The sequence below is a fragment of the Ochotona princeps genome, chromosome 4, assembly GCF_030435755.1.
Source record: "Ochotona princeps isolate mOchPri1 chromosome 4, mOchPri1.hap1, whole genome shotgun sequence".
In the NCBI taxonomy this organism is placed as follows: domain Eukaryota; kingdom Metazoa; phylum Chordata; class Mammalia; order Lagomorpha; family Ochotonidae; genus Ochotona; species Ochotona princeps.
The window spans coordinates 95820333-95885255 of record NC_080835.1 but is presented as its reverse complement, the minus strand read 5'-3'; the positions used below and the strand labels follow the sequence as shown (position 1 = coordinate 95885255).

The 64923-nt window shown below is 39.1% G+C and overlaps 4 protein-coding genes across 4 annotated transcripts; all 4 read left to right on the top strand.

The window, feature by feature from the left end:
• The first annotated feature begins 9595 nt into the window (after nt 1-9595).
• LOC101525633 (olfactory receptor 8B3-like) lies at nt 9596-10525 on the top strand. Its single transcript, XM_012930498.2, has one exon. The coding sequence runs from the start codon at nt 9596-9598 to the stop codon at nt 10523-10525; it is 930 nt and encodes a 309-aa protein (XP_012785952.2).
• A 16079-nt stretch (nt 10526-26604) lies between these two features.
• LOC101516869 (olfactory receptor 8B3-like) lies at nt 26605-27537 on the top strand. Its single transcript, XM_004597683.3, has one exon. It carries the CDS (start codon nt 26605-26607, stop codon nt 27535-27537), a length of 933 nt encoding a protein of 310 aa, XP_004597740.2.
• Nucleotides 27538-35964: 8427 nt separating this feature from the next.
• On the top strand, nt 35965-36897 carry LOC101525870 (olfactory receptor 8B3-like). Its single transcript, XM_004597717.4, has one exon. The coding sequence runs from the start codon at nt 35965-35967 to the stop codon at nt 36895-36897; it is 933 nt and encodes a 310-aa protein (XP_004597774.4).
• Nucleotides 36898-49343: 12446 nt separating this feature from the next.
• Nucleotides 49344-52333, top strand: LOC131480108 (olfactory receptor 8B3-like). Its single transcript, XM_058662557.1, has 2 exons — nt 49344-49351; nt 51397-52333. Exons 1-2 carry the CDS (start codon nt 49344-49346, stop codon nt 52331-52333), a joined length of 945 nt encoding a protein of 314 aa, XP_058518540.1.
• Nucleotides 52334-64923: the final 12590 nt, after the last annotated feature.

The following is a 64923-nucleotide window of genomic DNA, read 5'->3' as shown; positions in this document are numbered from 1 at the left end:
TATCTAAGATTCACTAAGTGGTATTTGTCTTTGCATGTCTAATATATTGTACTCAACAGAATGCACTCCAATTTTTTCATTTTGATGAGTTGGAATTGGGGTTGGGCCTTGCCTGGCCAGGTTACAACACCCTCTGGCAAATGCCAAGATGAGGGGGCTGTGCCAGACTGGGTTGCAACAGCAAACTAGCACATGTGAAACATGGGGAGTGGTGGGGATAGCCCCAGTGAGGGGGCTGCGAAGGCCCCCTGCTGGGCCACTACTCCCACTGGTGAACATGAGAGCTGGAATTGGGGCAGACCAGGCCAAGCAGGGTTTCGTTCGAAGACCTACATGTGAGCTGGATCAGGGAAAATCCAGGCTGGGCTGACCGTACCTTCTGGTACATGCATAAGCCAGTGTCGGTGTGGATTGCTTGTGCTTTGCCGTAGCATCAGTTGGCAGATGCTGGCATGGGGCCAAATCTTGTCAGGTGCAGGCATGGCTTAGATAGATGGTGGCATCTGCTGGCACCAGTGTGGACTGGATAGTGGGGCTGATTGGGACAAACTGGTCTTCAATATCCATTAACATGTATGAGAGCTGAATGGGATGTGGGACAGATTGGACCATTTGCTGTATGTACTGGCAAGCACAGGAACCAGGGTAGGGGTGGGCTTGGTGGGGGTTTTTGTGGGTCGCTTCGACTAGACTGCAGCTCCCACTGGTTTATGTGAAGGCTGAGAATGTGGTTGGCAGGACTGGACTGGGCTCCAACTCGGGGTTGGAGACAGAACTGATTCAGCAATTGCAACTATCAGTGTGTACATAAGCTGATTTGGATGACAGACTGTGCCGGACCCTGTATTGGTAAACACACACATGAATCAGGTCTGGGATGGCCTCAGTGAGGTTTCTTGGGTGATTCCCTAACAACTGAACTGTTGGACTCAGAACCCTAACCATGGAGAGAATTGCAGGTTCCATGGTCTGACTTTGGATTGCAATGTGTCAGAGCTGAGCCTTCTTGGTGGCTCAGATGGAGCAGAGGACAGCATATCCAAATGTACATGGAGGATATGGCAGTACATCGGAGCCTCCAGAGGACACCTGCTACCATGGTAGAGGACAGAACAAGTTGATCAACTACCCCAGCAAAACATTGGCAGTGAAGGTCTGGGCAGAGACACTAAGGTGGACTATAGCAGCCAGTGGATTCGGGAGAGATTTCATCATGATTGGAGTGGTGGGTTCTTCAGCAATTCAGGACTGTTAAACTATCAAAACCTCTTGAGAAATTCATGGTGTTGTAAATTTCTGTTTTTCCTCCTCTTGTTGATTTTTTACTGTGGCTTTTTCATTAAAGCGGGATGTGTGGTGACTGTAATGGAGACCATCGTGTCCAGATGTGAGGATGCAGTGCAGTGTGCCTCCCTACTTGCAGATCAAAGATGTACTACTAATGAAACTATTAGCTGTATCCTGGCAATAGGATGCTGGACTCTGCCATTGTCCATGCCTGCAATGGTGAACATGTGACTGTTTATGAAGAACTATGCTATAATATATATAGGGGAATTCGGTGAGGGGGAGGGGATTTGAGGATGGGACAGGGGAAGTAAAAAATTTAAAAATAAGTAAATAAAAGAAACGAAATAGAAAAAAGGACAGAAGAAACGCACACACACACACACACACAGACACACACACACTTACACATAAATTCAGTATCACTTACACATAAATTCAGTATCTTTGCGGTGTCGCGTAAAGCATGTGACATACCTGGTTTCTAAAATGTGTGTCACAGAGTTATGTGACTCATGGAACTGTTTCTATTGGCATAACTTCCTTGTTTCATTCTGATACAATATTTTCCCTCTAGTCTGGAACAGACATTTTTGCTCTAGACTGCTGGAACATTTCAATGTTAATTCAACTGATCACTAGTTGAATAAACTATTCATACGTAGCATTATCTCGCGTAAAAAACACATCTTTAAAGGTCAATATCCCAGTGTGATAACATTTTACTTTCTCACTGCAGAGTCTTCTAGCTTCCTTGGTGGTGGAAGCAGGATTTCTCTTTTACTGTTTCTGTTTCTTATTGACACTTTTTGAATGCAACTGAAATTGCAAGATCAGTAGTGACATGTACAGGTGTTCTAGCTGTTTCTGGGTGGAGTTTCCACTGCATTGTCCTATCTGTCCATCTCTGTGCTTCTTTAGGAAGGACTAGAGTTCAGACGGGGAGGAATCCTAGTTTCCACTTTGGAGGTGATGGGCCTGATGCTGAGACATGCTCATGATGTTGGCAACAGAACCAGAATGGAGACAGGAACATCACCAAGAACAATAACCAAATAGAATTGTAATTAGGGAGGAGAATGCAGTTGGTTTTGAGTCACCAGTTGTATTCAACTTGGGGGTTTGATGGTTAATAATTGGTTGTTGTTTCTGTTCTTTTTTACTTGTTAACACAAAGAGAAAGATGCAGTATAGTTCCTAACTACAATCCCAGGAGTATTATATAGGGAGCTGCAACTGGAGCTCAAGGTGCCTTTGCTTGCATGTGCCTGGCATCTCATACGGGTGCTGGTTCATGTCCTGGCTGCTCCTCTTCTGATCCAGCTTCCTTTCTTTAATTTTCTTAAGATTTATTTATTATTTTTTATTGCAAAGTCAGATATACAGAGAGGAGGAGCGACAGAGAGGAAGATCTTCCGTGTGTCTATTCACTCCCCAAGTGACCACAATGGCTGGTGTTGCGCCGATCCAAAGCCGGGAACCAGGAACCTCTTCCAGGTCTCCCACACGGGTGCAGGGTCCCAGGCTTTGGGCTGTCCTCGACTGCTTTCCCAGGCCACAAGCAGGGAGCTGGATGGGAAGTGGAGCTGCCGGGACTAGAATCGGCGCCCATATGGGATCTCAGCGTGTTCAAGGTGAGGACTTCAGACACTTGGCCAGGCCGCCGGGCCCTCAGCTTCCTTTTTAAGGCATGGGAAAGCAGTGGAGGATGACTCAGCCTTTGGACTCTGTAAATGTGACAGACTTAAAAGAATCTCTGGCACCTGCCTTCAAATCAGCTCAGCTGTGGCCTTTTTACTCATTGGGAGAGTGAACAAGTGGAAGGAAGATCTCACTCTAGCTCTCCTTCTTTTTTTTTGATCTGCCTTTCAAATAAAAATATAAATCTTTACAAAACATGATGATATTTCCCTTGCTTTCCCTCTGTCCCTACCTCCATTCCTCTCTCTTTGCCCTTTGATTTTTCTTGTCTTTTTCTTTCTAAATCTGAGGTATGTCATATCTTATTTAAATTTCAGTCCAAGACTTAATGTTCCTCTAAATAACAGTCCAACAAGTAAAGAGTAAAACCCATGGTTCTACTGAAATATAGCCAATGTTTAAAAATAATAATCAGATGAAAATATACATTTCATTCCCATACTATGCATTTTTTTTAAAAGATTTATTTTGTTTTATTGGAAAGCCAGATATACAGGGAAGAGGAGAGACAGAGAGAAAGATCTTCCGTTGATGATTCACTCCCCAAGTGAGCACAATGGCCAGTGCTATACCGATCCAAAGCCAGGATCCAGGAACTTCTTCCAGTTCTCCCACATGGGTGCAGGGTCCCAAGGCTTTGGGCCATCCTCGACTGCTCTCCCAGGCCACAAGCAGGGAGCTGGATGGGAAGTGGAGTTGCCCGGATTAGAACCGGCACCCATATGGGATCCCAGCGTGTTCAAGGCGAGGACTTTAGCCGCTAGGCCACACCGCCGGGCCCCATAGTATACATTTTAAAACAATGTCAGATATGATCAAAACTAGCAGCCTTTTCTGCATGTATTGAGATCATCAAATATTCTTTATTTTTTAATCTATTGATGTGGTGTACTAGATTTATTGATCTGTGTATATTAAGCCATCCCTGCATGCCAGGGATAGATCCCACCTGGTCCGGGTGAATGATCGGCCTGATGTGCTTGGATCCTGTTGGTCAGGGTTCTTTTTTCTTTTTTGAGGAATTTTGTGTATATGTTCATCAGGGATATGAGTCTGTAGCTGTCTTTTTCTGTTGTATCTCTATCTACTTTTGGTGCTAAGGTGATATTGGCTTCATAGAACAAGTTTGGAAAGATTTCCTCCCTTTCTTCTGTTTGGAATAGCTTGTGGAAGACTGGCTTAAGTTCTTGAAACACATCATTGAATTCTACAGTGAAACCATCTGGTCCAGGGCGTTCTTGGTTTGGAGGGATTTAATTACTGATTTAATCTATGTCTTTGCTTGGTCTATTTATATTACTAATTGTGTCATGATTCAATTTTGTTAGATTGTTTGTGTCCCCAGATCTATTTATTTCTTTTAGGTCTTCTGATCTCTTGGCATATAGTTGCTTGTAATGGTTTTTCAATATTTTATGTATGTTCAAGATATCTGCTGTTATCTTTCCTTTTTCATCTCTGATCCTATTGATTCTTATCTCCTGCCTCCTTTTTCGTTTTCATTAGTTGGGCTAGGGGGAAATTGATTTTGTTGATTTATTCAAAGGATTAGCTCTTTGAATCTCTGCACTTATGTTAGGCTCCATAGCTATCCAGAAAACACAAACAAAAAAACCACTTGGAGGTTCCACCGAACTCCACTGAGTTTGGCCTATATTCAGAACTCTACTAACAACACCTGCTGTCATGGATTTGGGGGTAAAGGTACCCTGCTTCAGCGTTGGTGGGAGTGTAGGCTAGTAAAACCACATTGGAAATGAGTGTGGACAGTGCTGGCTCTGAGGTTTGGTTTTGCTCAGCCTGGGTGTTGGGGCCGTTTGGGGAGTGAACCAGAAAAGGGAGGATCGTTCACTCAATCTTTCCTTCTCTCTGTAAGTTTGCCTTTGTAATAAATAATACATAAATATCTTTAAAAATCAAGGAAAAAACCTAACAGGTCCACAAAAAGCCACAAGATTTAAAAAGTAACTAAAACAGAAGCTTTCCCATCAAGCCTGGCATTGCTTTGTAGTGGGTAAAGTAACTGTCTGTGAGAAGAGCATCTTATTTTAGCAGTGGTTCTTGTCCTATATGTTTCACCTCTGATTCAGCTTCCTGCTATTGGCCTGTGAGAAGCAATGGAAAACGGGCCAACTGTTTAGGCCTTGCTGCCGGTGAGGCAGACCCAGATGAAGCTCCTGGCACCTGGTCTCAGTCTGATTTGGCTCTGGATGTTGTTTTCCTCTGGTGGAGTGAAATAGTGAATGGAAGACTCTCTTTTCTCTTACTTTCTCTCTCTCTCTCTGTAACTGACACCCCTAAACAAATAAATAAATCTTCAAAAATAAACAAACACTTTCTCATTTTCCAGAGCCTAGGACCTGTGTGCTTTGCTACTGAATTCTATAATATATTTAAACATGAGACAGCTCTAACAAGTTTCAAATTATTACATAATATTGAACAGGGAGGAACTCTGTGAAACTTTTATGAGGCTAGCATCACTTTGATTGCAAAACCAAAGGGGTAACATGAAAACAAAACTTCTGCTCTATATCCTTGGTGAGCATAAATGCAAAAATGCTCAAGATAACAATAGCAAACAAAATCTAAATCCTTATTGTAAAGGTGATACATCACATAAAGTGGGGTTTATCCCAGAAAGGCAATGGTGGCTCAGCATTCACAAATCATAACGATCACAAATTACACAGAAGAGTGGAGAATAAAATTGTCTGATCATCTCAATAACTCCATCAGGATAAAGACCCTCCACAGATTGAAAGGTACATACCTCAAAATCATAAGGGCTATATATGAAAAACCCACAGCTAGTATACTGCAGAGTGAAACACTAAAGCATTTCCCTTCAGATCTGGCACATGACAAGGTTGTTCATTTTCACCACCGTTATTCAATTCTGTTAGAAATATTAGCAAAAGAAGCTTGTGAGAAGAAAGAAATCGAGGGTAGCAAAATTGGAAATTAGTAAGTCAAAATATCTATGCTTACAGGTGACAAGATGTTGTATATAGAAAGGTCTAAAGAATTCGTTAATTCATAAGGCAATTCTGTATGCATAAAGTTGCAAAATAAGCCTACAAATAGAGCACCTTTATATATGCTGGTGATAAAGTTAGCATGAGAAACACAGTTCACCATAGCCACAAAATTCAGATGTTTAGGAATAAATTTAATGAAAGAAATGGACAATATCTATAAAGAAAACTTTATGGAAGTAATCATCCAATAAAACAATGGAAAGCTATTTTTGTAGTTATGGGTTGAAAGAATTAATAAAATTAAAACATCTATAATACTAAGTCAATTTACAGATTTAGTGCAATCCCTATCAAAATAGCAGAGACATTGTTATGGAATGTGAAAAATGATCCTCAGAGTCACATAGCCAAATCTATGCAAGGGAAAAATAAAATTAAATCTAAAGCTGGAGGCATCACACAATCTAACTTGAAGTATAATACTCATCTGTAGCAATTAAAGCAGTATTATCCTGCCACAAAATTTATTAGATAGATGAAAAGAACAGAATAGAGAGCCCAGAAAGTAATAACCGAGCCGACTTAGTTTTGACAAAAGTGGCTAGACTACATTGGACAAAAGATAATCCCTTCAATAATTTCACATTCTATAACTCCATATCACACTATTCCATATTATACATTTTCTTATTGCACAATTTGATTTCCATGATCCTTTCTAATGTCTTGATAAGTGTTCCCTTTAATAAACTCTAGGCATTATTTTTCATTGCTTAGTGATAAAAGAACCAAACAATATATAACCATAAATTCTGGTACATTTTGATGCATGATATAAAAAATTAAATCCGTTCCACTCACCATATTCAAAAATCAAATCAAGATGGCCCAAAGACCTGAAACTAAGACTTGAAACTGTGAGGTTACTCGAATAAAGTGTGAAGAAAAGATTCAAGACATTGATGTAGGTGATGACATCTCAAGTATGACCCAGAAAACAAGAATATGAATTCAAGCAACTGCTTTAATTCAAATTCAGAAGTTTTGGCACAGCAAAGGAAATCATCAATAGAATGAAAAGCTACCAGGCAGAATGGGAGAAATTACAAACAAACAAGCAAACACACACACACACACACACACACACACTCACAAATGGCCTTGTAATTTTCTTATCCAACAATGGATTACTATTCAGACTGTATCAGCAACTGAAACAAATTCACAAAAGGATCTAACGGCAATCATCAAAAAAAAAAAATACAAATGGACAAGAAATACATGAAAAGGTGCTGAGAAACATCAGCCACCAGGGAACGTGAAGCCACAATGGGACTTTACCTCACCCCGTCCCGAGACAGAGAGGAACAAGTGCTGGAGAGGATGGGGACAAAGAAGAACTTTATGCACTGTTGGCAAGAGTGTGAATTAGTGCAGACACGGTGCAAAGTAGTGTGGAGATTTCTCAAACATGTAGTGATAATGTGCTAATTTTGTAAAAGTTTTTAAGCGTGTGTTTTCAACCTGTTGGTATGTATTTATGTGAGGCTTTGCAAATAAATAAGGATTTTTAAAAATCCCTAAGATTGGAGCTCTATCTTAATGAATTTATCTTAACAAAATGCTGACAAGGAAGGGCAAAAGTAGTATGTGGGAAATTTCTTCCTGCTTTAGAAGGGGTCTCATTGAATGAAACTCACACGTTTTTGTCAAAGTACAGTGTTTCTAGAGCAGTCCTGGGCAGAGACAATTCTCTTTAGGACTTCCAGTCAGCAATTATTATCAACCTCTCTCAATAGATAAAGTAAATGTTGCATAGATTTGTAATAAGTGATGTGTAGCAATGTTTACGTTAAGTGTATTAAAGAGGACGTGATTCTGATTTTAAATTCTACAATTCTATATTCTTTCATGTTATACAATTTCATTTTATGCAATTCCATCTCCACAATGCTTTCTAGCATTTTGATAAGCTTTCATCTAATAAATATGAGGAGACATCGTTATTTTGATTATTTACTGATGAAGAGAATCTAGCAGTTTGTAAATAGAAAAATAATTTACTCCTGTCAATAGGCTATAAGAAACCTTAAGCTGTTAAGTTCATTATCCCTAATGATGAATAATATTGAACATCTTTTCATGAACCTGATGTGCTTATTATGCCATAAAGATTGTCTTGAAAAGCTTAAGCAAAGAAAAATTATTTTACATTTAGATCATGAAACAGAATAAAATTATAATGCTGGGCCAAATATTGAGGTAGATGCTTCCAGAAGATCTTAGAAGTCAACACTTTAGGAAGGATGTAAACCATGGTCTGATTTCAGCATAGGCAATATGGACAAGAACCCTGGGCTGAATCCCCAGAATACTTGAAAAATTACCAATAACTAAACATGTAACCAGCAAGGTAGATGCTCTGGGAATTTAAGATGCAGGAAGAAAGAGAAAGAGAACTGGAACACGAGATTTCCCTGTAGAGATCTCGACAGGAGGGGGTGGGATTTTAACTTTGGCCCCGCTGAGGGAGATGTGCCCTTGAGAGAAGGGAAAACTTATGTCAAATATTGTCTGACCTGGGACCTAAACACTGGTTACACCCTGGGGTACTACACTGCCTCCCTACTTCCTCTGAGAACCATTATCTGTTCTCTGAGGACAAGATGGCATAAGATTCTACTCTGATTGTGATGAAATACATTATATTGAAACACATAAATCATCTGTTTTTAAGAAGTGATAAGTTTGGTAATAAGAAGAGAGATTTTTCTCTGGCAGTCATGACTATTTGAAGACAGTTCCTAGGTTCTCATTTGCAGCTAGCTCAGAAATGATTCCAGGATATACCAGTATCAAGTGTGGACTGCACCCTCTGAGAGTCAAATTGTGAGCAGGGTCAAAAAGACAGAACTTGAAATTACTCATCCAGCAACAAAGAAAACTGCAAGGCAAGCAGCACTGAGGTATGGACTAAGGATGGTGAGTCTTATGTTGGAACATACAGCCTAGAAACAAAAGACTGTATTTCTCAGCTGTCCATAATTTTGCAGAATATGATGATGCAAGTGAAACCAGCAGAAGTCAGCTGTCTGAGACATTAGTGGGCTCAGGGGCGGCAGCATGGGTGTGTGTTAGCTCCCTCCCCACAGACAGAACCCTCTGTCCTCTTAGGTACAGTGTGTTCTGTGAGAGGACAGTGAGTGAACTCTCCTGGACGACGCTTTCTTAGTTTAGCTCTAGAAACCAAATTTGGATTTCCTTCTCACTAGTCTAATGTGCATTGTGGCCAGCAACAGACAGGTCTCAGCCTCGAGTTTTACTGCAGAGGGAAGTCTCTAATGAAGGAGAAAGGATGTGGAAACAAGGACAGTGCTGTCACAGACATCCTGCATCTCCTTCAGCCCTGTTCTTGCTGGAAGTCGTGTTGACACACGGCATCACTGTCCTCCACTCTGTCAGTGTGTTGCTGGTGCTCATAAATGATCTTTCTGAAGGTCTGGGTATGGCTATTCTCAGAGACTCCAGCAAGTCCCTCACACCTGCAGACAAGGTGCTGTTGGAAGAGCCTGGCTGTCCCCTCATGGAACCCTTTTTGCTTTACCCACAGATTCACAGACACAGGAATGGCTCCTGGAAATGGCTCAGTTGTGACAGAGTTCATCCTGAAAGGATTAACAGACCGGCCAGAGCTCCAGCTCCCCCTGTTCTTCCTGTTTCTGCTCATGTACATGGTCACTGTGTTGGGAAATTTGAGCTTGGTGACTCTAATTGGGCTGAACTCACACCTTCACACCCCCATGTACTTCTTCCTCTTCAATTTGTCCTTAGTGGATCTCTGCTATTCTTCTGTCTTCACACCTAAAATGCTGATGAACTTCACATCAGAGAAGAATATTATATCATATGTGGGGTGCATGGTGCAGCTCTACTTTTTTTGTTTCTTTGTTGTTTCTGAGTGTTATGTGCTGACATCAATGGCCTATGATCGCTATGTGGCCATCTGCAAACCACTATTGTACAATGTAATCATGTCCCCTAAAGTGTGTTGGAGTCTTATGCTTGGTTCATACGTGATGGCCTTTTCTGGAGCCATGGCTCATACTGGCTGCATGCTGAGACTGACCTTCTGTGATGCAAACACCATCAACCACTATTTCTGTGACCTCCTCCCGGTGCTGCAGCTCTCCTGTACCAGTACGTATGGGATTGAATTGGTGGTTTTTATTTTCGGTGCAGTCAACATCACTGTACCCAGCCTCACCATCTTCATCTCCTATGGCTTTATTCTCTCGAATATCCTCCAGGTCAGCTCTGCCAAGGGCAGGTCCAAAGCCTTCAGCACCTGCAGTTCCCACATAATTGCTGTGTGTTTGTTTTTTGGATCAGGTGCAATTATGTATCTCCAGCCCTCCTCTGCTGAAACTATGGATGAAAGTAAAATTTCTTCTGTGTTTTATACAAATGTGGTTCCCATGATGAATCCCTTGGTTTACAGTTTGAGGAACCAAGATGTTAAACTTGCTTTGAGAAAAACGTTGAGTAGAATGCTTTAATCAGGGCCTGTATTATAGCACAGCGGGACCACCTGTGCCAGTGGCATCCAATATTGTGTGTTGTTTCAAGCCCTTGCTCTTTTGTTTTTTATACAGCTCCCTCATATGGAACTGGTAGGTAACCAATGTTGGCCCACGTTTGTAGATCTCACCCATTCATGTGGGGAAGCTTGATGTATTTTCAGAATCCTACTTTGACCCTGAAATGGCTCTGACTTTTCTTTTTTTTTGTTTGTTTTTTAAAATACATTTTATTATTGTTGTTATTATTTTATAATACAGCTTCATATTCCTTTATCCCTTCCCCCAGTTCCCTCGCCCCCAGTTCCTCTATATCATTACTAACATATGGTTCTTCATACTCAGGCATATGTCCATCATTGCACACATAGACAATGGCAGAGAGTCCAGAATCCTATTGTCAAGGTATAGTGAACAGTTTCATTGTAAGTCCATCTTTGTCTGGAAGCAGAAATGCATACTACATTGTATCCTCACATCTGGATGTTAGTCTCCATTTCACAGCTACTGTACATTCCCTTAAATGAAAAGTCATGATACAAAATCAGCAATTGAAAGAAAAGAAGAAATTTACAATGCCATGAAGCTAAATGACATGTTACTAGATATGACAGTCTCCATTACACGGCTACTATACATTCTCTTAAATGACATGTTACTAGATATGACAGTCTCCATTACACGGCTACTATACATTCTCTTAAATGAAAGTCATGATACAAAATCAACATCAGGGAGAAAAAAGAAATTAACAACATCAAGAAGTTTAATAACATGCAATTAAATGACTAACGTGTAGCTGAAGAAATGAAAATCAAGAACCTTCTTGAAGAAAATGATACCACTGCATGATCTACGAGTCATTGAATGATTTAATCAGAAGAAAGTGTTTTGAAGAGATGAAAACAACAGAAAACAATATAACCCATGTGACATAGTTTCCGCTGATCTTTGTTGAAGTGTGTCTCCTCCAGCCAATAAGCAGATGGGTTTTGTGTTTTAATCCAGTCTACTAATCTATGATGTTTGATTGAGCTTAAGCCATTTACATTCAGAGTTTAATATACATGGGTGGTACTTTGGTCCTGTCATTTTAGGAATGGGTCGCTCATTGGTTTAGCCTTCTGTTGTCATTTTACTGGAATATTCTTCCCATTTGCCTTTGGTTTTGGTAGGTGCTATTCCTCTTTGTCAAGAGAACATCTTTAAGTATCATTCGTAGGGAAGATTTGGAAGAGGCAAATTCTTTTAGCTTTTCTTTACTGTGGAAGAGTTTTATTTCATTTTCAAAGACAAAAGAAAGCTTTGTTGGGTATGTTATCCTAGGCCGACAATTTTTTTCTTTTAGAATCTGGAATATATCACTCCATTCTCGTCTTGCCTGTAGAGTTTCCTGTGACAGGTCTCCTGTGAGTTTAATTGGCATTCCTTTATATGTCAATTGATTTTTTTCATGTGCACATTTAAGGATCTTTTCCTTCTGTTCTATTGAAGAGAGCTTGATGATCATGTGTCTTGGTGAATATCTCTTTTGTTCAAGCCTGTTGGGAGTTCTGTGCCCCTCCTGGATCTTGTTTCCCAATTCTTTCTCCAGATTAGGGAAATTTTCCTTTATTATTTTATTAAATACATTTGCAAATTCAGCTTCTCTGCCGGAGTCCAGCTCCAGCCGAGGTTCGGAGCTCGGGAAGGGTGCGTGGATGAGGCGTGAAGAGAGAAAGAAAGGAGACGGACCACCAGATTCCTTGATCGTAGTGGACAAAACGAGAAAGCTGTCCGCTTTATTTATACAGAAGCAGTACAAAGTTTTTTCTTAGGGGCATATTGACACAGCTTCAGGGGGACACAATTTACAACTTCCTGAGAAATGATTGAGGAAGGATTCCACATTCCTTGCTTATCTTGGCTTGCCAGTCTTCATCTGCTCTCCTCAGGTCTGGGCTATAACCTAGGCGCCATCTGTGTCAACCAGACCCCTACCTTGTATGAGTTAAAAGGACTGGGGCCTTGTTCTATGGGGATCAGGATTATTGACATTAGTTGGCCATAGGTCTGTAAGCTCACAGTTTGTTAACCAAACAAGTAAAGCAAGGGTAAAAATGGCGGAAAGAATTGCAGTTAGCAATGAGCTAAGTTACTCTATTTAAGTTTCAACTCTACAATGGATGAGCGAGTGTTTCCAAAGACAATTCTACAAATTGTTTCAGTATTAGGCAAGGCATTATCCATTCCAACGTTGCAACCAAGAGTTTCTCAGTAGACAACACCTCTTATGCAGTAATACACTCCTAATACAATTCTTATTCAACTTATCTATCACTAAATGGGAGAAATACATCAAGAGAGAAAAAACATGAAGATCTAAGACAAAAAGTTATAAACATTACATTCCTCCACAACTGCAGGCTCTACAACTTCATAAGTGATCCAACAATAATCAAAAATATCTCTTTATGATGTTAGTGAAATCACCCTATATTTCCTCTAGCTAAAAATTTATGAAAACAACTAAAACAGCTACATTTTCTATATTCTAAAGAATTGCAAGGACAGGCTAACCTTTAAGACCACAGTAACTATATTTTTTGCCTTAGCAGGATAGGCTTCAGGGTTACAGTAGCTATATTCTTCGTCATAGCAGTATGGCCTTTAGGGTCATAGTAACTATATTCTTTGTCATAGCAGAATGACCTTTAGGGTCACAGTAACAGGATAACTTTTAGAGTTCCTCTTATCAAGCCATTCCCCGGAAAGCATGATAAGTATCTGGGCCAGATTTTATGGCAATGGGTAAACAGCACAGACTTAATTATACTCCTTTGTGTAGTTAAAGGCCCACTCACCAGGACATCCTCAGTAACATTAACTCCTAAGCTCACGTTGGTTGTAAAAGCCATCTCACAGGGGCAGACAATGCCTCAATAGATTACATAGTGGGGTGGTTGAGTGCCCATGCGAAGGGGAGTGAAAACTGCGTCAAGGTGGTCAGAGATGAATCCACTTAGCCCTGCTAAGCAGCTGGTAGCTCCCCGGGCCCTGCCAGTCAGGGAGCTGTTCTCTTCACACCTTCGTGCTATACACACCTACTGCATGGCCTCCATCATTTCCCCCTTTCTTATTAAAATTAAGCTGAAGGATGCGCAGTTCTCTGCGCGTGGCTTGAATCATGGAGCTCAAACGTCGGAAGATGACTGGGCCAAGAAACAACACAAAAAGGAGAACAATTAGCGTGATACCCAAATTAGTAAAGAATGAAGAAAATGTCTTATCAGAAATAAAAGATGAAAGAGATTGTAAAAATTGATTGGCAATGCCTCTCGTGGAAATGGCCTGAAGTTGAGAGTGAGAGATGGCAGAAATCTGGGCATGTAATTCCTGGATGCTAAGAGTAGTAGAGGTACTATTCCATACACCTTGGAGATGAGTTTTAACATCATTCCAAGAGATGTGTGAGTCATTATAAGGGAGAGGAGTGACACAGATCCACTTGTAAATACTGTGGCAAGTTGCACCAAATCTAGTTTTTAAGTGTTGAATTTCATTGCCAATATAGATCACTGCCTCTTCTAATGCATTTATCTTAGCCTCTAGATCTGTCAATACTTCCCTATGAACTTATTGCACCAGCTGTAAGAGGCCCAATAAGAGTAACAAATGTAGTGAGATCCAAAGATAATGCACAAGGCATGGGCAAAGTTGTTGACAACAATTCCAAAGCATAAAGAGCAGCAGCATCACACCATGGTTCAAATTTTTAGGAAATATTACATATGAGGGTCTTCTCAAGAAACTAAAAGTACCAGGCATCAAAGAACAATTAAGACAGTAGGTGACAACACACTTTGTACAAATTACAGTGTATACAGAGCCATCTCAGGAAAGCTGGAAGGAGGTTAAGGCTCCATCTGTAAGGGAGAAATGTCACTTATCAACAGTCCTTTTAGAACTAGCTTGAGTCCTGCGTGGGGATGTCTTCAGTGGTTGAGGGTAATCAGCAGATGTACACATGACGTGTCTTCATGGCAGGTGTTGATCTTCAGACTCGGCCTTTGTCTGTTGATCTCAGCAAGTGCAGTACTAAGGCTAGAGAAACTCTTTCTGTTGTTTTGGCCACAGGGAGGCAAGAAGGAGAGATAGCACCCTGGTACCTAGCTTGCTATTCTTCCTCTGGGCCTCTGGGAAAGTGGGCTGTAGAGGCAATCCTTGGGATTTCAGGTCCATAAGTTAGCCACACCTATATAAACTCTGGAGATCTAACTGTATATTCTGAGAGGCCCTTTGGAGTTTTTGGAGAGGAAGTATAAGAGAAGTGAAGGAAAAGTTAAAATAATTAAAAATAATTATATAGATCACTCTCAGTAACAATATCAGGTGAAAACCATCAAAAAACAGCCTTAGAAAATATTTGCCCAAAGGTCCAATGTTTGCTATAAATTTAAAATAAAGGCACATACCAAAGTAACACATTGAAAAAGGCAATGAGAGTATAACATGAGAAACCTGGCCATAAGTGAACTTAAGCAAAAGCATATGGCTGACTAAAAAGCATTTTCAATGATAGTCTGAGATTTAAATTAAGTGAGCCAAAAAACAATATTAGCTTAGAACAATAAAGTAGCTTCAATAATGATCTAAGAGCTTTAGACATTTAAAATTATAAATTGGTTAGAATTACCCCGTTGTTTGTAGTAAAATAAGTTTGCATGGTCATTAGATGGTTTACAAATATAGAATAGGAAATGGATTATAGTAAACATTTTACCAAGATGTCTTAGGGAACATATATCAGACAAGTATATCTGTTCTTTAAATAATTTTTGTTACAAAACCTTTAAGAATTAGTTAAAATATAGTATTTCCCAACTAGCAAATGCAGCAATGTATAATAACAATCAAGAACTGTTTTGTAATAACTGTAGCTGGGAAAAATGGAATAAAACTTAGATCTATCATGTACCCATTTCTCATCTGATCTCAAGGAACATTGAAGACAAACAATAAAACAAACACACACACACACATATACATTCTCCCTCTTTTTTTTTTTTTCCTATTCTCCCTCTTTTTTTTTTTTTTTTTAACTATAGAGGAGTATAAGAGTAAAATTTCAAACAATTTTAACAAAAAGACGTACAGCAAGACAGACATATGTGGCCACCACACTCATTCAATTTTAAATAGCTAATGAGCCATGACTTCTCATATGGATCGTGACTCAAGAAGTTGTGTTGCATCCAGTCCTCTCAAGTCCCAGATGAGTATTCAAGACAAGCAAATTTGGATGATGAGGTACCTGTATATAGGCAGAGGTCAGTGCAAATCCTGCGAGCCAGGAAGCCAGGACTGGCAGTGGGGCCGTGTTAATCATCACGGTGGCCTCCCCAGACTACCGAGTCAGGCTCTAGAACTCAGGATGGCTACTACCTTCTGACTGAGGCCTTCAAAATGTTACAACGTGTACAAGAGATCATGTTAGATAAATTTAGGATTTATTAAGGCGCCTTTATAAACCAAGCTTGGTGATAGCAGTTCCCATTAGAAAATTACTAAGTGATAAGTCAATAATGATAACTCAGTCTAAACTGAAACCCTGAGAGGAAAAAATTGGTCATTACTGAAGACCCTGATTTTAGTTATCTGAGCAATATAAATTAGCCTAAGAGATAAGCAGTCAACAGCCTAGACATATTTATAAAACCGTAAACATTTATCCTTTTCTGGCTTTTTTGTTGTTAAGCATTACCTGTCCTGGAACTCTTGGAAATACAGAAATTTGAATTAACTTCTATAAAAAAATTATTTTATAGTAGTATATTGATATGACAAAATTTTGCCCCACTTGGCATCTGGCAGCATCTTTAATACAATCCAAATGCTTACTCAGTTGCATCTATTAAATAAAACTTTTGAATTTTTAAAATGCATATTAAGGATGTCAAGATCTATAACATCTAGTTGAAACAGAATCTTTATATAACACAATATAGATTAGATGTAATTATTGACATTAAGTGATCTCTTTAAATACCTATAAAATAAGTACATAACTTTTGTCAATCTTAAGCAATGTGAGCATACTGAAAGGCAGAAAACACAAAGATTGCTTCAATATAGAATCTTATCATATTCTGAGACGTTTCAGCAAAGTCAGATCTGGAGTTCACTGGAGCTGACTAGAAAAATTTAATCATTAATTATATAAAAACAATTAAGAAGATGTTATAATATTTGGTTAACTTTGTTGTTATAACAGAATCAGATTGTAATTCCATGAATCAATGATGAACGTATTAAAAAACGCTGCAAACAGTCTGTTAAAGACTATATCTATAAAGACTAGCAGATAAAAGCATGGGTACATCCCATACATGGAAAAAATTTAACAGTGAATTAAATGTTACTTTTATATTCAGTTACAGTTTATATTTGGTGTAAATGTTACACTTTCAAAGCAATGCCTTAATACCTTAAGAGTTACATTCATAAAATTCAAAAATTCAATATAAAAATTTAATAGAGTTAAAAAAGACGTTAATTATGAAAAAACATTGTTTATGAAGTACAAGAGGCTAGGTGTTCTTCTGGGGACCCAGTTTAGTTTATCTCCTATCACTCTTCTCTTGGTTAAAAAGGGTTGGAGGTAGGAGGCTTCACAAAGGAAAAAAAAGGTAAAGCGTCCTGGAGAAACTGCACTAGTGAGACAAAGAGAAGCAGGAGGGGGTCAGGAGTGAGCGTACCTGCTGGGGAGAAGAGAATTTAACCCTGAAGTTGCTGGGCAGGAGGAGGAACTTCTGTAGAGGATGCTTGCTGTGAAATGGCAGGAGGGTGGAAATGTAAATTGGATAAGATCTAGAGCCCTAGTCAGCAAGTCCACGCTCTGTGGGAAAATGAAAGCATTCTCCTCCTCCAAATGTTAAGAGGAAACCGTGTCCTTTCCATTGCCCTGTAAGGATGTTTTCAAAATATATGATTAAAGAAGCTGTTTTGTTAAATGACCATCTGTAAAGACTAAAGAAGCAGTCTGAGGAAACAAAAAGGGGTTAAAAACAAAGGAGTTAAGGAACAAATCTTTTGAAATATAACCAAATGACTTTTAACAAAATGTAAAATGGGATTTTTTGCTAACTGGTTTGAAATTGTATCTACGAGGGTTTAGAGTGCTATTTGTCTTATGTCAACCTCAGATATTAAAAAAAATAAGCTGTTTAGAGCTATAAGGAATAATTATTTACATCTTTGCCAAAAAAGCTCCTTATTCTTATGACATCTCTTTGTAATTAAGGTGGAGCTTAAAGCACAATAAGGAGTAATAACTTCCTTTCATACATGGAAAGGAGATATAGCCACTCTGAAGACCCTTGTTGCCACAAGCATCCAGTTGGGGTATGAACAGTAGGTAGTATAATTAATTGCAAAGGAAAATGCAAACTTTTAATTATCATTTTCACAATTAATATCAGGTTTTAAGTCTATTACTCTTCTATAGGCACAGCTTGGGTAAGATAATGCTGTCTTTTAAACCTCTGATTGTTCAAGGCCCAAGACTGGCCCCGCCACGAGTTTCCTGACCACAGGCGCTGGCCATTATGATCAATTTTAGATTTACATTTACATACTTTTGCCCAATGTATACCTCTATGACATTTAGGACTTATCTTAGGGCATTGATCCTTAGCAGTATCGGTGCCACATTTTTGAGCTAAAAGAGATGCTGTTCGGCATTCTTTTGGAAGGTGGCTGGGTTTCCCACAATTAAAACTTTTGGCATTCATTTGCTTCTGAATAACAGTGGCTTGAAACCCTGCAAGGTGAGCAGGATGCCTGAAACGCCCCCTGCTACCACAGGCCTTTAGATAACCCACAACTTGTTCACCAGACTTCTGGGCGTTTGATTTCCTACAATCCTTCCACGTATGTCCCAATTTGCCACAATTATGACATTTAAATCTATTTTGCTTTAACCCATTGCTTAATGCAGCACTCAACATTTTAGTTTTGTACCTTTCAGAGACAATATCCATACATGACCCTATTACTTGGGGGGCCCAGGACTGGGCCCTCCCGCTTCCCTGCTTCTGACCCTGTACAGACTGATTACTCAATTTAGATTGACTGAGAGGCAATAGAACTGTTCCATTCTTGTGGAATTTAGACTGACAAGCCTTCTGCCAATGAAATCCCTTCTCACACCGTGGACAGACAGTGTGAGGAATATTTAAATTGGGGCTAGCAATGTCCCTATAAGTTTCTTCCTGTTTGAAATTTTGAGATGAGTTTCTGGCAGGACAACTGTGGCTAAAATGCCCTACTCCACCACAAGAATAGCAATTGTTTCTTTTTTTACGTCTTTGATTGCCTCTTATGTTCTTTAAAATCTGAATCGCAGTTTGACCTTGAAGAGCTGCAGCAATAGTTAACCCTTGAATGTAAGACGGAGTTACCTCGGCACAAGCTCGAACATAGTCTGACAACTTTCCTTTCCTTCTCACTGGCTGAATTAACGTTTGGCAAGTTGGAGTAGCATTTTCAAAAGCTAACTGTTTAACTATAAGATCTGTAGCTGTACTGTTAATTACTGTCCGGCTCACTGCCTCGGTGAGTCTAGCTACAAACTCTTCAAAAGGCTCCTCAGGCTTCTGTTTAACATTTACAAAACCTGAAGACTTCTGATCCGGAGACAGCAGGCGTTTCCATGCTCCCAATGCCAGGGAGGAGATAAGCTGTAGAGTCTCCTTCGGCAGAGTAAGTTGTTCTGAAACGCCAAGATGAGTGCCCTGTCCTAGAAGCATGTCTAAGGTAAAAGAAGGTTTGCCACACCTCACAGATCCCTGAGACTTTACTTCTGCCTTAGCTAATTCCTCATACTCCATTTTCCACACAAGGAAGTCTCCTCCTGTGAGGCAAGCCTTGGCAGTCTGAAACCAATCATATGGAGTCATCCACTTTGCTCCCAAGCTCTCCACCATTGCCCTAGTGTACGGGGAGTTTGGCCCGTAGTCTGAGACAGCATGCTTTAGTTCTTTAATAAGCTTATAAGGCAACGGTTCCCATTCAGGTTCATCCCATTCATAGACAACAGGAAAACAGAAAAAATCACCTTCCTTATGTGCCTGCTGCATTGCCCCTCTAAAGCCAATCTTTGCTGGATCTGGTCTAGCTAGAAAGGACTCACAAGGCTTAGCAGAATACCTTGAAGGCTTATCATTAACAGCAGGAGACCTTTTATCATGTAATTCAGCCATTTGTCTCTTTTCACAGTCTCTAACTACTAATCTAAATATTTCTGGGTTTAAAAAATCTTCTTCATCTGTTAAACTTTCGTGATCATTGTTACAAAATTTTACATTATTTTCAGGATGGACACTTTCCACTGAGCCACAACTAAAGCTTAAGCCTCCCTTCTCAGGATCAATAAGGGGAGTATGTTCTCTCCGCTGAGCTGAAGGAGCAGGATAATGCTCAGGTCCCACATCTAATGCCTGCCTTAAAACATTCCAGATGGCATATGCAGAGGATGGCATGCCCACTCTTCCATTATTCCGATACCACCTTTTCATATCATTCCCTACCTGATCCCATGTGTGTAAGTCTAAAGTGCCCTGCTCAATAAACCACGGGCTAACTTTTTGTACAAATTGTAAAAATTCTAATAGTTGCTTTCTGCTAACTTTAATGCTCTTCCTATGTAAGGTATGTTTAATAATATCAGCATATATACTTCTTTCACTAGAATCACTCTGGCCCATTTTTACAGCACAGAGGGTACACGACTTCTCAATATAAGTTCTGACTATTCACCCCTCCTAACCTGACCTTCTGTCAGGGGGCCTGCAGCACCCTGGGTGAAGTCCTATCCACGCCGCAAAGAGAAAGAAAAGAACTACCTTCATCGAGTCACTCACGTTGGGCGCCACTTGCCGGAGTCCAGCTCCAGCCGAGGTTCGGAGCTCGGGAAGGGTGCGTGGATGAGGCGTGAAGAGAGAAAGAAAGGAGACGGACCACCAGATTCCTTGATCGTAGTGGACAAAACGAGAAAGCTGTCCGCTTTATTTATACAGAAGCAGTACAAAGTTTTTTCTTAGGGGCATATTGACACAGCTTCAGGGGGACACAATTTACAACTTCCTGAGAAATGATTGAGGAAGGATTCCACATTCCTTGCTTATCTTGGCTTGCCAGTCTTCATCTGCTCTCCTCAGGTCTGGGCTATAACCTAGGCGCCATCTGTGTCAACCAGACCCCTACCTTGTATGAGTTAAAAGGACTGGGGCCTTGTTCTATGGGGATCAGGATTATTGACATTAGTTGGCCATAGGTCTGTAAGCTCACAGTTTGTTAACCAAACAAGTAAAGCAAGGGTAAAAATGGCGGAAAGAATTGCAGTTAGCAATGAGCTAAGTTACTCTATTTAAGTTTCAACTCTACAATGGATGAGCGAGTGTTTCCAAAGACAATTCTACAAATTGTTTCAGTATTAGGCAAGGCATTATCCATTCCAACGTTGCAACCAAGAGTTTCTCAGTAGACAACACCTCTTATGCAGTAATACACTCCTAATACAATTCTTATTCAACTTATCTATCACTAAATGGGAGAAATACATCAAGAGAGAAAAAACATGAAGATCTAAGACAAAAAGTTATAAACATTACATTCCTCCACAACTGCAGGCTCTACAACTTCATAAGTGATCCAACAATAATCAAAAATATCTCTTTATGATGTTAGTGAAATCACCCTATATTTCCTCTAGCTAAAAATTTATGAAAACAACTAAAACAGCTACATTTTCTATATTCTAAAGAATTGCAAGGACAGGCTAACCTTTAAGACCACAGTAACTATATTTTTTGCCTTAGCAGGATAGGCTTCAGGGTTACAGTAGCTATATTCTTCGTCATAGCAGTATGGCCTTTAGGGTCATAGTAACTATATTCTTTGTCATAGCAGAATGACCTTTAGGGTCACAGTAACAGGATAACTTTTAGAGTTCCTCTTATCAAGCCATTCCCCGGAAAGCATGATAAATATCTGGGCCAGATTTTATGGCAATGGGTAAACAGCACAGACTTAATTATACTCCTTTGTGTAGTTAAAGGCCCACTCACCAGGACATCCTCAGTAACATTAACTCCTAAGCTCACGTTGGTTGTAAAAGCCATCTCACAGGGGCAGACAATGCCTCAATAGATTACATAGTGGGGTGGTTGAGTGCCCATGCGAAGGGGAGTGAAAACTGCGTCAAGGTGGTCAGAGATGAATCCACTTAGCCCTGCTAAGCAGCTGGTAGCTCCCCGGGCCCTGCCAGTCAGGGAGCTGTTCTCTTCACACCTTCGTGCTATACACACCTACTGCATGGCCTCCATCACTTCTCTTTCTGCACCTTCTGGGACTCCCATAACTCTTAGATTTGGCCTCTTAATAGTGTCTTTCAATTCTTGAATAGCTTTTTGGCCTGATCCAGCTTTGCTTCCAGCTTTTTGTTTGCTTCCCCCTGATGACAGAAAATACCTTCCAATTCTGAGATTCTTTTTTCTGCTTGCTTCATTCTATTTTGGAGACTCTTTACTGTACTCTGAATTTGCTCTACTGTGTTCTTAATTTCTGATATGCCAGCCTTGATTTGCTTTATTGCTTCCTTAAATTCTTTGTACTCTTGCATGAGCATCTCATTGTTGATCAGAATCTTTAAAATGAGTCTTATGGATTCTGTGTGCCCCATTTTCTCGATGTCTTCCTCAGTGAACTCTGAGGTTGGCATAGGGTTTTGCTCCTTTGCAGGGAAGTCTTCAGTAATATTCCTTGTGCTTTTGTGTCTTCTTTTGCTCTTGGTCATTGCACTTCTGGTTAGCAGAATCTTCTCCTTGGGGCAGGTTTCTAAGTTGTGTCACCCACAGGGCTACAATGTAATTTTACTTATTGCGGTTGGTACACAACTTTTTCCTTGCAGCCACTTGTGCTACAACCTCCAGTGAGTTCCAGCTCTGGGTTCTTATGTCAGATTTCCACCATAGTCTCCACAGCCCCAGCTCTTGGCTCACCACTTTCCACCTCCTGTGATACCGTGCTGAGGCTGCACCATTGTCTCTGCAACCTTTCTCCCACTTCTGGTTGGAGCAGGTCCCAGGATTAGAGAGACACCAGGTGTCCTATATAATTAGAATGTTGGTGGCGCTGATCTTGTCAGAACCTGTTGGACTTTAGGTCTGGGTGCCACACGGACCTATTTTGACTGGTACGCTGAAACAGTCAGTATAATTTTCCTGCGGGACCAGTGCAATCACGGACCTCAGGAAGTTCTTGCGAGCTCAGCACATGTGCAGTTCACTATTGTCCCCTGCAGTCCCTAAGCTATTGCCACAGTGCCCAAAATGGTGCCTGATGTACAATCACTACAGTCCTTGATCTGCTGGCCATCAGATCTGAGGGCTATCCAGACCTGCCCTGGGTGGAACCCGTAGAATGCCACATTGTTGCAGTTCACTGGGACAGAAATGAGCTCACTCCCAGCTCAGAGCATGCTCCATCCCTTCCCTTGCCCTTTCCTCCTTACGCAAAATGGTGCCCAATTCAGCTCTAAGGGGCTGACTGGGCTGTGAAATCCACTCTGTTTTCGCATTGCCAATCTGAGATCTGCTGCTCTGTCTCTGCTCCTGGTCAAATCATACTGGCCTGCAGAACGGACAGTTCTTTGTTTAGGTTTACCTCCCAAGCTCGCAGTAAAGTCCCTTCCCACCCGGTTGCTGGTGGAGTTCCGGCTGTTGGTGGAGTTCAGATCGCCATGCTGGAATATCAGTCTCTGCAACACCACACCATTGTGTCCGCTGCTTTCCTGTGTCGGTCAGTCTCCAGGTACCCCTCTGCTGTTGTTCTGTCCCTTCCTATTTCCTGAAATATGTCCTCTTTGCTTCATCCGGATTAAATGTTTTTCCATCTATTTAAACGTGTCCTTACCCTATTCCGCCATCTTGATTCTCTGACTTTTCTTTCTGTGTGTTAAGTGGGTTGCTGGGCTAGAATATCACTTCTCTCTCTCACTGCATCTTTCATTTTTAGTTTATCAATGCATAAGTAAATATAAATCCTAAAGACTTTTGATCAAATGTGATATGTCTACATTGGAGAGATCTTGTGCATTTAACTAAATATTAGTTTTACTCATCCTTCTTGTTTTTTAGAGATACGGACTATCTTTTTTTATATTATTTGTTCTTTAATTTTATTTTTTCAATAATGATTACATTGTTGATCAGCGTGGGAAGGTTTAATGAAAAATGGGTGAATTCATTGCTTCCAAATTGGCTATTTGGGTTTTTTTTTCCCCTGAGGGAAGGTGAGAAACAAAGGGGAAACTACTCTATCCAAGTGGTTTGGAAAGTTCTGTAAAGCTGTGGATTTCTGATGCAAGGATGATGTCACCTTCTCAATGTCCATTGTCTCCATTCACCTAGAATGTTGGCTTTCATCATTTGTTTGGTGTAGTTGTCCAGTTAGTTCTGTTCTTCTGCTACAGCACCAAATGTGCTGTCATATTCTGCTTTTACAACAGGGCCTGTGTCCACTGTTCAACGTTTTTCTGTAAGTAGCTCATGTTTTTGCAGGCAAGTCCAGTACCTGGGCCAGGTGTCCCAAGCATTGCCGGATCCTCTGCCCCTAGGTCTCACAAAGTGATATTCAACTAGCAGGCAGTCCCAAGGGACTGGGACAGGCAACCCAACCCCATGGAATCGCCCACCCCTGGGGCTCATGAACCCAGCACCCACCTAGTAGGTGTGCCATGGGACTGTTTTTTAAATTAAAACGTTGTATTCAACATTTTATCAAGTATTAGTGTCATTTAAAGTGTAGATCCTAATTTTTTGAGATGTATTTACTTTGTGGAATGATTAAATACATGTCTAGTTTCTTTATATTCCCTTGTCTGTTACTATTCCCAACCAGGACCAGATTCTGGAGTGTTCTGTTTTGGCCATTACCTGGATGCTGCATTGGGAATGAGGCACCTGGGAGCAGAAATGGCACTCCTATGCAATGCTGGCATGGCAGACTTCCCGCTCTGGCAGGATGGGGTCTCAATATGCATCCACAGCTTACCTATTGTGTCAGGAGTTGAGGCAGCCTACAGTGTGGGTCGCGTTTCTTTCACTTGATGAGTCTCAGAATGTAGATGAAATATGTTTCATCCAAAATATACTTTCTATTAAGGAGACAACATTGTTTCATATTATTGTGGAATCACAACCAGGTTGCAAATGTAAAATGTGACTAAGTTTTCACAGAGGTGATTAAGCTGATGTCAGCTCTATTACAGTCAAAGTCCTAACGCTCCATTAAATAACATTTCAGCAACGTGAGAGTAATAACTGTGGCTCTGCAGAAACATAAGCAATGTAATGTTATAGATAATAATCAGATGAAAATATACCTTTCACTTGTATACTATGATTGTTACAATAATAAAGGTTCATTGAGACTAGCAGCTTTATTGGTTATGTTATTTTTATTTATTTGCTTGACAAAGCTATAAAAATGGGAACAATTATATTTACAACAATCCTGATACACATGAGATTTTTCTCTGCATTTGGCATTTTTTAGTGTTTTTTCTTTTCACATTTTAGCCCTCACAGCTAGAAAGACCTTCACAAGTTTAGAAAATAATTATTTTACATCTCAGATCAGTAAACACAATAAAATTATTCCACTGAGCCAAACATCCAAGTAGACAATTGAGAAGGTCTTAGAGGTCAACACTTTAGAAAGTATCTAAACCATTGACCTGCTTGTGGAGATGGCTGCAGAGGGAAGTTCCAAGGGCTGAACTCAGGCAAAAATTGAAAAATTCCCAATAAATAAATCAGTGATTCTGGGCTAGATCCTCTGGGTGTTTAGGATGCAGGAAGAAAGAGAACAAGAACTGGAACACGAGATTTCCCTGTAGAGATCTCGACAGGAGGAGGTGGGATTTTAACTTTGGCCCCGCTGAGGGAGATGCTCTCTTGAGAGAAGGGAAAACTTATGTCAAATATTGTCTGACCTGGGACCCAAACACTGATCACACCCTGGGATACTACACTGCCTCCCTACTTCCTCTGAGAACCATTATCTGTTCTCTGAGGACAAGATGGCATAAGATTCTACTCTGATTGTGATGAAATACATTATATTGAAACACATAAATCATCTGTTTTTAAGAAGTGATAAGTTTGGTAATAAGAAGAGAGATTTTTCTCTGGCAGTCATGACTATTTGAAGACAGTTCCTAGGTTCTCATTTGCAGCTAGCTCAGAAATGATTCCAGGATATACCAGTATCAAGTGTGGACTGCACCCTCTGAGAGTCAAATTGTGAGCAGGGTCAAAAAGACAGAACTTGAAATTACTCATCCAGCAACAAAGAAAACTGCAAGGCAAGCAGCACTGAGGTATGGAACATACAGCCTAGAAACAAAAGACTGTATTTCTCAGCCGTCCATAATTTTGCAGAATATGATGATGCAAGTGAAACCAGCAGAAGTCAGCTGTCTGAGACATTAGTGGGCTCAGGGGCGGCAGCATGGGTGTGTGTTAGCTCCCTCCCCACAGACAGAACCCTCTGTCCTCTTAGGTACAGTGTGTTCTGTGAGAGGACAGTGAGTGAACTCTCCTGGACGACGCTTTCTTAGTTTAGCTCTAGAAACCAAATTTGGATTTCCTTCTCACTAGTCTAATGTGCATTGTGGCCAGCAACAGACAGGTCTCAGCCTCGAGTTTTACTGCAGAGGGAAGTCTCTAATGAAGGAGAAAGGATGTGGAAACAAGGACAGTGCTGTCACAGACATCCTGCATCTCCTTCAGCCCTGTTCTTGCTGGAAGTCGTGTTGACACATGGCATCACTGTCCTCCACTCTGTAGGGTAAGTGGTTGTGTTCATAAATGATCTTTCTGAAGGTCTGGGTATGGCTATTCTCAGAGACTCCAGCAAGTCCCTCACACCTGCAGACAAGGTGCTGTTGGAAGAGCCTGGTTGTCCCCTCATGGAACCCTTTTTGCTTTACCCGCAGATTCACAAACACAGGAATGGCTCCTGGAAATGGCTCAGTTGTGACAGAGTTCATCCTGAAAGGATTAACAGACCGGCCAGAGCTCCAGCTCCCCCTGTTCTTCCTGTTTCTGCTCATGTACATGGTCACTGTGTTGGGAAATTTGAGCTTGGTGACTCTAATTGGGCTGAACTCACACCTTCACACCCCCATGTACTTCTTCCTCTTCAATTTGTCCTTAGTGGATCTCTGCTATTCTTCTGTCTTCACACCTAAAATGCTGATGAACTTCCTATCAGAGAAAAATATCATATCATACATGGCATGTATTGTACAGTTCTTTTTTTTCATGCTCCTTGTCATTTCTGAGTGTTATGTGTTGACATCAATGGCCTATGATCGCTATGTGGCCATCTGCAAACCACTATTGTACAATGTAATCATGTCCCCTAAAGTGTGTTGGAGTCTTATGCTTGGTTCATACTTGATGGCCTTTTCTGGAGCCATGGCTCATACTGGCTGCATGCTGAGACTGACCTTCTGTGATGCAAACACCATCAACCACTATTTCTGTGACCTCCTCCCGGTGCTGCAGCTCTCCTGCACCAGCACCTATGTCAATGAACTCTTGGTTTTTATATTGGGTGCAGTCAACTTCACTGTACCTAGCCTCACCATCTTCATCTCCTATAGCTCTGTTCTCTCGAATATCCTCCAGGTCAGCTCTGCCAAGGGCAGATCCAAAGCCTTCAGCACCTGCAGTTCCCACATAATTGCTGTGTGTTTGTTTTTTGGATCAGGTGCAATTATGTATTTCCAGCCCTCCTCTGCTGAAACTATGGCTGAAAAAAAAATTTCTTCTGTGTTTTATACAAATGTGGTTCCTATGATGAATCCCTTGGTTTACAGTTTGAGGAACCAAGATGTTAAACTTGCTTTGAGAAAAACTCTGCTTAGAATAAAATTTTGATAAACTATCATGTGTGTTTTTTAATGGAGTTACCGAGCAGGCAATGTCTATGCATTTTTTTAAAAGTTTATTCATTTTTATTGGAAAGCTGGATATACAGAGAGGAGGAGAGATAGAGAGGAAGTTCTTCCGTCTGATGAATCACTCCCCAAGTGAGCCGCAACGGGCAAGTGCGCGCCGATCCGATGCCGGGAACCAGGAACCTCTTCCAGGTCTCCCAGGCGGGTGCAGGGTTACAAAGCTTTGGGCCGTCCTAGACTGGTTTCCCAGGCCACAAGCAGGGAGCTGGATGGGAAGTGGAGCTGCTGGGATTAGAACCGGCGCCCACATAGGGTCCCGGCGTGTTCAAGGCGAGGACTTTAGCCGCTTGGCCACACCGCCGGGCCCTCAAAGTCTATGCATTTTACTGATCACATTTTAGTGTTGGAATTTCTGTTCTGTTCCTTTCCAATGTTAGCTTTATTTTTTGTATTAAAAGATTCACAAGTTTAAAAATGGACTTGATAAGTAATTGTATTAGTTTTAAAGTATACTAAAATACAAGGAAGTACATAAGCTTGATTGTAGGTTTGTCATGAAAACTGCTATGTTCTAGTCCCATTTTTGTTTAGAATGGCAAAGGAAATTTGTGTCTTCTATGAACCTATTTGAATTTCTTTATGTTAAGTTTTCGTCTTTCCACATTCAGCACTTTGTGTTTAGCATGTTGTGCACAAATATTTCAGTTTTATTCCATTGTTATAGAAGAGTTTCTTTGGTTTCTCTTCGTGAAAGACGCATGGGTTGGTAAAATAGCTTTGGCACTGTGGTGATGGTTTCTCACCTTCCACTTATTAGCTGTTCTCAAAGCTGGGCCGAATCTGATGTTGTGCTCTGTGCCTGCTCCCCCGGGCACTAGTGTACATTCTCACAGGCCAGAGCAGATGCTCCACAAAGATGATCAAACTGAACCCACGGTATCTCTGTCCAGTGTGCTTAAGCCTATGTGCGCAAAGGTTTCATATTTTCCTTACACACCTCAACAAGCACATTTCCAATTATGACCATCTTTTCACTATAAGGGAGGGCAGCAGCAAGGGAGGGCAGCAGTGCTCATAAAGGTGAATGATCTACTTAATGTCTTAATGAAAAAAAACCTTGAATATATTACGGATTCTTGATCGCAAGTATGATGTTCTTAGTACTGTTTTTGTCTACTTCATTTTATTATTTTGATTCAATAAAAATGAACATGAAAAAATGTTTCCTCTTTTAAAGTTGGTGGTGCTCTATTCCTAAATTTCGCTTCAATAGATGTTGCTTTATTTTTGTTTAGGAAAGCAACGTGGTAGTCTTTCTGTTGGAACAGACAAGTCCTTTCGCACTAATGAGCTCAGAGCCTTGTATGGGTTTAGTGTCTTTTAATTTGGTGAACAGGATGTGGGAGTGAAAAGACTCCAGTAACATGTCCTCAAAGCAGGACTCATTAGATGCTCCCAGGTGAAGAATCTGAGGTCTGCCAGGGGGCCCTAGAAGGTTGGAATCACATTACCACCTAAATTCAGACTCTTTTTTGTAGAAAACAGTGATTATTTGTCATGGTTTATAAATCCTTTCGTTTAAGCTCCAGATCCCCCACTTCTAATTCAGCTCTTTGCTAATGTACTTTGGAAAAAGAACAAAAGTTGTTCCAAATACCTGAGTGCAGACACCCACGTGCAGTTCAGGATGAAATTCTATGATTCTGTCTTTGAAAGCGTCTAGGTTTGGTCTTTGTGATCACTGGAAAATGAACTAGCAGTTAAAAGATATGTCTGAGTTTCTCCCTCTCTCTTTGCAACTCTGCCCTTTAAATAAGTAAGTAATCAGTTAAATAAATAAATTAATAAACACTTAAAAGAAATAATGAGTGGTACTTTAAAATAAAATTGGAAAGAATTTTGGATTTATAATGACAGGAAGAAGAAAGCCAATTTATCTTCCTAAAACTTTCTAAAATTACTGTAGACATAAAAATATTTCTCTGAAGAGAATGAAAGCTTAAAGTATTTAATGTTACAAAAATCTAAACCCAAAGAATTCTAGGACTCAAGCACACATACGTCATACCTGCTTTGACTACTCTCATGCGGATTACAAGTTATAGAAAACCTTCAAATTATAACTGGAATATCAATGACAACTATTGGAGAATGAATTAAATGGTTATGATGTTCTTTTTCATATGTTGAGTAGTCTTTCTTTGGAGAAAATAAGAAAAAGCTACTCTAAATGTCTTTGATTTGTCAGGGGACAAGCAGAGCATTGTTTAAAAATAATTGTAGTGACATTTGCTGCTTCACTATTTACAAAAATTCTGTGTTTAGATTGTGTAAAATGCAGAAATGCTTTGTTGATTTTGTTCAAGTATGTATGCATATCCTAACTCATGATTTCAAAATCATTATACTTGATTGTTAGTAAGTCCTACTGATATAAAAATATTGATTGGATATTTGTTGTTCATTCTTTTACTTAGTGATTCTGAAAAAAATTTTTTTAAAGAAGATTGTGCAACAGTATGTAAATTTATCTGAATTATGTGGTAGCCTTTGTAGATGTCCATTTCTTTGTAAAGTATTATTACTTGAGGTAGCCCAATGAGTGATTACTTCACTATTTTTTTCATTTGATGAATCCTAGAATATAATGGAAATTTGTCTTACTTTTAAAAAAAAGATTTAAAATTGATCACATTCTTTTTTTTTTTAATTTATTCATTAATTACATTGTATTATGTGACGCAGTTTCATAGGTACTGGGATTCTCCCTACCCCTCCCCAAACTCTCCCATGGTGGATTCCTCCACCTTGTTGCATAACCACAGTTCAAGATCAGTTGAGATTCCCTCATTGCAAGCATATACCAAACATAGAGTCCAGCATCTTATTGTCCAGATAAGTTCAGTGGCTTCTTAGGAAGACCCTCTCTGGTTTGAAGGCAGAGCCCGCAGAGTATCATCCCGAAAATTGATCACATTCTTCCATGGCATTTTGGAAAAAAATATTCCAAAGAAAAGACACAGACTCAGGTAGTAAAAGTCAAAGATACACGACTAGTCTTATCAGAGGTGACTTTGCAGAAGTTAGAGTCATACAGTTACTCTGTATCCATTCGGACTTCCTTGGAACCAAGTCATGGGCTATACACTCACAGCACAGAATAATTGTAGCCTTTTAAAGTCAGTTTATTTAGTTGTGTCTGTGTGACAGAAAGGAGTGTTTTAAATCAGCGTGAACACTTGGACTTTCCGGGTGATTACACACAGTGTTCCTCCTGCTTTGGGACAGAAAGAAACATTTTTGAGTGTATGCTTCATTTGCTTAGTGTAATTTTTCTCTTAGCAAATTGCTGTTGTTCTTAGCATTAGTTTGGAATGAATACAATTAGTGGACTCTGGATAAAGCGGAAAACATTGGGAAGCAAAAGACAATTTTAACTAGAAATTTCCTTACTTCTTCAGATTCAAACCTTCATTGACTTTCATTATCCATTCTTTTTCACATTGCCTCCGTGTGTACATGTACACACACATGCACACACCCATACACAAAGATTTTACTGGGGCCTCGCAAAACAGCTTAGTGGCTGAACCCTTGTCTTGCAAATGGCTGGATCCCATATGAGAACAAGTTTATGTTCTGGATGCTCCTCTTTCTATACAGCAACCTGCCAGTGACCCAGGGAAGCAGTAGAGGATGGCCCAAAGCCTTGGGGTCCTGCATCAGCATGGGAGACCTGGATGAAGCTACTGGCTCCTGGTTTCAGATCTGCTCAGCTCCGGTTGTTGTGGCACTTGGAGAGTGAACCAGTGGATGGAAGATCTTTCTGCCTCTCCTTCTCTGTAAATCTGCATTTCCAATAAAAATAAATAAACCTTTTTAAAGAGTGAAATTTAATGGGTGCTCATACATTAAAAAGAGAACACCATTGACTGTAAGTCATGCATTTTATACATTTAATTCCTACTATGATTTGCATGGTAAATATTCTAATTATAAATTTTGAAAGAATATTTGTTGGTTATGGCCAGGGCTCAACAGAAAGCACTTTTTAAATAAAACAACAAAACACAGTTATTGCTTCAATTATTCTTATTTTTATATAATAACAGAGACCTGAAGCACACACATACATCCATACACATTTTTACCATTATATATCTATGGCCACAAACTGTATGTTAGAATCTTACATAGACACAGTAAAAGAAAGATACAAAGGTAAATTTGCATTCTGGTATGTGAGGGTTCATTAAAAAGTACATGAAAAAGCCATACTATGAAAAGACTTACATAGATTTCAGAACATTTTCTACTAAAATAATGTTATCTTGATTTATGTTGTTTTATGAATGTTTAAACATTTTCCAGTGAACCTTGAAAGAGTCACATTCTACTTTTTGATATCTTTTTAGTCTAGCACTCATGTGGTTCAAGTTACTCATGAAATTCGAAATTGGTTTAATGGTTCCTGTTGCTGACTGATAACACTGTTTTTCCATCAATCTGGCATAAGTCACATTGTGACATTTTATGGTTAATCAGCAAAGCACAAAATGATGTAAGCTATTGATATTTAAAGGCAACATTTCCTTAGTTGGTGGGAGGCTGGAGGAATCCCCTGTATTGTTAAAATGTTTTGATGTCATAAACTGGGTTAATCCACTTCACACAACAGTATGGAGACATGTGCATGTTGTTGCCCTCATTCCTAGGTGCAGTACTGTGCACAGCTCCATCTACAGAATTTCTTTGTCATCCCCTGTGCTCCCCAAGAAAGGATAGAGGACTTGGGGGAACCCCTAGTCCCAGTTCATAGATGAGCCCAGTGCTCAGAGAAGTTTGCTCAAAATCATATCTTGGAGCCAACACTGGGACTTTGTGCACTGATGCTGTCTGCCAGGTTTTATTACAACCATGATTATAATAATTTATTAACTATTAAAATTAGAAATGAATGAAACGCTTCAAAACATCTGGAAACAAGATTATAGTAAGCCATCCCAATGTGTTTCCATTTAATATATTTCCATTATAATAATATTAAAAATAAAGAGTGTACTCACACATTCTAAATTAAGCAATAGGACACTCAAATCTGATATAGAAAAGACATTTTAATGTTTGCCTTTGTGCTCAAGTATTTATTCATTGTTTTATAATTTTTAAAAGTTAATAAAAGTAACAGTAATTCAGTTATGATTTGGGTAAAGACCCTCCATAAATAATTCTTGAATAAAGAAATGCAAAAGGCCCTGAACAAACATATGAAGAAGTATTCAAGTCATCAGGGAAATGCAAATCAAATCTTCAATTAGTTATCATTTCACCCCGCTCAAATTGCGTAAAATCCCAAATACAGAGAGCAGCAAATGCCTCAAAGAATCTGGAGAAATGGAAACCCTGCTGTTGGAAGGCAGGTAAATTAGGGCCACTGTAGAAAACAAATTGGAGTCTTCATAAAATATAGAAATAGATTTGGTGAATAATTCAGCAAGCCCTCTACGGGTGTATACTTGGGGACCTTGTATCTTGCATACCACGTTTGTAGCAGCACTGTTAGCAAAAGCCAGAATATGGAATCAACCTCGTGGTCCATTATCAAATGAATGGTAAAGAAATATCATTCAGCTATCAAAATGAATTAAATTCTGCCATTTGCAATAACATGGATGGAACTGGATGACATCGTGTTCAGTGAAATAAACTGCACACAGAAAGACAAGTATCTTATGTTGGACCCCCATATGCAAGTATAAAATTATATATATCAAAATTTTGTAGAGGAAGAAATGCTTGTGTGCCTTAATTGCTGCAAACGCTTAGTTGTTTTTTTTAATCTTGATTTTATACTTTTGTCAAATCAATGGTTATGAATGCTAGAATGTTATATTACGATAGTTTCAATGATCTGTGATTGCTTTAAAATTTGCTCTATATTAATGGAATGATCATATTTGCATTCAACTTTTTTTGTAGCCCTTGTGAACATTCTCACGAAACAAGGAGCTGTTTGCTTTTTTTTTTTTACTCGTTATGCATTTTATTTAGTGGAGCAGTAAGCCCTTGACCGTGATGTAAATAAAAATATGTTGTCTTGAAAACTAAAAACATAAAAATTAAAAAAAGGTAAAAGAGGGAACATATGCAGAAAAGGAAGAGGAAAGGAATATCATCAATTCTTTACAAGAACACCAAAAAGAAAATGAATTGAATTAAAAAAAAGATTCAGGGATAACACTGGATGTAAAAAATCAGTGCATGTTGTGAAAGGAAAAATGGTAATGAAAGAAAAAAGTGGTCTCTGTGCCCGCTGGACTCAGGAGGCTAGAATACGATGTGCCTCTTGTGACATTCCAAGACAACCTAGACAGTAGTCAGTCCCTGCTCCAGGACAGTCTTCAAAAGGTAGTTTTGGAAATTCCATGCCTCTTTTCCTTCTCCACCCTACTCCCTGTTCAGGGACAATCTTGGTCCTAGGGGTTTTACATCTTGTGCCTCTGTCCTGATTGGAGAGAACTGGCTACATTGATAAATTGCCTTGTCTGTTGTCACCGGTTCCTGGTGATCAGAAGTTTCACCTTCATGTGCCAGTGCTATGAAACAGGCTTGGTCCAAGCCTGTCCCTTTAGTCATCTCTGTAAACAGTAGAGAATTAGGGCCCGGCGCGGTAGCTTAGTGGCTAAAGTCCCATGTGGGTGCTGGCTGTAATTCTGGCAGCTCTGCTTCCCAACCAGCTCCCTGCTTGTGGCCTGGGAAAGCAGTTAAGGATGGTCCAAAGGCTTGGGACACTGCACCCATGTGGGAGAACTGGAGAGAAGCTCCTGGCACCTGGCTTTGGATCGGCTCAGCTTTGGCCATTACAACTACTTTGGGAGTGTCTCTGTTGCTCCTCCTCTTTGGAAATCTGCCTTTCCAATAAAAATAAATAAATCTTTTTTTTTAAGGAAGGGTCCTAGATGAATTAGTTGCATGGCGTACCTCCCAGGGAGAAGCTTTCTCTTTCCCCACCTCCCACTCTAAGTTCCTACACTGAAATAGTGACTGTGACAAGGCCATGTAGCTGGTTTCACACTAGACAATGGTGCAAGGGCACAAAGAGTAATTCTGAATACTCAAGAAATAAAATCTGCCTAGGAATTGTTGGAATTGTTCATGGGGGAAAGGGAAATCCCGAACTTTCTGTTACACCAGATCAGAAATGGAAGCTTATTTATGACTTCTCTTCAGGGATGTGTAATCCCTGGAAGCTTATTTATGACTTCTCTTCAGGGATGTGTAATCCCTAGAGTGAAGGGAAAATCTGAGAAAAAAACTTTGAGTCTCTGAGGAATAAGACTGGTTCTTGTTAGGCTGTAAACACTTTCTGTAAGACTGTGAAAACTGCTCCCCGTGGAAGAGACAGAGCAAGGATCCCGGTTTGCAACCAGGTGCAATATGGTATTAAATTCATATGAAGTCTTCTGTGTCTCCTCTAATGGCAAAATGAAAATTAGAAAGATTGTATTTTTCCCCTTGTGTCAGAGGATTCGAAATCGTCTTTAAAAATTACCATCTGTATTTCATAAAGGTTTCAAGCACACATCGGATGTAAGATCTGTTGAAATCAGAGAAAACAGGACAGCAAAGCCTGAAATTGTCCTTGCGGAACCACAGTGGTACATCCACAGTAAGAAAGCACCGAGGATTTCTGGCCTCAGCAGGGTGAGCTGCTGACTTCTGTGAATATTGTCTTACTTGTTTTGATTGAAATCTGAGGTTCTAAGATAGTCCCTTTTTATTTTTCATTTTGTATAATCTGTATGCAAGAGAGACTGGTTAGAGAGTCTGTTCAAGAGTCCACACGTTCAGAGAGCTCAGGGGATGTAGCTTGTCAGGCAGTCCCCCCTTCCGTGGATATTTTTCTGTGACATTGGGCATTGATTGAACTTTTCTAGACACTTTTTTTGTTGTTTTGTTTTAGATTACAAACACTGCTCTTGGGTTTTATTCAGCATTTATTATTAGCATTTGAGGGCAGTACTAGGTTACTAATGCTTCTGCCTACAATTTTATTGATGACAGGAGGGCTCCAGAAAAGGAACAAATGGCACACTGACAAGGACAACACTACCCGGGCCACTTGTCTTCCGCTTTCTTGAATTTCAACTGTCTTGTTTTCTTCTGGCAGTATTGGCGTCCAGTGGTAAACTGGTTATGCATTTTGCAATATTGCTGGGTTAGGAGTGTAAGAATAGATGGTGGACTCAGTATCAGGATAGTGGTAAAGACAGGTACTAGGAGCTGAGAATGGGCTAAGTCTCAGACAGTCCCAGCAATATCTTATGTTGTGGGGAAAATATCTTGAGATTTTTGTTGTTCTACAATGTAATCTTTTGTTCCCTGTATCCACATGTTCCTTTAGGGAATGGCTCCTGGAAATGGCTCAGTTGTGACAGAGTTCATCCTGAAAGGATTAACAGACCGGCCAGAGCTCCAGCTCCCCCTGTTCTTCCTGTTTCTGCTCATGTACATGGTCACTGTGTTGGGAAATTTGAGTTTGGTGACTCTAATTGGGCTGAACTCACACCTTCACACCCCCATGTACTTCTTCCTCTTCAATTTGTCCTTAGTGGATCTCTGCTATTCTTCTGTCTTCACACCTAAAATGCTGATGCACTTCCTATCAGAGAAGGATATTATATCATATGTGGGGTGCATGGTGCAGCTCTACTTTTTTTCTTTTTTTGCCATTTCTGAGTGTTATGTGCTGACATCAATGGCCTATGATCGCTATGTGGCCATCTGCAAACCACTATTGTACAATGTAATCATGTCCCCTAAAGTGTGCTGGAGTCTTTTGCTTGGTTCATACGTGATGGCCTTTTCTGGAGCCATGGCTCACACTGGCTGCATGCTGAGACTGACCTTCTGTGATGCAAACACCATCAACCACTATTTCTGTGACCTCCTTCCTTTGCTTGAACTCTCCTGCAGCAGCACCTATGTCAATGAGGTAGAGATTCTCATTGTGGTCGGTATCAATATCATTGTGCCCAGCCTCACAATTTTTATTTCTTATGGTTTAATTCTCTCCAGCATTCTTCAAATTAACTCCACTGAGGGCAGAACCAAAGCTTTTAGAACATGTAGCTCACACATAATTGCTGTGTCTTTGTTTTTTGGATCAGGTGCATTTATGTATCTCAAGCCAGCCTCTGCTGGAACTATGAATGAGGGTAAAATTTCTTCTGTATTTTATACTAATACAGTTCCTTTAATGAACCCCTTAATTTATAGTTTGAGGAACAAGGATATTAAAATTGCTTTGCAAAGAACCCTGAGTAGCAGCAGATTTTGATGAGAAAGAATATTTTTCTGTACTTGTGATTACAAGATTTAGAAACACAATGCTTTTATTTATAATATTGTAGGGGCCGTCCCTATTTCTCGTTTACTATGATGAATCACAATTGTCTACTTACTGTAACTCAATTCCATATTTTGTGTAGTTTGTCTTCTTACCCTCAACATTCGTACCATTTATTCTCCCCTCTTCCTGCATAGTTACACCACTGACAGGGCAGTTTATATCTCTTCTGGAAATCATCATTTTCCTTAAAAAGGTTTATTTATTTGAAAAGCAGAGTGATTCAGAGACAGAGGGAGCAACAGAGCAAAGGAGATCTTCCATTCACTGGCTCCTTTCACACATGGGCAGTGGATCCTTTTTCTGTTGTTAGCCAAGCACCTTAGCACAGAAACAAATTAGGAAAGGAGCGACTGGGATCTGAACCAGCACTCCCAGATAGGGTGGCGGCTTGCATGACTTAACCTTTTGCTTCACGATACCAGTCTAAAGTGTCATCATTTTCAACTATTTAAAAGAAGTGGTCTACTAAAGATCAAATCACAGAATACTGGGATTGCATTTAGCCGTCTTATTGGAGAGAAGAGCGGGGGAGTTTATCTAACACTTGCCACTAGATGAATCATTCAGATGGAATGTCTTAATTATCTTGATTTTATGCCCCACCCCGAATAAGAATATACCTCCTCCAAATATCAGATATGGAAGATTATGAAGACTATCAAATGTCACCTACCTTGTTTCTTTAAATACTGTGTGTTAAGCTCCCATTGAAAAAAATGTTTCTTATTTAATTATTAAAATGGAGCCATCGTGTAATAGATCATTACTACATGTTTACTGGTATTTATTGGATGAAGTCTGTGAGGGCGAAGATTGGATAACTTAGAATTACAGAAGTATTTAAGCACAGAGAAAAGATCATATGATGTGTGTATATATGTGTGTGCATAAAATTTGAAAGGCCAGGTGACAGAGACAGAAGAAATAGAGAAAAAAAAGAGAGAGAGAGAGAGGAGAGAGAGAGAGGGAGAATTTCGTATCGGCTGGTTCATGTTCCAAATGACCTCAGTGACTGGAGCTGGGCCATGTCAAATCCAAGATGTTGCAGCTTCTTTTTAGTTTCCCACAAGGGTGCACGGGACGTCCGTAACTGATTTCCTAAGCGCATTATTAGGGATCAGGACTAGAAGTGGAGCAGCCTCGACTCGTGAGCACACATATGGGATGCCAGCACCACAGATGGAAGCTTAACATGCTACACAACAACACCAGCTTCTGGCAAATCATAATCAGCCAAAACTAAACATTACAATTTGAATTCAAGTTCAGGTGCATTATAGCATTAGATAATTTTGTGTTGTGTTCTAGATATTGCATTAGAATACTTTGTATGTCATTCACATGGATAAATATTTTACTGGAGGCCTGGCAAGAGCAGATTATGAAGGTAGAAGTTAGTCATATTCAGTTAAGAAAAGTGGATCTTTGACAAATAGTTTTCCAGAGGTGTTCACATCACTGATTTCATCCTTCTATAAATACGTTACAAAGTGGAAATTTCCATAGATTCAAACTTGAGTCATAAAATAGTAATAATGGACATTTAAAAATAATTTCTGGAATCATGAGGGTAAAAGAAACATAAATACTGGACTAGAGAGGAATTACTACATAAGGACCAAGGGTAAGTTTACTCACTGCTAATGCTAAAATTCAGATATGTGAAATGATTGTACTATCAGCTTGATAAAATTGTAACTTCCATCTTTTGATGGAACTGACAAGTAAAAATTCATGCTTAGATTACCAGGGTAAGACTCTTTCACGCGCTTTTATTGAAAATCATTTAATTAGTCCTTCATTGTCCAAATGCCTTCTTAAGCCCTAATGAAAGCTAAAGTCATAGAAATTTACATCAATACATTGATATTTTGCATGTATTAGAACTGAATTGATGATCCTAGCTCATTATGGAAATTGTAATGTATGAACAATACCAGGGGGCAAGCAGTAGACCAAAATATCATCTGTCATAATTCAAAACATTTTTTGATAGCTGTTGTAGCTTTAACTTTTTGCAAAAGAAGTATTTTTAATCCACTTTCTAATTATGGGCTTAATTCCTCACTAGCCATGGTATTCCACAAGCAAAAGCAGGAAGACTGCAGTTTCCACAGGAGTGCAAACAAGGGCTAAAAGTGGCAATCACATCACAAGATATGTATATGTTTTTTGTATTGTATATTAACTGATTCATATTAGAGAAAATATGATTTTTTTGAGACTGGCTTGTTTCACTCAGCATAATGATTTCTAATTGCAGCAATGATATTGTAAAAGAATGGATTTCAACCTGTTTTGTTACCGAGTAGTGTTCCATGGTGTATGTGTATCACCCTTCTCTTTATCCAGCTATCACTTGTAACAATTGTTAACTGAATTGCAACAAACATGGGTGTGAACAATCTCTCCCATGAAAATTACAAAAAAAAAACCTAAAGAAAAAAAATGGGAAAAGAAACAAAAAATAAAACTCTTTCATGCTCATGGAGTAAATGAATTACTGTTATCAAACTGCCCATGCTACACAAAGTAATTTATAGAGTTAATACAATCCTTATCAAAATATCAGGAAGATGCTTCCCAGATACCAAAAAATGATGTTAAAATTCATATGAAAACGCAAGGGACATAGAATATCTCAAGCAATATTAAATACCGAAAGCAAAGCCAGAGCCCCCACAATACCAGACATCAAAGACATACTACAAAGCAGTTACAATCAAAACAGCCTGGTATTGGCACAAAAATAGACATATAGCTCAATGGAACAGAGTAGAAACCACAACTTGGTTCATGTACCTAAAATCCACTAAAAGTGTGGAGAAAGGACAGTCTGTTCAACAAATGGCGCTGGTAAAATCGGATCTACACATGCAGAAGTATGAAACGAAACCTAACCTTATGTTCATACAAAAAGTCACTCAAAATAGATCAAAGACCTAAAATCTATGACCTAGATGAATTACTAGACAAAAACATTGTAGAAACTTTGTGAAACACTGAGGACTTCTTGGAAAATGCCCCAGAGGCACATGTTGTAAAGATAAATTTATTCAAATAGTATTACATCAAACTAAGCAGCTTCTGTGCTGACAAGGGAACAGTGACAACACAAAGAGGCAAATGACAGAAAGGGAGAAAATCTTTGCTGATAGAGAGTTAATATCCATGATCTATAAAAAGCTCAAAAATTTCAACAGCAGCAAGACAACTAATCTGATTAAGAAATGGCCAAATGGCATAAACAGATAATTTTAAATATTATATCAAAATGGGCAGCATGCACATGGAAAGATGCTCAGGAGTACTAGCGTTCAGACACATGAAAGCAAAAACTACACTTTATGCTCTATTTCTGTTTCCCTTCTTGGACACAAGACCTGTTATTTTCCAGCTTATGATCTATTTGATGCACTTTGTTATTTGGTAAGACTTAACGAAGGTTCATTGATGTTTTCTTCCACTGGTAGTAAATATCACATTTTAAAGAACTTTTTCCCCTGTATTTGTAGATCTAAATAAGGTAAAAGCAGAACAGTCTTTTCAATGAGTGGGTTTTTTACACAGAACACAAAATATTCACGACAAAGAGAATTGCATCACTGCCACCATATCTATTGAAGTAATTACAAAGAAGATGGAGAAAAGCAAGATTTTACAATTTTCCCATCACTTGATTTTAGTATTTTGTCATATCCACTTCATATTAAATATATTTATTAAAAATAATATATATATATTCTTCACATGAGAGAGATTTCTGTGCTTGACTTAGGATCTTTAAAATACACTATTTTATTGCACATATAAGAGCTTCATACATTTGATGGCTGATAAATATTTCATTATATAAATTTCACATTTTTATTCATTCATTTTGTAGAGTTACAAACAAAATAGAGTAAACATGGCTCACTGCTAACTGCAATACTTTTAACATGTAACTTTTGCTTTGCTTGCTTGGCTAAGAAACTGTGCCTCAATATCCATGGATGGGTAGTCGAGAGAGGGTGGGTAGTTAAGATAGTGTGGGTAGTTAAGGATGAGTAGTTAAGAGAGGGTGGTTAAGGATGGGAAGTTAAGGAAGAGTTAAGGATAGGTAGTTACCAGTGAATGGATAGTTAAGGATGGGTAGTTAGGTGTAGACAGGTAGTTAAGGATGGGTGGTTAAGTGTGGATGGGTAGTTAAGGGTGGGTAGTTGAGGATGAGTTCAGCGCACACTCCCTGCCTATTCCAGAATCATGGAAATTGAGGCAGCACAGTTTCTTAGCCTAGCATGCAGAGCAAACTACCCACTTTTCCCTAACTACCCATCCTTAACTCCCCACCCTCTCTTAACTATCCATCCTTAACTACTCACTCTGCCTTAACTACCCATCCTTAACTACTCACTCTGCCTTAACTACCCATCCTTAACTACCCACCCTCTCTTAACTATTCATTCTTACCTACCCACCTTGTCTTAACTATTCATCCTTTATCCACTCTTCCTTGACTACCCACTTTCCTTAACTACCTTAACTGCCTTAACTACCCATCCATAACTACCCACTCATCCTGAAAGGTAGGGGCTTGTTTTTCCTTTATTTGGATTTCCAATTTTTCTTTTCTTCCTTTTTTAAAGATTTGTTTATTTTAATTACAAAGTCAGATATACAGAGAGGAGGAGAGACAGAGAGGAAGATCTTCCGTCCGATGATTCACTCCCCAAGTGACCGCAACAGCCAATGCTGTGCCAATCTGATGCCAGGAACCAGGAACCTCTTCCGGGTCTCCCACGCGGGTGCAGGGTCCCAATTCATTGGGCTGTCCTTGACTGGTTTCCCAGGCCATAAGCAGGGAGCTGGATGGGAAATGGAGCTGCCGGGATTAGAACCGGCGCCCATATGGGATCCCGGCACATTCAAGGCAAGAGCTTTAGCCGGGCCCGAGATTTAAATTTTGATAGTGATTGCATTGGATCTATAAATACCTATGGTAGTATGGAAATTTTAACATTGATTCTTCTACTCTATTAACAAACATTTTTATTCCAATTTTTGGTTTCTTCTTTAATTTATTTTAACAGTGTTTCATCGTTTTCACTGTAGAGGTCTTCCACATATTTGGTTGTTAATTTCTAGATATTTTGTTATATATCCTCGGTAGGTATAAGAAATCATATTGTTTTATTGCTTTATTTTTCAGAAAATTCACCATTCATGTATAAAAATGCAATGATTTTTCATATTGACTTATGTTCTCAATGCTCTTTAATTTGTTTGTTATTTCCAAGAGGCCTTTGCTGGAGTCTGGCATTTCCATTTAGAACATCAAGTCATCTTCCAATAGTGACTTATTTTTTTCCAACTTAAATATACTTTGTTTCTTTATCTTGCCTAATTGTGGAGAGAATGTCAAGTACTATATTGAATAAAAGTGGTGATTATGGATATTTTTGTCACTTTTGCATCTTTGAAATAAAGCCTTTAGTTTTTTCCTTCAATCTGTTGTTTTATTGTAAGTATTGCCTTAGGGCAAATGCATTGGCTCACTGGCTAATCTTCTGCCTCAAATGTTCCTTATGGCTGGAGGTTTGCATCCCAGCTATTCCACTCTGATCCAGCACCCTGCTTGTGGCCTGGGAAGCAGAGAGGACAGCCCGAGTCTTTGGGACTGCAACCAGGTGGGAGACCTGGAAGAAGCTCCTGGCTCCTGGCTTCAGACTGGCTCTCCTCCTGCTGTTGCAGTCATTTGAAGCAGGAGAAGGAAGATCTTTCTCTCTGCCTCTGCTCTCTGTAAGTGTAAGTCTGCCTTTCCAATAAAAATGCATTAATCTTTTTATCATAAAAATATTTCATTTGTGACAGAACTAGACATGGTTCTCATGGTTAGCTAAACCCTCTAAGTTAAAGCGTTGATGTGTAATGAAACTGTCTTCAGTCTTCCGGAGATGCGCCTCCAGATGTGCATACAGGATTAAAACATCATCTACTTAGTTTCTTAGGAATTTACATCTGCTGTCATTGCAACAGGCATCAAAACTCAGGCTCACCATCACAAGGCGGGGTTTTAAACATATTAGTTAAGAAAGAAATCATGCTATAAATCTCATTTGTGCTGTAAACTTACCACTTACTCTTGTACAAATAATTTTACCTCTTTGTAACTCAGATTTTCTAAATGTATTACACATTTTTATACTATATTCTTTTCACTGCTAACTTTGGTGACAGCATTAGAATGAATAGGGGGACTTTGTTTTGGTAAAATTTCAATGTGACATTATTTTCTGGACACTCAGAATATTCTAGACAGATGATTTTTCTCTGTGAGTAAATGAATGGATGAAATAAGAGGATCGGTAAGTAAGTTGATATTTTAGTAGTTTCTGAGACAAAATAAGAAGAAAAATTTTTACTGTATATATAATACACCCTGGCAATGATAAACAGTTTAATGTCTTTGTAAACATCCTTCTCGAAGCTATGAGTGGATTCCTGACTAAAAATAAATAAATCTTCAAAAACGGTCTTTAATACATTGAGATATGTTCCTTGTAGATCTAGTCTGATCACGGTTAGTATGCTATTGATTGTTTGAAACGCTTTTTCCGTGCCTATTGAGATGATATATGATTTTTATCTCTGGAATAAATTCCACTTCATTATGATGAATCTTTTTAATGTGTTGTTATATTTATAAAAACAGGAATGTATAAAAACACTAATGGGGTCAGTCATCATGGAGCTACTGCCTTCTTTGCCAGCACCCACTTTGGGCATATGTTCAAGTCCCAGCTGCTCCACTTGTGATGCAGCTCCCTGCTCATGAGTTGGGAGGGCACCAGAAGATGTCCCAACAAATATAGGAGGTTCAATGCTCCCCTCAGTTATTCAACTCAAAACAGAATGCATTTGTTTTCTTGTTATTTTGGCTTATTTTTGTTCATAATTGGCATTTTCTGGCATTATGCCCCTCATGTAATTCAAGCTGAGACTGACCTGTGATTCAAACACCACCAATCACTATGTCTTTGTTATCTTCCAAGTGATACACACCTGTTGTACAGGAGCAGGTGTCAGTGGCACGGAGGGTTTCCTTGTGGTGTGCGCAAGCAGCTCACTGTGCGCAGTCTCACCTCTCTCTCACGGCATCACTCCAGCAACTTTTAAATAAACTCTATTAATGCAACCTGCATTTCACACATAGTTTCTGTCCCTCCTTTCTTTGACTCATGTGCATTTACATGCCTTCCGCCAACTTCTGCTGGGACCACAGATGAGTGTAAAAGCTCGGTGTTACACCAGTATGGTTCACATGATTAGTCCTTTAATCAACAGCCTAAGAAAGAAGATGTTCAACTAACACTGGCTGACAAAACCCTGAGAAGAAAATGTTGTTCTATTCATGCCATTATGGAATTACGAGTCTTTACTACAAGTTTGAAGGGAAATATATTTGTGTTGTTTATTTTTGTAGGTTTATTCTTTTCATTTGAAAGGAAGAGTTTCAAAAAGCAAGGGAAAACACGCACACACACACACACACACTCACTCACACTCACACACACACTCACACACACACACACTCACACACACTCACACTCACACGGCTGTTCCATCCTCTGATTCACTTCCCAAATGGCATCAACAGATGGGTTCTAATCATTATTGTTTTTCAAATCTTGCTAATTTGGATTTGATTTATTCTTGTGTTTCTAAATCCTTGAAGTGCAATAGTAGATCGTTTATGTGAAGAATCTCTCTTTCTCTCATGTAAGCATTTGCTGCTATAACCTTTCCTCTTAGCACTGCGTTTGCTATATCCCACTGGTTTGATATAGCATGTTTTTATCTTCACTGATTTCATGAATATTTTAGAATCCATTTTTAGTTTCTTTAATAAACCATTTGTTATTAAGTAGCATGCTTAATTTTCATGTATATTTGAATTTTCTAAATGTTCTGGTGCTTTTATTGTTCTTATACCAAAGACTGTAAAAAGCATGTCAAATGTCTCAGTTATGAAGAGCTCACAAGAAGCTCACTGTAAGTGTGATGCAGAGATTTCTGCCTGGAACTATCAGCTTTGTGAGCTGAGTAATGAGGGAACCTCCTCAGTTGGATATGGATTTAAACTATTTTTCTTTTTCTTTTTTTAAAAATTTCTTTAATTTTATTGTAAAGTCTATATCTATATCTATATCTATATATCTATATCTATATATCTATATATCTATATCTATCTATATCGGAAGAGACACAGAGAAGAAGATCTTCTATCCAATGATTCACTCTTCAAGTGGCCGCAATGGCCAGAGCTGAGATAAGGCCAAGAGCCCAGAGACTCCTCTGGGCCTCCTGCGAAGGTGCAGCGTCCCAAGGTTTTGGGCCATTCTCGACTACTTTCCAAGGCCACAAGCAGAGAGCTGAATGGGCAGCAAGGGTGCCAGGAATAGAACCGGTGCCAATATGGGATCCTGTTGCATGCAAGTTGAGGACTTGAGCTGCTAGGGTGGGCCCCCAAATTTTATTTTTCATGATACAGTTTCATAGACTTGGGGTCTCCAGTCCCTCCCTCCCATTCCCCTCTCCCCAGTTGTTTTTCCCCAAATCATTACAATAGTATAGTCCTTCAACAACAGTCGGATGTCAATCATTTGACTGTTTAAGTGTATTGTGACATTGTAGGTATAGACAATGGTAGAAAGTCCAGTGTACAAATGTTTTTTACAGTTTCAGTGGGAGTCCTTCTTTTATTTGGGAGTAGAGACACATACTGCAATATACCTTCACTTCTGGCTTTCTGGAGAAGGAACATAGAAGGTAAGTCCCATTCATAATAGTTATAGGAAATTTAAACTGTTTTGGATAAATTTAATCAGGGATGTGAGTAATCTCTACAATGAAAACTATAAAACCTAAAACAAAAATAGAAGAAATTACAAAAATAGGAAAATCTCCCATACCTTTGGATTGGAGTATTGTTACCATAATGTCCATACTATTCAAGGCAATTTACAGCTGTATTGTATTCCAATCACAATCCCAAGCACATTGTTAGAAGAACTAGGAACAAAATCCAAAAGTTTATATGGAAATTCAAAAGCTCCTAAGTAACCATAGCACCCAGAAACATCAAAAACAAAGCCAGAGGCATGACAATATCAGACTTCAAACACTCCAGGGGTAGCTGTAATGAAAATAGCCTTGTACTGGCATAAAAATATACTTGAACAGAAAAAAAATCCCCCAAAACTAACCCATATAGCTATAACCAGTCAATCTTTGATAATTCAGTCAAAAATGTTTCCTAGTTTATAGATAGTCTCTTCTACAAATGGTCTTGAGAAAATTAGATTATCCCATGCAGATGTTTGTAATTAGACCCTTACCTTGGGCTCTGCAGAAATCCAAGTTGTAATGAATCAAAAATCTAAACTTAAGACCTGAAATCATCAAATTTGTACAGTAAAGCATAGGGGAAATGCAGTAAGCCATTGCCCTGGATAAAGATTTCTTGGTTAAGACCCTAGTAGCACACGATAAAAGCCTGAAGTGGAGAAATGGGATAACACCAAACTCAGAAGCTTTTGTACAGCAAAGGAAACAGTAAAAAAGTGAAGAGGGCAATCCGTAGAACGGGAGAAATTATTTGCAAACTATGCAATTGATAATATACCATTCAAGAGACTTCACAAATTATTTGCTAAGGAATGGGCAAAGGAAAGGAACAGAAATCTCATCAGATGAAATCAAGATGGAAAATAGACACATAAAAGAATGTCAAGGATCACTCATCATCATGCAAATGCAAATGTGAACTGTAGCATGGTCTCAACTCATTGTCCACTCAAAAATAAATGTTGTTAAGTTTGTGGAGAAAAAGCAATTCTAATGCACCGTTGCTGGGAAGGCAAGTTTATTCAACCATTTTGGGAAACAATATGGGCATTGTTTTGAAAGCTAATCATAGGTCTACAACTGATTCAATTGTCTTACTCCTATAAGTACACCCAAAGGAAATGGACTGAACAAATGAAAGATATGCATGAATTCCCATGTTTATAGTAGCTCAATTCACAATAGTCAGGATATGAAATCAATCTAGATATCCATCAACAGATGATTGGACAAATACAAGTATTTTAACTACATGATGGAATATTACTCAGATATGAAAAAGAATGAAATCCTGAGATTAGAGATAAAATGGATAAAATGGTGATAATTATGCTAGATGAAATAACCCAGATATAGAAAGACAAATGTCACATGCTCTCATATTTATGGAAATTAATGTATAGACAGGGTAGAAAGGTAATGTGAATGTCATATCACTTAGCATTTACTTAACATACTGCTGCACTGAATCCTATTATATAAATAACAATATGCAATTCTTTCCCTATGTTAATAAGAAGTAGAGATGGAGGAATAATTATGACACTTGCTTATATGTTTTTCATAATTTGTATAGTGGTTATGATTGTGTTCAGAAGAAAAAATGATTTAAATTTTTCTAAGTGTTAAGAAAGTTTGAGTGATAAGGTTTTGAAATCCATGTACTTTTTTTCATAACAATTCCTTGAATTGTTGCAGCCTTTAAACCATTTGAAGGTAACTGGTATTCAATATGTTTCACATCATAACAAATATATCTTTAATTCTATTTTCCATGAACTTTTCCAAGCATCCCTGCATATTAAGATGCTGGACTCTATGTTTAATTTATGCTTTCAAAGAGGGAATCTCAACTGAACTTGAACCGTGGTTATGCAACAAGGTGGAGTAATCCACCATGGGAGGAGGGTGCAGGAGGGGTGGGGAGAATCCCAGTACCTATGAAACTGTATCACATAATACAATGTAATAATCAATGAATAAAAAAAAAACAATTGTCAGCAGATTTTCTGATATTTTTTTGATTGACTTATTTGAAAATCAGAGAGGGGTGGGGAGGGAGAAACACAGAGAGAGAAATACACACAGAGAAAGGGATCTTTCCTCCATTGGTTCACTGCTCAGACAGCTCTAACACCCAGGGCTGGGCCAGGGGCAAGGAGTGTCCTCTGAGTTGTCAGTGTTGATGTCAGGGTCTCAGACACTAGAGTCTTGTGTTGCTTTTCTAATATCCTCATCAAGGAGATGTATTAAAAATTGAGTAGCTCAGACATCTGAATTCATGCTGCTCTATTGTGTTGACACGGCAATAGGTAGCTTAACCTATTGCCATTACAGTGTTGGCCCCAGTCAACCAGTTTTGCGAAGTGCTGGGACCATTTGCAATCATACCTGCAGCATGTAATAGTTGCAGTCAATCACCTCATCCTCATCTGTATTTTAAAAGCAACATCCTTTTACAGGATTATTTATTATTGATTGATAGAGTGCCAGGAAGAGAGGAAGGCGGAAAGGGAGAGAGGACAGATCTTCCATCTGCAGGTTCACTCCCCTGATGACTACAATGGCTAGGACAGGCTCAGGTTGCAGTCAGGAGCCCAGACTTGGGCTGGACTTCCGAGATGGGTAGCAGGGCGCAGATACTTGGGCCACCTTTCCCAGGTATATTAGAAGAAGATGAATCACAAGTGCAGCAGCTGAGACAAGCCAACACTTCCACATGGACTACTAATATCCCAAGCAACGGCTTAAACTGTTGTGCCACAAAGCAGGCCTCTTTTTCTTTGGTTTTATAAATGTCTTCATGTGAAATCTCATTATTATTTTCAAGTGCATTACCCTGATGGTCAGCATCTTTCCATGTATTTATGATCATGTGCATATTTTATTTGTGAAGTTTCTGCTGGGTAGTAATACATCCTTATCCTTAGGGGATGATTGGAAGATTGTAATGGATCTTGAAACAGCACCAAATACAGTGTACAGCTTTTTTTTTCCTGGTAGAGTTATATGTCACTGGAAGTATAGGATAAGTTCTGAGAGCTAACAACCTAATTTCCTCTTTCTCACTTTGTACGTACCCTACTATTTTTTTGTTTGAGTACACTGGCCAGTATCTTTAGAATAATGTAAAGTAAGAGTGGCAAAAGAGAACTCTCTTGAGTTGTTCATGATCTTAAGAAAGCGTTAAGTCTGTAGCCATTAAGTAAAATGTTTTTTGTATGCTTTTCATAAAGTTGAGAGAATATGCCTCTTTTTCTAGTGTGATGATAGCTTCTAATCATGAATGGTTTATTTTGCCAAGACTTTTTTTCATGTATTGGTAATATCATATAATTTTTCATTGTATGTTGATGTCATAGATTCCATTATTTGAGATTTCAGCATTGATCCAACCTTCTGTTTGCTTCTGTTTACAGTTCTTCTATCTATCTATTTAACTATCAATCATCTATCTATAGCCATATACATGTATATGTATAAATATGCAAATGTATATATTTGGATTTGATGTGCAAATATTTATCAAGAACCCTTGTATTTATATGCTTATGAGAGATGTTCATCTGCAACCTTCCTTTCTTGTTGTAAGAAGTGTTCATTGTGGTCCCTGTGATATTGCACAGACCTGGTAGCATTCTCTTAAATATTTAATAAAATTCACTCATGAAAAAAATTCTTTTAAGGAGTTCCCAATAGATAGTGGGATGCATTTAGCAAAAGGAGTATAGCAATAAACAGAGCAAACCAATCTTGAGTCTTTCAAAACAAAAAACAATTTGGTGAGAGAATAGAATCTCAAGAATAAAATATCTGGTGAAGGCAATGATAGAGGAACCAATGTCATGAGATTTTAAATAATGGTAGCTGCTTTTTGTTGACCATCTTCCATGTGCCAGGCAGTGTCACATCTCACACAGGAGATGCTGTTATTACCATCCCTGTTTTTAAAATTGTTACCCTAAAGCACAGCAAGTTTAAGTAACTTTCCAGGTTAATTGTTACAAGCTTCTATCAGCACACACAGAATTTTCCAGTAGATATTTAGAAGCAAAAAAATGTTATAGCAAAGAAAGGAATTTGAAAAACTGAGATGTCTCATGAGAATTAAAAAAAGAAACAGGAAATTACAGTTACTAAAACTTTTAAGTAAAGACCATGGAGGTAGAATTTGTGGAAAATTTCCATTTATGATGAGGGAAAAAAAGGGAATAAGCCAATGTAATACATTTCCCCTCAGATATGAAGATAATGGAGAGATGGGAATTTACTTTTGGCTCTTGGGGTTGCACAAACCCTAGGGTGAAGGGAAAACTTTAGTAAAACCATGAGTCTCTAAGGATACAACACACAGATTACGATGCAGTGTGTAAATATAATCTGATTTCTCTTTTACATCTCAATTTTATTCTATAAAAGCGATGTAACACACCTCTATACTGTTTATATCCACAGTCAACCTACATGAAATTTTCTTCGTCTTTTCAATTGGCAAATGTAAGAATGAAAAAGACGTTTTCCAGTGTTGTATGATATGACAAAAGGTTTTAACAGTAAATTATGTTTTACAATTCATAAAGATCGTCACAGCACTTTCAAAATTCTGCCTGAACTGAATGCCTTTAATACTAAAGGAACAAAAACCTCAGAATCTGGAATTGTCCTTTGAGGACCTGGGTGACCAGAAACAAGGATAAGGGCGCATAGTGGTGTTTGGGATTAACAAGGGTGAGTTTCTAAATTCCACACATTTGAATGCTCTGCTTTTTTGTTTGAAACCCTAGGGTTTAAGATATTTCTCCTTTCTTTTTCATTTTGTGTATTCCTGAGATTTGAGTAAAACAGACAGAGGAGCTGTTTAAGGGAAGTAGAGAATGTTCAGGGTATTGGGGGCCCAATTTAAAGACTGTCAGTTAGGTCCCTCTCCATGACCTTGGCATCCTCTATTCTGGATATAGGTCTTTTAATTCTGTAACCTGGATAAGTAACAACGTGTCCTAGATTACTTAACTCTTTCAAAATTCCATATATATATGGAATATATATATATATATAATATGTGGAATATATATTAATTAGAAACAACATACATGCCACCTAAAAGAGTCTAATCTACATTAGAGTTTAGCACTATGTTTGTTGCTAAAAAAAATTTCCTCCAATTTTGCTGGTGAAGGTGGTAGTGGTGGGAATCTCAAATGAGTGAATATTGGAAGGAAATAGAAAATTGATTCAGGCTCACTGCTCTTCATCACTTAGATTTCCCAGTGCTCACAACAGCACGTAACACCACTAGTCTGAACACCGATGGCTAAACTAGTGGTGCACTTTGTTATGCTTGGATCTGATGACTTAGAAAGTAGTAGAAAGTATTCCTTAGGATCAGGAAAGTGAGAGTGGCAATTTTGTGGCTTCAGAATGGCTAGTCTGTGGCATTCTAGCATAGATGTCCCAGCTATGGAAAAAAGATATTGTAGAAAGAGCTGGATTATTGTCTAATACAATCGTTGTATCCTTTGCTCACAGATTCCCTTAGAGAAGAATGGCACTTGGAAATAGCTCTTTGGTGACTGAGTTCATTCTAATGGGATTAACAGACCGGCCAGATCTCCAGCTTCCCCTGTTCTTCCTATTTCTTGTCATTTACATAATCACTGTGTTGGGAAATTTGAGCCTGATAACTTTAATTGGATTAAATTCACACCTCCACACCCCTATGTATTTTTTCCTTTTTAACTTGTCTTTCATAGACCTCTGTTATTCTTCCGTGTTTACACCCAAGATGCTGTTAAACTTTACATCAGAAAAGAATATCATATCCTACATGGGGTGCATGACCCAGTTATACTTCTACTCTTTTTTTGTAATTTCTGAATGCTATTTACTGATGTCAATGGCTTATGATCGCTATGTGGCCATCTGTAATCCACTTTTGTACAATGTAGTCATGTCACCAAGAGTGTGTTCCAACCTTGTGCTTGGCCCATATTTCATGGCCTTTTGCGGTGCCATGGCCCACACTGGCTGCATGCTGAGACTGAACTTCTGTGATGCAAACACCATCAACCACTATTTCTGTGACCTCCTCCCAGTGATGCAGCTCTCCTGCACCAGCACGTATGTCAATGAAGTGGAGGTTTTCATTGTGGTGGGCATCAACATCATTGTGCCTAGTGTCACCATCTTTATATCTTACGGTTTCATTCTGTCCAGCATCCTTCAAATCAACTCCACTGAGGGCCGGTCCAAAGCTTTCAGCACCTGCAGTTCACATGTAATCGCGGTTTCTCTTTTCTTTGGATCAGGTGCGTTTATGTATCTTAAGCCATCTTCTGCAGGGACCATGGATGAGGGTAAAATCTCCTCTGTGTTTTACAGCAATGTGGTTCCGATGATGAATCCCTTAATCTACAGTCTGAGGAACAAAGACGTTCAGCTTGCACTGAGAAAAACCCTGAGCAGAAGAATAATTTGATAAAAAATAGTGTGGATTAAGAGTCTCTATTTTATTAAAAGTCTATAAGAAATTATCTTCACGTTGTTGCTTGTGATGATTTTTAATTGCATATATTCAATTAGTATTAAAATTTACTTTTTATCTTGATCATTTGTACAATTTCTCCTATTCATCATTTTGTTCCTGCTTAGTAATAAGGTTTAAGATGATTTTATCTTTGCCTTTCCCACTATTGTTATGTATTTTTTTTTCATCTTGGAAAAATGAATAGTTCTGCAAATAATCAAATGAAGACTACTAGGATGAAAGTGGACCAATTGTAGTGTGTAGGATTCTTTGTTTCCAGTTGTTACCTGTTTCTACGCTTTTTTTTTTAAAGATTTATTTATTTTATTACAAAGTCAGAAATACAGAGAAGAGGAGAGACAGAGAGGAAGATCTTCCGTCCGATCATTCACTCCCCAAGTGAGCCGCAACGGCCGGTGCATGCCGATCCGAAGCCGGGAACCTGGAACCTCTTTCGGGTCTCCCACACAGGTGCAGGTCCCAATGCATTGGGCCATCCTCGACTGCTTTCCCAGGCCACAAGCAGGGAGCTGGATGGGAAGTGGAGCTGCCGGGATTAGAACCGGAGCCCATATGGGATCCCGGGGTGTTCAAAGCAAGGACTTTAGCCGCTAGGCCACGCTGCCGGGCCCTCTATGCTTTTTTTTTTTTTAACAACTTTGACCTGACATCAAAATATCTTTTTCAGATATTAGTGTTTCACGGTTGTATAAGTTTCCAGAAAACTAGTGAATGAATCTAGGTTTACAGTATGGATTATGCATACATTTGTCAAAATACAACAACTTCTTTTGGTAAAAAAAAAAAAAACAACCAAATTATGTTTATCTTTGTAAATCCAAAGTAGCCCATGTGGGTGGGTCACTAATGGATACTTATAACTTGGTAGGACACCAGCCAAGTCGACCATTTGCTTAAAGTCAAACAATCTTTTAATGCAAGAGTCTAGAGTGAATGTTCTCTTAATTTCAAGGCTTCTATTCTTTCTGATACACTTCCTGTTTCCTCCATTTATTATTTTGACTGATCCAGATATATAAAAGTCATTTCTATTTTTAAAAGTGACTGTGATTCGTGTCAGATGATATACACGTTTCTTTAGTGGCAATTACTTTATTTGTTTCATGTATGGCATTTGATGGTTCTCTTTGTTGTGGAAGAGGATTTCTGGTGAGCTAGAATTAGTTGGGAAAGATGCTGGAATCAAGTAGGCAAATGAATTTTGCACACAATTCAAAGAAAAGCAAAAAGATTAAAAAGTCTTAAAATGTCTTCAGGTGCCTTATAAGTAAAATAGAAGTATGGAAGAAGAGATATTCTGCAGTCTGGGTTCAGCCTATGATCCGTAAAAGACACACCCAAAACATGAAGAGCTCACTATGTAGGGTCTGCTTATAAACTATGTTTCATCTGAATTTGTTTGAATTACATGGAAAATTATCTTAAAACTTTAATGCACAGTTTTCTACTAAAACGGAGTGGTCTAGAGAGTGAATTAAATTGGATCACTGCTCTCTTGTTTCACAGACTTTAAAATACAAATTAAATCCAGACACTAGTACAGGCTAATCCTCTGCCTGCAATGCTGTCATCCCATAAACCTCTTCTCAGTCTCCCTTGTGGGTGCAGGGTTCCAAGACTTTGAGCCATCTTCAACTCCTCTCCCAGGCCACAAGCAGAGAACTGGATGGGAAGTGGGCCGCCAAGATTAGATCCCGGGGTGTGCAAAGTGAGGACTTTAGCCTCTAGGCTACCGTGGCAGGACCATTTATGGGCATTTTTAACTGATGTTATTTGTTTCAGTTCCTTGAAACGATATGTCTGTATTTTGTGTACTCTGTGATTTTTCATCTGTGCTTTATAGTTTCATTGTGAAGATGTTTCATGTATTTGGTTCAATTTATTCTTTTTTATTATTATGTATATATTTTAATTAATTATTTAGCATTATGCGATAGTTTCATAGGCTCTGGGAATCCCCCCCCTCCCCTCCCCCCTGGTGGATTCCTCCACCTTGATGCAGTATTACAGTTCAAATTCAATCAAGATTCTTTCTTTGCAAACATATACCAAGCATAGAGTCCAGCTACTTATTGTCCAGATGGGTTGAACAGTTTCTTGGGGAGACCATTTCTGGTCCGAAGTTAGAGCTGGTAGAATATCATCACAGTCGATTAAGAGTTCCAATATAACATCAACAGCAATTTGTAACATTATGGAATTGACATGGTTTTGAGTAACCAGTATGTTAAAAAAAAAAAACAAAAAACAAACAAACAAAAAAACAGAAACAAAAACAAAACAAAAACAAAAACAAAACAAAACAAAACAAAAAAAAACAAGTCCTAACCACAACCTACGATTAGCTCATTGACATTTCACTTTTAGTTTGTACACAGGACCGGCTGCTATATACCTTAAAATGGCTATAAGGTACCATTCAGCTGTCTCGTGTCTATTTCATTTTAGTATTTAGCCATTTGTTGTGTTGAAGTATAATTTTACTGATCTTGGCAGATTTTAGGATAATCTAGACTGGCTTGTAGCTCTAACAAGATATTTGTCGACATTCAAGGTGCAGAACATTTTTTTTGGGGGGTGTGCAGGAAAATCCTCAACACCATGGTGAGGAGTAACTAATCTTTGTGTCCCACCCAGCGAGGCATGAGCCAATCCATGCCAGCTCTTTCCTGTCAGATTTCAAGCTCTACTTTCTGTTGTTTGTCTATTTATTTTAGGGTTTTTGTTTTTTTTTTAGTTTGTATGATTGTTTGCTGTGAGGGGTTTTCAAAGCGATCCCGATGGTCATTGCGAGGGAGGGCGGGGGTCCAGAGGTGGAGCCAGGCTCGGACCAGAGAAAGCTCTCCTCCCTGGTCCCGAAGGACATTTATTGTTCTTCTGTTTCTGCAGACCGCTCATGGCTTCTGTTTGTCTTTCTGATGACGTTGGTTTCTGCACAGTAGTGCTTGGACTTCTTCCATCCCTGTGGAAGCTCCGGTTGGGGGTGGGTGACCTCAGAGTACTCGGCCTCTGAGGGCATCCAATTCCCTGTGTCCTCCTTGGCAGTTGGGATATAGTTCTCGTTGCTCGTATTAATAGTTTGTGGTGAAGGTTCAATTTATTCTTAACCATTTCATGTTTCATTGTGTTATTGCAGTTACTGTGTTATTATGATAAGCATTGATTTCATGATTTAATATTGTAAGATCACTGCTGATATATAAAAAGCACCCATTTATTGTACACTACTTTTGCGTTCTGCAACTTTACTGAATTGGTTTAAATTTATAACAGTTTATATGAGATATGTTTATGTTTTTGAATATGCAAATGAGGTGTGTTGATGTGATTTTTTTATGCTAATTGGTTTACAGTTATGCAATATCTCTGTATCCTTAAGATAAAATCTTAAAGTCTGAGGAAGTATATCGATCTATTTTATTTTCTCTTTTTTTTTCACTTGTGGATTGTGCTTCCTATATAAGAAATCATTGCTTAAGCCGGGTGTATTATGATTTACTCTAATATTTTCTTCTAGGAACATCATTAAATTATTCTTACATTTATCACTTACTTTGAGGTATTTTTATGTTGTGAAATAAGCGTTAAAATCATTAACTGATTGTCTATATGCAGCTGTTCCAGTACTCTGTTTCAAAGGCTGTATCTCTCCATCATATTGTGTTGACATATCATCTGAACATAGAGTTATGATAAATATTATTCACTATGCAAGTATACATGTATAAGTTGACAATAAATTACAATATATTTTACTAAATGTATTGCCAATAAATTGACATTACCACAATAATTTACTGTATTACTCATATTTATTTATTTGAAAAATCTTATGAAAAAATGGAATTAAAAGACAAGTTCATTTAGGTGCAAATATCTTATTTTCTTTGAACTTCTTAAATTTACTTTCCATGCAATTCATAAATATATGAAACACAGTTAATTTGTCTCTGTACTGTTGCCTTTAAGTTTCTTTCAAATAGATGTTACAAAAGTCATTTATTACACAAGTATCACTTTTTGAAGTTTTTGATGTTTGTGAAAAACTGATTTGAAGAAGGATATGTTTTCCATGAATGTTTGAAAGTCCTTCATAGTTTCCAATCTGAAGTTTCTTTGTTATTTCTCACTTCTCATTGTGTTACATACTGTTTTAAAACTGCTAGATTCACTAGGCTAGTTATGATAGACAATTCATATTGTGTCTTGTAAGCAAACATCCAATGCAAAGTAAACACTTACAATTATACACATCAGATTAAGCATTCTCCTAGAAAAAATTGCAACAGCTTATGACTTTGGAAACCAGACATCAAACTCTTCAGGGGCCTTTTTATGCCAAGTTACTCTCCACATGTTGAACAAAATCTTTGAGACAAAAAAAGACTCGAAGTCACAATATATTCAAAGGTTATTATTTGGGGCTAGCACTGTGACACAGTTGATAAAGCCATTTACACATGTGACCTCGACATGCTCTCTGAGTGCCAGTTCAAGACCCAGCTGTGCTGTTTTGGTGAAGCTCCCCACTTATACCACTTGGATTCCTGACACTGGTGTAGGAGAGCAAAATGGGATGCTTGGCTCCCGGCTCAGCCTGGCTAGATAAGGCTCTTGTGGTGCTTTGCGGGGTGTTAAAGTCCATGAAAGATTTCTCTCTCTCCCCTCCTCCATTGCTTTCACACAAATACACGCCAAAAATATCTTAGGAGAATTAACCTGGTATAACCTGGCTGTGTTTCCCACTTAGCTTCCAAGTAACGACTGAGAAGAAGAAAGAGGACCTGATAATCTTCAATTTAGTGAGCAAGAAGGGAAGGAAGGAAGGAAAAAAGAAAGAATAAAAGGCGGAAGAAAGAAGAAAAGGCGGAAGAAAGAAGAAAGCAAAAAGTAGCAGTCATGCTAGAATTAGTACGTATCATAAACCTCTACATCACTTACACTAGAGATGCAAATTAGTAGAATTTGCAGTTTAGAGAAGAGCAGAGAAAGGAAAAGAAAGGCAGGAAGTATTAATGAATTTTGATTGTGGATGCAACAGACACGATGGGAACATTAACTGAGAAACTCTCATTTTTCATGGTTCCATAGCCCCAGTTGTGACCCATGATGGTGGGAAAGCAAAGTATGTTGAGCAAAGACCAAAACTTTGAGTTTTGATTGGCTTTTGGGCTAATTACAGGTATAGTTAAATCCAGCTGTAAGTGTGTAGTGTAAGTGTTCTGAACATCTTTAAGTCAGACTCAGCTAAGCTGTGCTGTTCAGCAGGTTAGATGTTTCAAAAGCAGTTTTTTCCTATTTAAATTTTATTGAATTTTGACTTTTTATTCATTTATTTTAAATATGGAGGTGGGAAAAAGAGACAGCAGAGGGAGAGGGAAAAGAAGAGAAAGAGGGGGCACACTCTCAGCTACTGTTTCACTCGCCAGATGCTTGCACAGCCTGACCTAGTTGTGATTAAAGATGGGATCTGGAAACTCAGTTCAGGATTTCCACACGGACAGAAGAGACCCAATAACTTGAGCAGGCATTGCTGGCTCTCAACCCTGTATGAGCAGGAACGTGAAATGAGGAGCTAGATGTTGAACCTGGACACTGTGATGGTCAATTTAACTGCAGGGTAAAAGCTTGCCCTGCTTTTTTTTCTTTTTAATTGACATGCAATAATTGAATATACTTATTGGGTAAATGCGATAATTCAATAGCCGTGAAAAGATCAAGTCAAAATGAACATGCAGCTCTTTAATATTGATTTGTGTGTGAAACCTTCCAAATCTCTTGTTCTACAGTGCTTAATAAAAGTGAAAGATCATTGTAAACTATATTCACCATATCAAGCAATTGAATATGACATTCCTGTCAAATAACTGTGTGTTGGTAGCTATTAGCCAACTTTCCTCAATCATACCTTTATGCTACCCTTCCTTATCTTTAATAGTTATCAGTCTACTCTAAGAGGTTTTTTTCTCCAAGATTTTTATCTTTTCTTTTAATTTTTATTGAAAGGACATATCTACAGAGAGAAACAAAGATCTTCCATCTGTTAGTTCACTACTCAAACAGCTGCAGTGGCCAGAGCTGAGCCAATCTGAAGCCCAGAGTCAAGAACTTCTGCCAGGTCTCCCGCATGGGTGCAGGGTCCCAAGGCCTTGGGCCACCCTCTATCTACTGCTTTCCCAGGCCACAAGCAGGGAGCTGGGTGGGAAGTGGAGTAGCTGGGACAAGTATTGGTACTCATATTTAATACTGGTGCTTGTAGGTGGAGGATCAGCAAATTGAGCTGTCATACTGACTCCTCAGAGTTCATCTTTTTTTAACATCTAAATGTTAGTAACAAATAGTATTTTCCAAACTGTCTGTGTAGTATTTCATTTTGCCTAGAAACCTCTTGCTTGATTCATACTACTAAATATTTTACTTGAAATATTTTCAACTCCAATGAATTCATGAAGCCAAAAATCCATGGTTGGTTCAGAAATAGTGTAAATAGCAGGCAGTTGCATATTTAATGTATGTAGATAGTATTCTAACCATTTTTTGTGTGTTTTCATTAAATAGTCACAAACGTGTGAGGAAAGAGACACTGTTGTTACTCTTTTTTTTAAAAATTTTATATTTGATGATGTTTTTACAGTTGATTAAGGTGAAAAGGGTTGAGGACCATGGGAAAGTGGATGAGACCACTATTTCCACACCTTCTTTATCTGCTATATCAGGAGGAAGAGGTGAGACAAGGAGAGAGGCAACATGCAGCCTCCCAACTGCCCCAATACTCACGGATGGGGAATAGTTACCCAGTGTCATCACAGAGTGCCGGATGTAGGGCATATTCTGAGGGTTCTGTTTAAGTGGTTCCAATAATTCTGATATGTTGTTGATCTTGCAGATCCAAGGATGAGGAAATCCTTCCAAGGTCCATGTCTTACAGATTCCATTTGCCAAGAAATTTACTTACAAGCTTGTCTGGGGTGGTTGACCAATTTGTTCTTTTCTCCTTTCTTTGCTATGATGCCAGATCTCCTCTGTGGCCTCCAGTGGATCTCTTAATCCTCCATGTGCGTCTAGGTATGCTGTCCACTGTAGTGTCTTCAGTAACTGAGGTGACCCCATTCCTACACACGTACTCCATTGTCAGATCACAGGTACTGCCACTCTCCCCATGGTTAGGATTTTGGATCCAGTGGTTTGGTTGGCAGGGATCTTCAAAGAAACCTTGTCTGAGGTGATCCCAGATCTGACTCCTGTGTACACCTGCCAGTATGGGGTCCAGCCCATTCTGTAGCATCAGCCTACACACACACTGATAGTTGTAATTGCTAGCACAGATCTCTCTCCAGCCCCATCTTTTACACAAACCAAAGGGTGCTGCAGAACTGTCCAACCCAACCCACCATATATTTGGCAAGAGCTGAATGAGATGTGGGACAGACCAGACTAGTCCATTGCATATGTTGGAAGGCACAGAAACCAGCCTTCCAGCATGTGCAATGGACTAGTCTGGTCTGTCCCACATCTCATTCAGCACTTGTACCTGTCATTGGACATTGAAGCCTAACTCAACTCAACTGACTCCACCTTTCAGTCCTCCCTCATGCTAGTAGGTGCCATTGCCTGTCCAGTCAGGCCCAGTCCTGGTTTTCATGCTCATCAGTGGGAGCTGCAGCCCATCAGATAAGTGCCCACAGTTTTCCTGCTGGACCCAACTCCTACCCAGATCTTGCATTCTCCAGGTGGCTCTGTAGTTTAGCTTGACAGAACTTGCTCCCATTCCTAGCCCTTGCCAGCAGATGCTGTGTCAAAGTCTGACCAGTCTGCCCTTACTCTGACACTGTATATAGAGTTGGTGAGCCCAGCCTGGGTCTCCCACTAACCCAGTTCACATGCAGGTGAACAGGTGCTATAGGTGCCCAGCCTGGTCTGTCCGCAGTCCCAGGTCCCACACTCACCAGCAGGAGCAATGGCCAATTGGGGGAGTACTCCCTACTTCCCGACCAGGCTTGCACAGTCCCCTCTCTGGATCATGCATGTGTTGGTGGGTTTTGAGGCCCAGTCAGGCATGGCCCATCCCACCTCAACATATGGCAGTGGGTGCTGTAGCCTGACCCAGCCTTGTCTGCCCCCAGTTCAGCTCACCTTGGTGGGAGCTACCACCCAACCTGGCGCAGCCAGTCCCCAGTCCCCTCCCTAATGTGAGCTGACTGATGTTGTGGCCTGACCCAGCCCATTCTGCACCCTGTCTTGGTAATCAGATCTGCCGGTGAGTGTTGTTCTCTCTAACGTCCTCCAAATAAACTCTGCTGAAGGCAGGTCCAAAGCCTTCAGCACCTGCAGTTCTCACATAATTGCTGTTTCTTTTTTCTTTGGATCAGATGCATTTATGTATCTCAGTCCTTCCTCTCCTGGGTCAATGAACAAGGGAAAAATCTCCTCTATTTTTTATACTACTGTGGTTCCCATGCTGAATCTCTTAATCTACAGTTTGGAGAACAAAGATGTTAAAATTGCTTTGAGAAAAACTCTGAGTAGGACAAAGTTTTAATTAAAAATGAATTTTTTGATATGTAGTTATAATACAGACAGACTACATGAGTTTAAACTTTTAGTGATCAATATTTTTCTCATTTAATTTTGACTATGAGAAACATCTCCATTTTCTAAATCTTGTCCAATTTTTTCATAGTCTAGGTTTCATTTTACCCCTCTTACCATTTACATAATTTTCCCTATCACCATTTGCCTTTTTAAGAATTTCATTTAAAAAAGTGTGTATTTTGGGCCCGGCGCGATAGCATAGCAGTTAAAGTCCTCGCCTTGAACGCTCCGGGATACTATATGGGTACCAGTTCTAATCCCGGCAGCTCCACTTCCCATCCAGCTCCCTGCTTGTGGCCTGGGAAAGCAGTTGAGGATGGCCCAAAGCTTTGGAACACTGCACCTGCATAGAGACCTGGAAGAGCTTCTGGCTCCTGGTTTAGGATCAGTGCAGCACTGGTGATTGCGCTCACTTGGGGAGTGAACCATCGGACGGAAGATCTTCCTCCCTGTCTCTCCTCCTCTCTGTATATCCGCATTTCCAATCAGTTTTGTTATGAAATTTATGTATTTTCAAAAATTATGGACAGTCTACAAATGGCCAACTGACAGGTGTGGGAAAGGGTCAACGTGTGGACTGAACAAGGCTCACAGAATTGTTTGGTCTCACCTTGCAAAGACAAGTTCAAGTGACACTCAAATTCAGTAGATTAGAACCAGCACATTTCAAGTTGATAATATTTTATTGCCCATGGATGATGTTGCAAGTATCCAAATGGCCCTTGGCAGAGAACAGGTTGTCCATACCGCTAGTAAAGGAATACTGGATGGACATTATTCCACTTTTCAGGAAAATTCTCAAATACTGCTTGTAATGTTAAATGCAACAATATTTTTCTGTTTTGTCTCTCTATTCTGTTCTGAGCAAGGATATATCTTTCAAGTGTCTGGGATTCACAAAACAGATCTTTTCATGTGGACTCTGAAGTGCTATCATTTTGCTATTATAACCCTGCAGTGAACTTCTTTGATCAGAGATGTTATATTTACCTTTGCACAATGAAAGTAGCATATACTAGTTTATCAATATTTATTTATTATATTGTCAAGCTATTGAAGCTCAAAGATCTTAGCAATTTATTTCAGGTCATCTAGCTTAAAGAAAACTATCAACACACCTATAAAAAATAACTTTAAATGTTTATATTTCAGGTCTACTTCCCCCCTCCCCCTCCCCAAGAATACTCTGCTTCATTTTTTTGACTGTATTTCACTTTGCGTTTGCTGTGAGGGAACACTGCTGTTTTTGATCTTGGCTATGCACTTCTGTAAAGTAACACATGAATTTATCTAAGGGCTTTGCTTACTATTACTTTCTTTGGAAAAGCAAATTTTGTTGTAAGATGTGAGAACTTTTAGGCTATAATACTCAGGGCATGAGTAGCTTAGCAAAGAAGCTGAATATAAATTTAAAAGATTAAGATTTTAAATACTTAGAGAATCATATAATGTAAGGCTTATGCATGAACTCAAAATAAACTGATGAGAGACTCACATGTGACCAATTATCAGCCAACCTAATCATCACTTAAATGAATGTCACATAGCATTCTGTTCTGAAGAACACTTTACTTATCCTCTAGTATTCTGAAAAGCTTGAGCAGTGATTACAAGAGAACCTGTGTGATGAAATCATCTACATAGTAATAATATTTTGGCAATTTGCAATGGCTTATTTGTAAAGAATTGGGAAGTGAAGAGACAGTAATATTTGGAGATAAAATTGTGACTTGAAATTTAATCCCCAAATTGCAAAGATTTAGAAATGAGAATGGTGAGATCTTTCCCTTCCTGGAAGCTCCTGAAAATGCAAAAATCACAAGGATTCAGTAAACATGAGAAGTAGTTACTATTTAAAATAGCAAAGAAGGCTATTTAACTAAATGGTTAAACTCAGAGCTTGAGAATTTTTAAATAAATGAAATCACATTTTTGTTGATTTTCAAATTCTATTCCAACATGAGTTTTATAGCACTAAAACCTCCTATTGTAGATAGGGAGCAATACTAATTTTAAAAGTACATTTAGTGAGGAAAGAAAATTTTAGTAATGCATTTTAAGTGTAGGATTTTAGAATAGTAACTCTTACAACACAGGAAAATACTACTACTCCGAAAAATTTTAATGCAATATATTTTGACAACTTAAATATTTTCTAGATATGCATTATTTTATCATTTTTCTAGGTTCCATCTAATGTGTATGAATTGAAAAATTCAGAAAAATGCTGCATTTTAGCTCTTTTGCTTATTTAAAAATTTCATCATTGACAGATCCCTGATCTATGGTTGAAATGACCTCTCAGTTTCACAGGATGGCTCTAAGATCAGCAAGTTTGGTTTTTCACTCAAGAAACTCTTTTTTTTTTTTTTAAGATTTTATTATTATTGGAAAGCCGGATACACAGAGAGGAGGAGAGACAGAGGAAGATCTTCCATCCGATGGTTCACTCCCCAAGTGAGCCGCAACGGCCGGTGCGCGCCGATCCGAAGCCGGGAACCTGGAACCTCTTCCAGGTCTCCCAAGCGGGTGCAGGGTCCCAAAGCTTTGGGCCGTCCTCGACTGCTTTCCCAGGCCACAAGCAGGGAGCTGGATGGGAAGTGGAGCTGCTGGGATTAGAACCGGCGTCCATATGGGATCCCGGGGCTTTCAAGGCGAGGACTTTAGCCGTTAGGCCACGCTGCCGGGCCCCACTCAACAAACTCTTTATAAAATACAGTTAAACTTAATATTTCTTTTCCTGCTATCTCTTTTGATGTAAGCATTTTGTGTATTAAATAAAATCCCACTTAAATAAGGAAGCTGTGTGTGTCACTGATTCCTACAGAGTTACATGTTACCAACGTGTCTCATTTTTTTTGAAGTGACCCATAGAATTAACCAGATCACTAATATTTCATTGGAAGAGGTTGAAAATACAAACAGCGATTATTAAATTTTCAGAAAATATAAACCTCCTTTGAACTTACTCTCGCCTTTTAGAAAATTTAGAGAATGCAAGCAAATTTATAAAGGTGAAGGTGGCAATGTTCAAACATGATAGCTACTGAACAATTTCAGCTCTGTGTATCTATCTGATTTCTATTACAAAGCATGCAACCAATCCACGCTGGTTTTCTTATCATTCATTTCTTTTAAAGTGAATAGAAAGAGAAGCAGTTCTACTTTCTTAAAACACCAGGCTTATTTAAAAGGTATATTTTTGTCTTCTTACCGTTTCATATCTGAACACCACTACAACTATGTCTCTTATTATAACATATCGCTCATTTTAACACCAAGCAAGCAGTGGAATTCAATACTTAAAAACTGAACAGGTTTGACCTCTGGACCTGGGTGGATGGAACTTCCAGTAGCCAGGCAGCTGCTGGGAGTACCCAGGCCAGGTTGGACTCAATGCTTGGGCCTTAGCCACAGCCACCACTGCCACATGGTGAGCGAGTTTGGGCTTTGGGCTGCCAGCGCACCAATTGTCACTAGGCTCCTCCTGCTGGCCCTCTGGCAGTGAGCTCTGGGGTGTTGGGGGTATGGAATTGCTGCCTAGCAATGGCGATGAATGAAACTACTGTGTGTTGGTGAGAAATCAATCCTGAGGGACTCAGTAAGTAAGTGGGGAATTGAGACCTGGTGGTTTGAAGAGAGGCTGGATGATCTATAAAGATCAGACTGATACACCAGCCTACAAGTGAGTAGTATGTAGGGCTTGTTATCACCAAACAATGCTGACCACCACATGCCAGTCCATGTAAAAGCTGGGGCTGGGGACTTATCTAGCAGGGCTAGGTCCTAGTACCTGAAAGAATGTCGAAACAAGGGAAGGCCCACATTAGGCATGGCCATGACACTAACCAGCACATGAGAGAACCAGGCCCAGGGGTAGATTCTGTGAAGGATATGTGGGCCCAGTCGTGTGGAAATACGAGTCCAGC

Bases quoted from the DNA above. Each gene is read 5' to 3' on its own strand.
- LOC101525633 (XM_012930498.2), top strand. From the start codon at position 9,596: ATGGCTCCTGGAAATGGCTCAGTTGTGACAGAGTTCATCCTGAAAGGA.
- LOC101516869 (XM_004597683.3), top strand. From the start codon at position 26,605: ATGGCTCCTGGAAATGGCTCAGTTGTGACAGAGTTCATCCTGAAAGGA.
- LOC101525870 (XM_004597717.4), top strand. From the start codon at position 35,965: ATGGCTCCTGGAAATGGCTCAGTTGTGACAGAGTTCATCCTGAAAGGA.